Raw genomic sequence first — 65,913 nt, forward strand, 5'->3', positions numbered from 1 at the left:
CACGCGCACCCACCCACCCACACGTGCGCGCACACGTACGTTCTCCTCATCTCCTTCTCTACAAGCTTCCCAAATCGCTACACACATAAACAAAACAAAACAAACAACAAACAAACAAAACACAAAAAACCACCCCCAACTCCCGCCCCCCCAAAAAACCCATCCAGCCCCAACCTGCGTTGCAGCGGGATGAAGCCTGCGCTAACCTCTGCCTGGGGGCTGGGGGGGGTGCGTGGGCACCTCTGTGCGTGCGGGCTGCCGGGGGCGGGCACGTGTAGAAAATTAAATACAGCTGATAAAGAAAGTTAATTCAAACTACATGTCGTACACAATAAACTATCTTTTTATTTTTATTATAAATAAGGTGACTGTACTTCCCTTAAAATACAAGTACATAGGAAAACCTGGTAGAAATTATTCTTTTTTGTTGTGTGGTTTTTTTTTTTTACAAGGTATTAAAACTGGACGCTCTTTAAATCGGCCGCGTGTTCTATACTGTCAGCAAGTTCTTCGTTAATTTTTTTCTAGTGGCATTAGACTTTTACCTTCTTTCTCCTCCGTGCCTTTGGCATTTGAATTTCTACTCCCGGAATACTTTGCTTTCTCTAGCAAGACGTCTCTGAGGTACCCCCCGCCCCCCCAATAATTGGGCTAATGAATTTGGACTCGATCCCTTCACTATCGAGTTTGTGAATCTCATGCGTTTGCTTGTCACTTTTGCACGCTGAGGACTGATCCTGTATCCCCTTAAGTCCCTGGAGCAGCTCCCCTCTGGGAACAGGGTCCGGGCCCTGGGAGGGGCAGGGGCCTTTCAGGATTTGGCAGCATCCCGGGTTGTTTTTCCATCAAGAAAAAAAAAAAAAAGAAAAAAAAGAAAAAGAAAGAAAAAAAAAAGATGCGGGGAAGGGAGGGTCGGGAGGAGGAACCAAAGGGAAATAAAAAAAGAATATTCGTAATGTGTATAATTTATTAGAAGCTTCTGAGGAACTATATTTAAGCCAAATATCTACATAAGTTACAACAGGAAAAGGCGGCGTGCGCAAATAACAAACTGCCAGAGGATTTACGACGGGGCGATCAGTGTCCATAAAAAAGGTGGGAGTTTGTTTGGTTGATTGTATTTTTTTTCTTTTTCTTTTTACAACAAAATATACAGGCTACTAAAAACTATGGGTTTAGTCCAACTTGTGACAGCATTATACAGCTACAGGTTCACATCAAACGTAAGGAGGAAAATAAAAGCCAAGCCTTTGATGACTCCACGTCTCCATCCGCTGGCCCTGACGGCGGGGCTGGGAGAGGAGACCGGGGGAGGGGGGAAGCTGCTTCTTGTGTCTGGGTGACGCGAATGAGTTTTTTTTGGGGGGAAAACCACCCCATCCCCCAAAATCTCTATATTTACATGCAAGTCGTAGACGCTGGCGAAGTGTACATCTGAAATCCAAGCCTTCGGACCATGCCTAACGATGGTTCCCTTTCTGCAGACTGCTCCGTGGTTATTAGTCAGATTTTTTTTTTAACACCCCATACAACAACCTTGGGGGAAAAAAAAAAAAGAAAAAAGAAAGACCCAAAACCATCAAGAGTAACAGGAAAACTGAACAAAAAAAAAGTCTCTTTCTCTCTCTCTCTTTCTTAGAGGTCCTCAGAGAACCACTCAGTCAAACGAGGGGGGGGGGCGTTCAAAAAGAAAGAAAAAAAAAAAGAAAAGAAAAATACCCAGTAGTCTGGACAGGACAGAGATTTGTGTGACTGGGAATATCTGCTTTTTTTTCCTTTCTTTTTTTTTTCCTTTTTTTTCCCCTTTTGCTTTGTTTAATCCTTTCACCAGGTCCTACCGTATAGCAAGGTGGAGCAAGACATGGCAGTGCCATAGTCAGAAGTAGAAGAGTTTAGGTGAGACAAACTGGAGACTTGGCTCTGCAGAGAGGAAGGGCTGGCCGAGTGCTGTCCCATGTCTGGAGACTGCCCCGCACTGTTTGTCTGGTGGCTCTGATGCTGTCCGAGGCTGTTGCCATTGGTAGCCACTGTGATCGTTGTAGCTGCCTGCTGCTGATGGCTCTGGATAGCTGCTGTGGGTGTGTTGGAAGCCTGCTTGGCAGGGCTTGCCATCCTTTACAAGCACTGGCACGGCCACCCTTCTGGGAGACTGCTGCTGCTGGCAAGAGCCGTTCTCCTGTTGCATCTGCTGCTGCGCAGCCTTGTCTTTGGCCTGGCGTTTCATCTTGTAGCGGTGGTTCTGGAACCAGATTTTGACCTGAGTCGGGGTGAGATGTATCATGCTGGCTAAATGTTCCCTCTCCGGGGCGGAGAGGTATTTCTGCTGCTTGAAACGTCTTTCCAGCTCGTAAACCTGGGCCTGGGAAAAAAGGACCCTCCGTTTCCTCCGCGGCGTGCTCTGGAGCGGGGCCATGCTCTTGCTCACGTCTCCCAGGGAGCCGAGGCTGCCCATGCCGCCCATGTTCATGCCCGAGGACGGCGCCATGAAGCGGGAGACTGCAAGGGAGAAGGCGGCACGTTTTTAGGCGGCTCGGCTCGGCTCGGCTCGGCTCGGCTCGGCTCGGCACGGCTCGGCTCGGCTCGGCTCGGCCCGAGCGCGGCCCCGCGCTCCGGAGGCCCCCGCCGCCGCTCGCCCCCGGCGGGGCCCCGCAGCCCCCCGGCAGCCCAGCCCCGGCCAGGGCCTCGGGGCGCCCACGCTCCCGAGCCTACGATCCCCGTCCCCAGGGCGAGCGGCGGGCAACGGGACACCCCTCGCCCGGCCCGGCCCCGGTGAATAAAGGCGACCGCTCGCCCCTCGCCCTGCCCCGGGGGTGACACGCCGAGCAAGTACCAGATGTGACAGCGCGGCGGGAGCGGCCGGCGACAGGGGCTCCGCCGGCCCCGGCCGGGGCGGACTCGCCCGCTCCCCCCCCGCGCCTCCCGGGACGCGGCTGCCGCGGCTCCGGCATCCCCCCTCGCCCGCCCGGTGCCGGGCGGCGCGCAGGCGGACGGGCACCGCCGGCTGCCTCCCGGACCCCGGGCCGTGCCGCCGCCGCCCCGCTGGACGGCGAGCCCCGGGCTCCCACTCCCCGCCACCGCGGGGCTTCCCTCCCCCTTCTCCCCGCAACCGCAGCCCCGGGACGCTGACACGAAACCAGCCGGGGTGGGGGACCGGGCACGATCTTCGGGCAGGAGGAGGAATTGGGGGGGCCGGGGGGGGTGGGGAGCGGCTGGGATTTGGACCGACTTTCGCCCTGGCGCGGAGCCCCCGGCGCCCGCGGTGCGGCGGGGCAGGTGCGCGGCCACCCCCGCCGGCCACCCAGCCCCGGGCTGACTTACTTGTGGGGAAGCGGGGGTCCGGGTTGGTGCCGTACCATCCTGTCGCCGAAGCGCTGTTCCGCATGGTGTCCTGGTAAGGCGGGAGCTCGCTCATGTTGCCCAGGTTCCCATTGCAGTAGCCCCCCATCGTAGCATGGGAGAGCTGGGGGACCCCTGCCGCTGTCATATGGTAGGCGGCAGTCACTGTTCCGTTGTGGCCCATGGGGTGCTGCTGCATGGCCGGCTGAGAAACCTGAGACTGTCTGTAGGCTGACAAGGGAGCCCCCAAGTTACTGCCCTCCATGCCCACTTTCTTGTAGCTTTCCTCCAAAGGACTCAAGATGTCAGACACTGAGAAAGGAGTCGTATGCTTTGGGCTCATCGACATGATTCGGCGGCTGGGGAAAAAAAAAAAAAAAAAAAAAAAAGGAAGGGGAGGCAAATCTTTTTTTTTTTTTTTTTTTTTTTTTTTGCCAAATATTCTGGTGTTGCCTTAACGCCGATCTTGTTGGATGTACACGTAACCGAGTGGACGAAGTCCGCCTTAATTGGATTGAGTGGAGGCTCAGGGCTGCCTTTCGTTTGTTTTAGCCAGACGCCAGGTTTTAGGCTGCCACCAGAGGCGGGGCATAGGCACTAAAGCAACAAGACAATAGAAGCCTACATCTTGCCCAAGATAATTAGCTTACATGCTGATGACAAGGTAAACACCTTTAAGTTTTACTTGTCAGGATTTTTTTTTTTTTTAATGTCTTAAAAAAAAAAGAGAGCGAGAGAGCGGGAGAGAGAGGGAAAGACAGAGAGAGAGACCCCGTGAGCACAACTAATTTTCTTTTTCCCGGGGGTGGCAATACGGTGGACGGGAAATGGAAGGCAAGGCGAAAAGACCCCCATCTGACTAGGTGAAAGGATTTCAAACCGGCTCCCGGGTGGCAAGGCTGTCAGTCCAGCCTTTGTGAGAGCTGGGCAGACGGGGCTGAATGCCGGTGAGCCGAAGGAGCGATCCCCCCTCTCCCCCCACTAAGTTTGGTGGGGAAGGAGCCCCGCCGCCGGGAGGGCAGCTCGCCGCAGGGCAAACGGCTCGCCCTGGGCCACCGTGCCCCGCGCTCCGCACGACCCGCACCGGCTTCTCAGGTCCCCCGGCCGGCTGCTGGCTGAGTAGCGCCTGGAAGATTTAGCACCTCGGGAACCTTCTCTATGTCCGCTAAGACCCCCAGTGCGAAACCCCCAGTGCGAGGACCGTTTCTCTCCCTAAACCCACAACTTTCGTTCACCGAGGATTTTTTTTAATTTATTTTTTTTTAAACCTCAGGGAGAGGTGGAAGATGCAGGTTTGCGAAAACAAGCAGTAATTTAATTGCCTGGGGCGAGAGAGTGCTGGAAAATAGGTTAGCACAAAATGTCACTCGTTATTCTCAAAGGCGAGGACTGTCACAAGCTCTCGTGGTCCCTCTGAACGTGAAGCTGCTTTCTAAGGTTATTTATACAGCACGGGAGCTGGATGGAGAAGACCTCTCAGGTCATCTGCTACACCACCTTGCCAATGAATTCCCTGCAGTTTCGAATAAAATGCAATTTCTGGCACTTTCGGGTCTGTTCTCGGATCCGGTGCGAAAACAAAAGCGAGCCCCTTCACAGCCACACACATGTACAGGCAGCCATCAGCTGATGTCACTCGGGTCTTTGAAGAAATCTCCCAAGTTGTCTAGTGTCTCCAGAGCTTATATTTCGGGGTGTTCCCTGGCGGAGGGGAGAAACCTCCCCCGAGTGTTTCACACCCCGGCCTACAGCCCTGGCAAACCCCAATATTAAGAAAATTACAGCGAAGGTACAGTTAACCCAGTGACTTTGAAGTGTCAAGTAACTATTTAGTAATTGCACTTGTAAATATGTTTGTGCTCGGCTGGTTCGTGCTTAAAAATGCAAAAGTGCACTTGCTACCCGGGAATAACTAAATATCTTTGTCTAAAGTGGCAGCATAAATAGCCAGTCGCTTTGTGACTGTGCTTGATATTAGTACATAAGGATCATTTTGCTTCAATTGGGAGGCTCTCATTCACTAGGCAAGAAACCGTTTAGGAGAAAGTAGGTTCCCGTATAAGAGTTAACATCCTTCAAGTGTAAGCCTCAGCCTTGATTACACTTTAGAGCTCTGCAAGAGGTGAGCTTTTCCACACAAATATAATCGGGGGAACTTTGCCTCAATCAGGCCTCCAGCTCTCCTACAGCATCTCCGCTGCCTCTTTCGGCACCGGCTCCTTCAGGGCTGAATACCCCGAAGTCACCGGCTCCCTCAGGGCTGAATACCCCGAAGTGGGGCTTGTGAGTCTGCTGGGTCACCAAAGGCAGGGAAGGGCGACTTTGGGCTGCTTTTACCTCTTTTCTTTCCAGAACTTTAGATCTTGTCTTTCCATATCCCTGGAAAATTTCTCTTCCCTCCCGCCACCCCCTCTTTTTTTTTTTTTTTTTTTTTTTTTTTTTTTTTACCCTTTCTGCGCGTGTTTTTCAGTACGGTCATTGGTTTTGTTCCTACAGAGAGACACTCGACCTTGCCTTGGTGATTTGGTTGGGTTCTTCCCCCCTTCCCCCCCCCCCCCCCCGCCCCGGATTTCTCAGGCACATCAGCTCCGTGCCTGTTTTATTAGCCTTAAAAAGGAGGGGATGGATGGAGGGGGGCGGAAATTAAAGACCACAGGATCCACCAAAATGACGCTGCGGACGGCTCGCATCTGAGACGAACGACAGCGAATGACCGCGCAATTTGTGGGGCAGGAGCAGCGACTCGGTTTCTCTCCTGGGAGTGCGATGCGGGGCGGCCGGGGAGGCCCCAGCGCCGGCCCCGGCGGCGGGGAGCGGGGAGCGGGGGTGGGCGATGCGATGCGCCCCGCCGCCCGCCCTGCGCCTCGCCGGGGGCGCCGCCGGGCCCCTGGCATACCGGCCGCAGCTGAGCGAGCTGGTTCACCCTCCCGCTCGAACGAGCGCAGGTTGAATCGCCCCCCAGCGCTGCCCACTTCGATTAACCCGGGCGCGTCCAGCCCCGGCTTTGCGCGGGGTCTCGCAGGGGGAGGCCAGTGCGAGGGCTCCTCATTGTCCCTTGGCTGGGGAGCGGGGTGAGACCCTGTGTGGGTCTGACCGCTGAGTTAGGAACACACCGACCCGCGGACAGGCACAGCTACGCCTCACAAGGTCCCGACAGCACTTTTTAGCCCCGCTAGATCGACTTAGGGAAAAGGAAGCAGGACAGCCTCTGCCCCTCCTTTCCCGCCCCAAATGAGCTATAACGGGGCGAGTCAAACCCCGGACAAGTGGCGAGAAAGCTTCTTGGTTGCTGCCCTGTCCCGTCCGCTTATCCTTTCCTTTCAAACCCTCAAAACCCGTGTGTTCTGCCAGAGCTGGCTCCCGCAGCCCCCGGGGAGGGTGGCCGCCCCGGCTGGGTCCTGTCTGGGCTGCCTCTAGTAATGTGTTCGTTTACCTGGTGATGCTGCTTAGTAAAAAGCTCGAGTTAAAAAGAAATGCTAAGGAGGAGAGCAAGGAAGATGAGATGCGTTTTGCTTGGTGGAAGCATTTTCATGAGAAAAGCACGGTCTTCACCCCGTATTTGCAGAATGCGGCTACACGGTCGTCCCTTCAATAGCTTCTGACCCCACACAATCCGTTTGATAACACTCGAGAGGTGGAAGAATGGGAGACTTTGTCAATCAAATGGTGCCAATCCCAATGGAAACGGTGCCACCAAGACCGCAGCGCGTTTCCTCATCAACTGGATTGCGGGGGCTGGGAACTCAAGGATCAGCTTTTGAAAGTGCACACAGGGCTCTCCAAAGACAACAATGTCTTTTTTATACGAGCTGCTGTGCCTCCCCAAGGGGAATCGAATGTGTTTGGCCAGCCAGAGCCGCCGAAGGGCTACGGCTCTGCCTTGCCACCCATCCCGGGTGGATGCCGGGAGGGGACAGTGTGTGTGGCATTTCTGCCTGCTCCGGCGCCTGACTCGGCCCCTCGCCCCAAACTGTTCTTCCCTCCACCAGGCACCCCCAGCCCCGCGCTGGCTCCGCACCCTTCCTCCGCAAGCGGAGCCCACGCAGCAGCGCGGCCCCGGTTCCCTCAGCGCTTAAGCATGTGCTCAGGTGTGACCCGCCGGCTGCGCTGGCTGACAGCCTCGGGGAACTGGGCTTGGAGGGGAGACGGGAAGGGTCCCCCCAGCCCGCAGGAAAATTCTTTCTCAACAAGAGAGACACTTTCTAAGCCTAAACTTTTTGATAGAAAGGCATGCGGTGCTCCGCGCTCCCCGCGGGCCGCCCCACGGGTACATGCCTGGCTGCGTCAAGCCACCCGCACACGAAGCATCCCCCTCCCTGCCCAGCCCTGCCGCCCCCGTTCCCAGCGCCGAGGGGGCGGCCCTGCCTGCAGCCCTGCCCGCAGCCCTGCCTGCCCTGCCGCGGGGAGCGGGGCTCGACGGGCTCTGCGGCGGGGCCAGCCGCTCCCAAAGAGGTCTGAGCTAAGGGGGGCAAGAGCAGAACTGGGACAGAACTCTTCCTTCTCTCTTGGTCATCAGCACAATTCCAACACATCCATAGAGACATTCACAGTGCCGTCCCAAAGCCTGGAAAAGGGGCACCACCGAGGCAGCTTGCTGCAACTCTCCATCCACCCTCGCGAGCTCACAGAAACTTCATCACTGATTTCTTGTGCATATCCCCCTAGATTCCCCCCCCCCCCCCCAATGGAAGATGTGCCCCGCACACCGTGCCCAGAGCCCACGCCGGGAGGAAGGGAGCGGAGCGGGGGCTCCGCAGTGACCGGGCAGGGCGGACCTGGGCAGCTGTCCCTGCCGGCCGCAGGCAGGGCGCTGGGAGCCGCTCCCTGCCTAGAGCACATGCTGAGGCGTGCAAGGCAGTCCTACCCAGACACGGTCCCTGCGAGCGCTCCCTAGGCACAGCGCGCTCGGGGATAGGGGCTGGCCGGGGGGGCAAACTCTTGCTGTGGCCGATGGGGACAATTCCCCGCCGTGGGAAAGCCCCCGTGGTCTTGGTTGTCTCGTTCGGGTGGGAGAAACCCCGCAATACAGCGGTCGAAATCTCTTCCCCTGGCGTGGCAATCTAAAGAAAACAAGCGAAACCACCAAAGGCTAAAGCGAAAATCCTCACCCCTCCACAGCGCACGCACAGTTGCTCCTCCAGCTGGTCAGGGCGTGGAGCATCTCGCATCTGGGGGGTGCTCGGGGCCCCCTCGCCACCGCTCCTCGGCGGCCCCACTCCGCCAGGCTCCGTGCGAGGGCAGCGCTGCCTCCTCGCAGCTCTTTTCCCTCCTTCCCCAATTCCTGGCGGACGGCTGAGCCCTCCTGCCCTAATCCTCCGACACCCCCCCCACCCCCGTCTTCTCTTGTGCCGGGCCGTTCCCGGCCAAGAGGGCCAGGGTGGGGCCAGGGACCGGGTGCCAGGGCAGGGCTCCCGCAGCCGCCGTGCCAGAGCGGGGGGGCCCCGGGGCACGCTGCCCCGCCTGGGGACCCGGGGGAAAGGGCTATGTGTGGCGGGGGTGCCCCGCTGCCTGGGGTGGGGAGCGGCGGGGTGAGCTGTGGGCTGACCCCCTCCTCCTCGTGGCACCGTTAGTACCAGCAATTAATGCAACGTCCGGCACATCTGGCTTCCTTAACGCCAGCAGGCTGCCGGCGCCGCAGCACGTTGGGTACACACGTACAAGTCCTATCGTTGCCCGAAGCGCCTGTCATACACCCAAGCCAGAGGTGACTTCTGCGGAGGACTGCTGGAAGGTGGCGGCGGAGACAATTTGCAAAAAGTTGTTCTACAGAGAGAGAGTTAAAAACACAGACATGCCTGCGCGCGCGCGCGCGCGCACACACACACACACACACACACACACACACACACGTGTGGGGTGCATACCTCCGGCAGCAGGTATGCATGAGTATATGTTTACGCATACAGTCATAAGTCCTCAACCCTGTCGTCTCTAAGTGTTTCAAAAAGGAACTCAGCTTTTAAGTGGGTCCCCCCGCCGCCCTCCCCTCCCCTTCCCTCGCCCTCCCCGTGGGCTCGGCCGGGGCCCAGGGCGGCTCTGGCAGCGGTGCCGCCAGGCCCGGGCCGCGCCGGCGCCGGGCAAAGGAGCTCCCGGCTCCCGGGTGGGGCCGGACACGGAGGCGACCGACGTGCGTGTGCCCGTGGGTGCGGAGCGGAGGGGCGGGCTGGGAGCCGGTACCGCCGTATGATTTACCGTAGCCCCTTTCGGCGGCCGGCGGGGAGGGGGAGCGTTGCCCGCTGCCCCCTGGTTCGGTCTCAAAGCTCCCCCCATGCCGCCCGCCTGCCCCGTCGAGGGTCTGGGGGAGCTGCCGCCTGCCCTGGGCGCGCTGCGGGGCGGGGGCTCCGTGCCCTTCCGCGCCCCCGGGGCTGCGCGCAGGGCGCACGGCGGCGGGCCGGGGCCGGGCTCGGGGGCTCCGCGGCGCTGGCGGCCGGGCCCGCAGGCGCTCCCCCGCGCCCGCCGGCAGTACGTGCGCTGGCGGCATGGCGACCTTTCCCCCTCGACCTTTCCCTGGGGGTAACCAAAGCTCCCTTTTATTTTCAATGTCACTTCGGAGTTTGCCTTTTGTTCCCCGCTACCTCTCGCTTCCAGGGATACGGGCGGCTCCCCGCTGGCTCGGGGAGGGGCGAGCGGTTGCAAAGATATCTCATTTAAAAACGACAATAGAGCCCTTTCGACCAGCCCGGGTAGTGCCCGAGCTTTATTTTCGGGCTGGGGGGAAGGGAATTGTTTGCTTTGCTTTTGTTTTCACAGCAAAACTCGAGGGCAAGTTACAGGAGGGCTGCGAGGCGCCCCGGCCCTTCCTCGTTGCCCCAAGGTGGCGGGCAGGGCCACCCAGCCGACGGCCCGTGCACCCCCCATGCCCGCGGCCTCCTGAGCACCCGCGCAAACGGCGGGCGGGCGGGCGGGCGGCTCTGCCCGCGGCAGCCCCGCTGGCACTTAACTTGGGAGTGACCCAGCGCCGCGGTCATTGCCCCCAGGTCCTTCCCTGCCTCCCGCTCCGCTCCCCCGTCTGTGCCTTGGGCTGCGCTCCCCTCCGGGCTTCAATGGGAGGGATGCTGCAGCCGCCCCGTCGTGCCCTCGGCTGCTTTTCCTTGGCAAGGGTGCCGGCTGCAAGGTGAGGCGCTGCCGTCGCGCCGCCGCGGCGGAGGCTGCCGGCCGTGCACCGGGAGGGAGGCGGCGGGGCCGGGCCCCCGCGGGCCCTCGGGGCCGAGGCGACCCACAGCAGCCCCCGCTGGCCGCCGCGGGAACTGCAGCGCTGGGCCCGGCCGTGGGGGTGGCGCTGCCCTGGGCCTGCCGGCCCGCGGCTGCTGCCGCTGCTGGTGGGTCGCACTAACCAGGACAAAAGCAAGTAAATGAGGAAACGGAACGGGATTCTGCCCGGTCGTCCTCGCAGGAGACCGACGTGATAAGGTGGGTATTGGTCCCTCTTTGCTGTGCGTTGCTCCGCATCTAGAGGGAAGGAGCAGCTTCTTTCAGTGGTGTTGCTGCTCTTCCTCAACACCCTCCCGTGGGCATAGCTCCAGCTCTGAGCAGGATTCTTCCCCTTCTCAGGGAAAGTATCTGCAATTCGTCCGTTCCTGGATCGAGAGGAGCTGTTTGATAATTCGTGTCTGCTCCAAGTGTTCGGTTTTGAGCAGTACAATCGAACAGTTTCAGGGTGTGCTCTTGAGAGTTCATGGTCACATACACAAAAGATTCTCACTCAAAACCCGCCTGCTGGGAACAACTCTGCCCCTTCCCCACCCTGAGCCTGCAGCCCGTGAGCACATCCCTTGAGGGCTGAGCTCAGCCCCCTGTCTGCAGGGGCTGCCTGGCTGCCCCATGCTCTTCTCCGAGTGTGGGGCGTGAATCTGCTGTGCCATCAGGGGCTGAAGCCCCCATGGCAGAGCTGAGACATGAGCTGGTAGGGCCAGGCTGACCCAACTGCCCACTGGGAGAGGCAGGTGGATTTGTTTATTTCTCACGTGAGCCTTAAAACCAACATTTCTCCTGAGTCTTAAAAAAAAAAAAAAAATCACGATTCACTCTGCCTTGATTTTCTTCTGTTCCTTTCCAGGGAGAGAAGACACAGAGGTTTCCTAGGCAAAGAGGACCATTTCAGAAGCCCAAGGGCAATTCTAGGGATGTTTCAGAAGTCGCCTTTTCACTTCATGGGAACCAGAGTCTCTGGGAAGATCATGCCCTCAGTCTGGCTAGTACAACTGGTAGGTCTAGCTAAAAGCTGACGTAAAAAGCTGCAGCACAAAGGAAGCCATTTGTAGGGAAACTCAACAATGAACTTTATTGGTCCTGCTACCAAACCCATTAACAAAGCTATACACTCTGTAGCATTGTTTCCAGGCCTGGGTTTTGTTAACCAGCTACTGACATATATATGGCCCAGGGCACTGATGTAACAGGTGCATTCCTCTTGCCAGGAAAGGGTTCAGTTCAGTTACCAGTTTCAGCTAGTTCGGTTTCTAGGTACCACTCTTTCAAGAGTTTCCTGCTGTAAACAGGGTCTCAGAAGTTCATTGTACAGTGGGATGTATGCATGGCATACATGGCAGGGAAGCCCTGCTCAGGCCACGAGAGCTGTGTGCCAGGGAAGGAATTTCACTACCCTGACAACAGCTCTCACTGCCTCTGAAGTGATGGGCCAGACATCCTGGAGGCCAGATGAGGCTCCGTCAGCTGGATTGCCCTGCAATGCTGTATCTTTCAAAGAGTGCTGTAAAACCAGCATATGTGGCTCCCTCTCCAACACCAACAGCACCTGTATTGCCAGAGATTGCTATGGAAGCTAAGGTCCTCTATTTTGTGCAAGAAATGGAGACAGGCAATAGTGAATTACAACTGTTTGCAATACTGAATTACTACTAGGAGCAATGGGTGTCTGTGCTTTTCTGTTACTGCACGTACCCCACATCCTTGCTCACACGATTCTATGTTTTTCACTCTCTGGCATTCATTCTGCCAAATATGTTTGTTTATATAAGCTGCACAGAGCAAAGTGTGGGCTCTGCCAGGATGTTTTTCTTGCCAAGGAAGGTGAGGAAAAGGGTTCATCAAAATGTTTCTTCTCCCAAGAAGAACCGGTAACCTGGCAAAGAAAGGACCCAATTGGAAAGGGTCTTTTTGCCCGCTCCTGCAGCAACGTAAAGAGCAGAGCTGCTCCTAAATGAGCTGCTCGTATTATAATCAGCTGATGTCCAAATCTTCCTCTGTTTCCCTTTGGACATGTAATTGAATTGAGCAGGGTTCTTTGGCTCTCATATTTCTAGGGAATGGGTATCACAGTTCCACTTGCAACTGAGTGCTGACCAGAATGCTTCACAGATAAAACAAAAGATGGGCTCAGCTTTGCAGAACCTTTCTTCCTGCAGAAGAAAGAAGGTTCCTGCAGAACCTTTCCTTTAGGAAGAAGAAAAGAATAAGGTTTAGCTTGAGGTTCAGTTGGGTTGAAGGACCGAGAGTTGGAAAACAAAACCAAAGGCTATTTGTATTGTAAACTAAAAAAAAGATGCACCCAAGAAATTTTCAAAGGTCCAGAAGTATTTTGCTGTTGAATTAGAACAGTACTTTCTATTCAAATAAAAATCCTAAAACATGTGCTAAAACAAGTCCTTGCTAGCAACTCTATTTTCTGTTTCCTCAGACATTAGTCATTATTAGCATTCTAGTGCAGAAGAGTCTCCATGTAGCAGGACTATCTTCTAAATTACTTTGGATGATAGATATAATGAAGTTAAAAATTTCACTCATCTTTGCCCTGTCATAAATGAAAGCACATATTATACTCATTCAAAAAATAGCTAACCATAGAGTTAGGTTCAAGTTACATTTTCAATGTAGAAATGTTTATGCTGAAAAAGCCTAGATACTTTCTTGGAAGTAGTTTAATGATGTAAAATAGTCCATTAATGGATTTTGACTACTGTTCAGTTTTTAAAATAATGTCCCTTATAATTAGTTGTTTCATCATTCCTTTATGTGCCTTGCTTATTTCAAATTCCAGGGAAAGAAGACTGCTAAGCTGATATAATGAGATAATATCCTTCGCTGGCATAAGTAAGGCTATGAGATGGACTGCTACCCACATTGGTAATTATACATGCTCTATTTCCACAACTGGAACCAGAATGAATACTCCACAGCATTTTACTGTCTCTGAATAACATTAACTGAAAAAAATAAGTGAGTAACTTGTTTACATATTAGTATTGGAGGAAGCAACCTGAGTTGGCTGTCCTTGAGTCTGTGGAGTCAAACTCATTCAGTGAGCACTTAACACAGGACCAAGGAGGAAAGCCATTTTGACATCTGCGTGCAATACTTGCTGTGCTGGCTCTGCCACCCCACAGGGGTGCCAGCTTCGGGTTCTACATGCCCTGGGAAGCTGCCAGAAGGCAGGGAGAGCATCACAGATTTGTCCAGCTGTGAGATACAAACTTTATAGGTGAATGAACTTGACACTTCCACCCCATCTTTCCTGTAGGATCTCAAAACACTCCGTGAATATTAGAGGTCTTAGGGTGAAAGAAGGAAGCATTTTATGCCCATTTTAACATGGCATAAGAGGCAAAGATTTAGCTCATGGTCATATGGGAAACAGGGGGGTCCAATGTCATCAGCATGTCCTTCTAGAAACCTGTTTTGCCTAAGGAATGGAGGCAAATCCCCCCACTGCCTACCCTGTTGCACCGCCCCGTCCAGCAGCACAGCTGGCACAGTTTGCTGTTGAGGCTGAGGCGCGATTGCACAGCCAGAGCAGCTCGATGAAGCCCCCAGTGGTCCCTGTGCCTGCACTGGCTACAGAGCCGCTAAAAAACAGGTCGAGAAGAAATACGTCGGGGTGGCCCAGCAGCAACACAGAGGTTCCGTTCCTCCTTGTGGGGCTGCAAACAGGGCTGCAGGCTGTGCCACGGGAGCCTGTGCACTCTGCCATTGCCTCAGGCAGGGGGTCATCCTGCCACTTGGCCACCTGTGGCCCAGGACTCCCCCAGGGTGAGAAAGAAGGATTGCATTTAAATTCAGTGGGAAGAGTCTCTGGTACTTACAGCCTTTAAAGCTTGCACTGCAAAACCTATCAACGAGTACTTGCTTTTCATTATTGCATTTTGGTGCTTTTTCAGTAAAAAAGCTTTGTCCTGAATGCAACCTGGAAATATCAAATGGAAATACATATTACATGAAGCAGGGGTTTCCAAACAGATCTTGCTTTGGGTATTGCTCGCTGCAGCAGCAACCCTTGCTGCTGGCAGGGCTGGCAGCTGACCAGGGCTCCTGACAGCAATGGTGGCTGCCAGCACCAACTTTGTACCAGCCTTACACCTCGGCCTGTCCCACCTCCAGCTCCCTAGCCTCTCATCAACCCTCCCTCAGCCCTAGGATGCCAACCATAAGCTTCCTAATCCTTCCTCAGCCACACAACTCTTCCTCCTACCCCGCTTTCAGCTGCTGGCCACCACTGGCAGTGTACTGGCAAGAGCTGGCTTTGGTGGCAGAGGCTGTGGGACAGCTTGTGTGCAGGTACCAGCCTCACAGCTGAGCACCTTCCTACACAGCACAGAGCAGGCTGAGTGCCTGCAAGCGCTATGCAGGCTGCAGGATCTTCATACCTAGGAAAATTGTCAATTACAGCAACCAAGTGCTTTGGAGAAAAGAAAAAAGGTGTCTGAAATGTTGTACCTCTGTGAAATTCTTGTTTCTGTAGAAACTTTTCAATGAATTTTGGATGCTCAGCTCTCTGTGGCCTGTTCCTTGCATGGCATAATGCTTTGCTGAATATGCAGCCCCTTGAATTGATGGGCTTCTCTACATTTTCCTTTTGTGACTAAGTCATTATGCATCCTGCATTTATCAAAAGTGGCTAGAAATGCAGGACTTTGCCTTTCCCTCAATCTGCATGTCATTCCTTCACAAAGCTTGAAAATATTTTTCCTCTGGTATTTATTCATTTTGCTGCGCTGTGTATCCAATTAGTGTATTCTGCTGCAGATTCAGAAATGAGAACAGTTCCACCTCCCTTGCATGCAGCTCCATTTCTCTCCAGTTTCATTTCCCTCAGGGTCACTGTTAGGTGATGATATGCAGTAATGTCCCCAGTGAGGTGCTGTTTCCATTAACTTTCCCCTTCAGGGGTGGTCAGAGGTCTGAATTCTTATATGGTTTGTTTTCTTGGTGACTTAGAAAATAAGGTTCAGTTTTGATCCCTCTTCTACACAGAAATGTTTCATTTTCAGGTATCTCTTCCTTTTCTAATAAGACAGTGTCTTTACCTCTGGTTTTAAAAGAAGAGGTATGCTTTGGTGGGTGATTTTTTAAATTGGCATTCAGTACTGTTTATATAAAAAGGGTTATAAAAGGAGGAAGAAATCACATGGCAGAACACAGTATGCACATCCATACACCCCTATTAAGGAGACCACAGAAAATGCTGTCAGGCACATCTATGTGAAACACAGTGAGAAACCAAAAAAATACCTCCTCCTGTGGAGCACAAAATGTTTTCTGTAGATGGGTAAATGTATAAGCTCCATACTAAAATGATGCTGTGAATTCAGTAGAAGTAATCTTTGCTGAATCAAACATGATTTGACATCCACCGTGCTTGTGGTTATGCTATTTTGGCAACTGCCTTTGGGAGAGGCGAGGGGATGACAAACCAAGTACAGCAGGTTCCCATTCTTCCCTCAGTGAGGGGTCGTTTGGAAGTTTATATTATTTTGAGCACTGAAATGGCTTTTTTCTTTTTTTTTTTTTTTTTCCCTGAACCTGAAATTCTGACATGTGGGCACACTTCAGTGCCTTGCTGCACTTTAGCTTACAAGTGTGGTTATTCCCTTAAAGTTAATACTATTCAGTAGCCTTAGATCGGCTCTTCACGCCACTTGAGGCCCATGGTAGGGCTTTGCAAGAGAAGCCAGAGACAAATGGCCTTCTGCTTCACCTTCATGGACCTTGAATAAACTCTTGTGGAAGTGGGTTTGGAGACAAATTAGGGCTAGCATTGCAGGGGAATCTGTGACCCAGAAGTTTGGAGGAGGGGGTTTAGGCATGCAGTGACTGTTACTGGAAAATCAGAATTGTTGCTCATATATTCAAACCTATAAATAAGCATCAGAACTGGGGTGAATTTCAATCACCAGGCCTATTTCTTTCATCTGCTTTTGTTGATCTTCCCATGTTTTCATTGTATATTTCCTGCAGTTATGTACATTTAACTAGGTGAAGAGACATTGGTAGCTATTATGCTGTAATTAAAGCTTGCAAGTTTAAAGCTGGATAAAACTGTATCATTTTCAGCAGAAAATGTATTTTTTTCTGAATTGGCATATTTTTCTCTTGAGCAAATCTGATTGAAACTCCTTAGGGGTGTTGGTTGCCTGCATTTTTCTCTGTCGTCCAGCTCCTTAGGTGGACGCCATCTCCAGCTGTATTGTTCATCACAGTCTGACGTTATCAGAAGTTGAATTTTCTCTCCCACAGATCTTCTTTTCTCTACTTCAATACGGAAGCAAAGCAAGTATCAAATGTCAAGGTTTTTTTTCAGAGACAGAAATTTCACCAGAACTCCCGATGTTTTGATAAATGGTCTAGATTCAGGAGAAGTATCAAATTCTTCTGAGGGAGAGAAATTTCACTTGGCAATCATCTCAAATTTAAATAAAAAACCCAACTGATCTGAATTCTTAAAATTGGTTTGAGTGACAAAAAGCCCATGAAAAAAACTAATAGTGTGCTTTATTCCGGGGAGCAGAAAGCTGTGGAAAAAACCTCTCAAACTTTACATCCGAACATCAAATGTTTGGCAGAAGCCTGCTCTGTCACACAAGCTGAGTAGTTAACACAAACTTTTTCCTCCTGTATGAATAACTGATGTTTGTTTACGTAGTTTATCAGGATAAGAATGGAAAATCAGTCACACAGGATTAACTGGGACTTATTTAGTATCAGGAATGTTATGACTGGTTTCCAGGCACTGAAAGGTGTCTGACCTTCCTTTGCTAATCAGTGTCCACAGTCGTTACCTGTCAAAGAGGGGCTTAATCTTAGCTGTTGGAGGTTTTGTATCCAAAGCTCAGCATGGCTTAGATTCTTGCCCTGGAAGACATGCAGTTGGGGATGGATGTAGCCGCAAAACAGCTAGAATCAAATTTTAGGCAAACAGCTATAGATACTAGGCACTACCCATCTGCATTTATAGACACTCTTCTGACCTAGACTGCCAAACTTTTTTGAGCAGTACATTCTGACCAAGCCACGTTGTTCCATTGCATTAGACAGCCTTCAGATAATCATTACGCTGAGCTGGCTTCATTATTCATTGCTGTTGTAGCAAGACTGAGGCATTGCCAAAGGCAGGAATCCTGCTTCTCCCAGCTGGGCAATGGCCCTTGTTTCCCAGGCAGATCACCTGTGATACAGCCCCGGAGGCTGTGGTGGCATCCCAAGGTTCAGTTAGAAAATGTGCATGCCACTGCTCTAGCAGGCAAGGATGTGGGTCTTGTCTCTACTGGTTTAAAAATAATTAAATAAAAGTGGTAGCGTTTTCTTTTTTTGCCATTGTTCCCTCCATGCATATGTGTTTCCTTCAGTGTTTTTTATAGTATTACTGAATTTTATTTTAAAAGATGCTCTTCCAAAATGCTTAGTCTTCATCAGGGAATCAGGATGCCTCTAGCATTTTGGTCTTTTATTGAAAAAGAAAATCAGGTGTCTCCATATGAGACATACATATTATCCTTTTATTTGGGGAAATAGACCATTCTGTGCCAACACTTTTAAACAGAGCATTGTGGAATACTTTGGATAAAACAACCCATAGCCACACTATAAACTGTCACAATCCATCTGCCAGCTTAAATTTACTATTGCAGTATAAAGCTTCTTTGTTTCTTGTTTTCAAGTCAACAGCTCCTTCTCCTCTCTTTTTTCTGGAGGAGATGTTTTCCACCAAGTTTTACAGTGGGCATTATTCTTTTTACACTATAGTGTCTCTCTTTGGATCAGTTATCTAAATGAATTCTAGGTAAAGCTCTTCACTTTCAAACCTTCCTGTCTTTATGTGCACAAGTGACTTCTGCTGATCTCACAGAGTTGTGTACTCATAGAGAATGAGTAGAGACCTGGTAGCGGCCACCATTGCAAGTGACAACGTGGTAATTCTTTTAGCTTCTTTAACTTTAAATGCAATGTGTTGAATCGTTATTAAATTTCTTCTCTCTGTGATTGCCTCTTCCTTTACTATTGCTAAGCCTCCTCCTTCCCTTGCCATCTACCTGCATTTTTCCTCCTGGTTTGATGCCAGAGAGCTGAGGAGATCAAGTCATAGCCCAGGAGAAAACAGTTTTGTGACCATGAAGGTCACACAGTTGCAAAGTATGTTCCTATTACAAATCCAGCTGCACGTCCACTTGCTGTAAGAAACCCATGGAACTGAGGAACTAGGGAGAAAAGGAGTCAAAGAGTGAGTGGCATGTATGAGTAACAGCCTTTTTAGAAGGACAGATTTCTTTTGGCTGCTCAATGGCTGCATGAGTTGCTGAAAGGACCTCTAAATGGTCTGGAAAGTAGAAAGTACGGATATTTTTCTCCAGGCATTTGTGCAGTGGAAGTGACATTCTGTGCCAGGAGGGCTCCACGAGCCAAGACAGGCTGGAGAGGGGAGGGAGGATTGCAAGCTGTGTCTCCATGGCATCCACTGCTCCCCAGTGTACAGTTACACCTGATGGCCTCGGGTGAGGTGCCTGTTACTTGTGTCCATTCACCTTTACTCCAACTCAGCTGTCCTCAGCCTGGAAAACGGGGTCATAAATGGCTTTGGCTCCCACACAGCTGAAAGGCATGTGGCAAGGTGAGGAGATGCTATGGCTGACCCCCGCCAGCAGCCTGGTGAAATACAGCTTGCAACAAACAGAGGCGGCTGTGGGGATGTAGGGGAGGATGCTCCTTTTGCTTGTTGTTTGTGGAGCCAAGGTTTTTGTAGGGCACTGGGAGAAAAATGTGCCTTTTCCATTGTTCTGGGACTTGACTCGATGTGACTGAAGCTTTCCCTGAGTGTTTGATTCCAACACACACACAAACACACACACACACACACAAATAAATTAAACTCCAGTATCCACCTACCGAGGAACATGCAAGCTTTATACTTCAAATAATCTACATTCACATGTTTCAGGGTTAGTTTCTTTCTGGTAATAATGTCTTTAAAATTCATTCCTGCCATATGTAATTTCTTTTCCACATCATGTGCTTCATTTTTCTCTTCAGAAAAAGGCAGGTTTCCTTACTCTCCATCTATGTACATAGCAGAGCCAAAGGGCTGGAGTCTGAAGGGTATGTGGCTGGAATATAACTATTGACTTCAGTAGTTACTCCAGGAGTACTTGAGAGAAAAGTCAGGGACAAGTTATTTTTAACAAAGCAAAGCCTATTGTCGCAATTGTTAAACCTTTGTGGCACAATATAGGATGACAGACAATGTTCATTTTAAAAAAGTACTCTTTCATTGTTTGCAACCTCCTGCTAGGTGTGAACTTTGATATTTTGTTGGATTTCTCCTTCTCATTACCCAGTTTTGCAATTCTTTTCTCCAATAGCCCAGACTAAGAAACTCTTTAATCACTGCATCTGGTAGCTCCAATGGTCTCTTGTGACTGCCTAATTTATTTGTGTACTTCTAGATGAATCATGAGTAAGAGAAAACAAACTTGAACTCTGCCATTTCCACTTGCTCAGATATATAATTTCAATGAGCAGTAAATTTGCTGGAAAATGCAGTACCAGTTTTCTTGATATTATCCATGTGTGAATTGCACAAAATAACAGGGCTAGGCAGACAACTTGACTGAGTTGTCTCCTTTTTAATTGGAGTAGAGAACCAAAATTCCTGAGGGGATCTGAACGAGCTTACTAGCCTCAAAGGCTAGTGTCTCTACCTCATCATGCTTGTTAGCCACCACCTCACTTCTTCATTGGCCTCCTGAGAGGCTGTTGCTCTGCTGAAGCTGATAAGCTGGCTGGAGCAGGGTGTCATGGTTTAACCCTGGCCGGCAACCAAGCCCCACACAGCCGCTTGCTCACTCCCCCCCACCCAGGGGGATGGGGAGGAGGATCAGAAAGGAATGTAAAACTCAGGGGTTCAGATAAGAACAATTTAATAGGTAAAGCAAAAGCCTCACACGTAAGCAAAGCAAAGCAAGGCAAGGAATACATTCACCACTTCCCACGGGCAGGCAGGTGTTCGGCCATCCCCAGGGAAGCAGGGCTCCGTCACGCGTAACGGTTACTCAGGAAGACAAACACCATAATGCCAAATGTCCCCCCTTCCTTCTTCCCCCAGTTTATATACTCAGCATGACGCCATACGGTATTGGCATACCCCTTTGGCTAGTTCAGGTCACCTGTCCTGGCTGTGTCCCCTCCCAACGCCCCGTGCCCCTCCAGCCCTCTGGCTGGCAGGGCCCAAGGAACCAAAAAGTCCTTGACTTAGTACAAACGTTACTCAGCAACAACTAAAAACATCAGTGTGCTATCAGCATTGTGCTCACATCAGAGCCAAAACACAGCACTGTACTAACGACTAAGAAGAAAACTAACTCTGTCCCAGCTGAAACCAGGACACAGGGGCAGCCAGAACCCAGTGCAGCAGACCCTCCACCAGACAGCATGATCACCATCACCCGTGTCTGACTCGGCTGTGTGGTTTACACCCAGTAGTGTAGCTCCAACAGTGGAGGACTGATTCTTCCTTTTCCAGTGCTTTATCTTGTCTTGTATGGGTTTTTCATTGCTTCTCCTGAGGGTTTGCCCCCCTTCAATTTTTCCAATGTTAAAACTACTTTTTTCTTTCTACACAAGCTGCTGCTTTTATTCACACATGTAAATTATTCCATCACTTCTAGCCATGAGTACTCTGACACACTTCTATGCTACACATGTCCTGTTTTGCCCTGTTTTACACACCTACATTGTAAGGAGTTGACTCAGCCTAGGAATACTTGCCTGCTTGTATGACCTACAAAAAGCAGTCTATATAGCTGTCTCTGAGCAGAAACCTGCATATAGGTATCTCCAGGTAGGTGTATGGAATCTAGGGTTTTTTTGTCATCACCAGCATCCTTGCACAATGATTGGTGGTGGGCCACAGTAGCATTTTGAAATTCTCTTTCTCAGAGCTAAACTGCCCAAGGACCCAAATGCTAGCCCCTCGGTCCTTTCTCCCTGCTCATCTCTGCCTCTTTGCTCACGATTGAAACTCACTGCCTTTACTCACATGCCTTTATTCAAAGCTTCCTTACCTCCTTTTTTCCCCCTCCATCTAATAGCAATGTAGCTTTTGAAATTATATTAACTGGTGTGGTATATTGCTGTGAAAACTCACATCTATCCTCCCCACTCTTCTTACCTGTTCTTTGAAATGAGAATGCAAACCTAAAAAATAAGATTCCTTTCCTGAGTTTTTACTTCTTAATTAGCACATTTTTCCCTAGCTTAGATGGCCCTCCCGCTGTTCACAACATCAGTTAGACAGTTGCAGTATTTCATTAGTCATATAGCATAAGAAGTATTTGTTGAACAGCAAGTTTCAGTGAGTACTTTCTGTCCAGTGTTAATGTTTTCAACATCAAGGAGGACAATATGATTCATCATGCCCATAGAATAGCCTTCTTCTGGGCTTTCCTTCCTCCCTCCAGATTCTGCACCTTCTATATTTCCTAGTTCAATCTTGTGTTTTTATTTCTATCTCCCCAGACTCCTTTAGTCCTTTCACATTATACATCCTTATAAAATGATGTCCCCAGTGAAGGATGGGAACATTTCCCAAGGAAGAATCACCTGCAAATGCCATCAGTGTGTTTCTAATCTTCTTTTTTTCTAATCACGCTAAAGATATTAAATAAAATCAGAGCTAGCTTCGGTCTCTGTAAGAACCCTCTAGGCACCTTCCCCAGCTTGTCACATTAGTGCTTATCATTTCAGTCCAACAGCTAATTTATAACTCATGTGTTAGTGCTCTTGAAGAAAATTACTGTAACAAAACACAATTCTAGACCTTTTGGAAGCCAGGATGATATTTGTTTTAAAGAAAACTGACTGCTGTCTCTCATGCTCCTTCTCCCACAGATTTCACTTGCTCTTGTTCTCACACCCACATACTGGCAAGAACAACAGTGCATGTGTCCCCAGGATCAATTTTGTGTGACTGGGAAGATAAAGAAGACTGGCTATTGAGTCCTCACTACATCTCTTGGGATCCTCTTCATCGGTGACAGCAGGCAGGATTTCGGATAGGCCTTTTACACCTTTTAGGGGTCAAGCTTATTATGATATGGTCCCTCGACTCCAAACCTTGCTTACTTCATCTTGCATAAACATAAGGTTGATGTCTGTTGTCTTTGGGTATCTTTAAGGCTACAGTCCACCTTCACGCCGGGCAAAAGGAAGGACCTGTGTTGTATACCATAACTTTTTTACCCCACTCTCCTGCCATCGGAGGTCTGTGCTATGGCTGTCAAATCTTCATGTCAAAAATTCTCACTCCTCAAGGGTTACCAGTCTGACTGCAGCTGATAATGTCCTTGGTGATCAATGCAGGTACCTTAAGGATTGTTATCTAAGTGGCCTGTCGGGAATTTTCAAAATTGCCTCAAGTAGTCATTCAAGGGATTTCCATTTATTTCTTGCATTGTGGGCTTATTTATGGGCTTTGGTTTATGTATAATCCGCTTCCTTTTATGGAGCTGGTAAAAAAATGCTAAATATGGTTTGTTTACTCCTGATGGATTTTTAAAGATCTCAGCCTGAATACTCAGTTATATCAGACTCTAAGTTAATGTGGCACATTAGCAAAGCACTCAGAGAAGGTCCCATCCTGTGCATTCGATTTTGGTAGAGTGACTGAAGCATACTCTAAAGATAGGACAAATAAGTTCCATATCTCAATGGTGTTAGAGTTGCAGTCTGTTGAGCTGAATCAATTACAAATGGAGGGTCATTCAAAGACAGCAAAACATTTAAACTGTAATTTCTCATTTTGCAACAATGAGTCAAATAGCACTGCACAAGCTCATCTTCTGCATGTTTTGTTCAATGTCTATGGTTTTTAGCATTGGTGGTGTTAACTATGAACACGCAAACCCAATACACATGTTACATATTTATTCAATTTCAAGGTCAAGATTCCCTGAGAGGATGGAGATATACAAATAACTTACATTTGATATGGCTGGGTATTCAAGCAGCACTGCTATTGTAAGTGATAACAAAAGATAAAATGTAAGTCTGATACTTAAAGCCAGAACATGTTGTTTTTCACATCTTTTGTAATAATATGAAGGAATAGAAATTTTATGTTTCTTGAAAAAAATCTTTATTTCTCTGTATGTTTAGTTCATGATGTTGGCTTTACAAGATGATTCAAGCAGCCTTTGCAATAAAAGATAATATTCCTACAGTATTAAATACTATTTCTTGCCGTACATTTGTATCCAGAAGTCATTGCTTTCTTGTCAGAGAGAAATCTGAAGTACTGTTTTTTGTGTTTAATTATAAGATCCTTATGTTTCAGTAAAAAAATTCTGACCTCACTTAGGTGCTGGTTTAGGGCTCTTTTTGTAAAAATGTCTGTTTGGGGGTTACCACTGCCATTTTGTTCATTCTGTGTGTATGCATTGGCATCTCTAGTTTGGACTGTAAAACTTGAAGTCTGGTACATGTTGATGAACATTAGTGTGCACATGCACTTCTAATTTCTTTGGCTTCTGCTAAGTTTAGAATTTCGTAGACAAGCTAAGATAATCTGTACTAGAAAGATATTGTCCTTTTTTTTTTTTTTGTTCTATCACATAATCGTAAGCTTTACTTGAAACCATTATATAACATTAACTATTTTAAAGGATGTTTGCATCATTTCATCCATTAAGGGCTGCATTATGGCCTCAAGTAAAACCCTTCCTAAGGGAGGGGATCAAAACACGTTCATGGGGCTGCAGTGCTCATGCAGCCATGGTGGATGCCATTATACTGGCCTCATATTGCTCCCAAGCGTGCTGGGAAAAACAGTCATCAGTGGAATTTCATCCAGGTTCGTGTTCAAAACCTAGCACAATGCATCAGAAACAAAGGCTCCCAAAATCTTAGGGCTCAATTCCTACCCTGTTCAGCGCGGAAGGATAAAGAAGGAGCCAGTTTTTCTCCTAATCCTTTTCCTTCACCTGTACTTCCAAGAAATAGATTTGTTGAGAGTTCAAAGGCCAGCCAGCCTGCGCAGCACCTGGAGGGTGCAGGGGAGACATGGTGGGGCAAATCCTGCGGGAGGGTGCCAGGGGTCGGAGCAGCCTGCACAGTGGAGCGGGCACACAGGGCTAAGGGGCAGAAGGTGAGTGTCAGGAGAGGAGGGAAAAAGAAAGAAAGGAAATCAGAAAGGAAGGAATGGACAGCACGTGTCCTGATACCAACCTGCTCTCCAGCACCCCAAAAGCAAAACACTGGCTGCTCCTGCCCCAGGGGGCTTTGCCTTCTGCTCCTGCTTCCCGCCCAGATCAAAGGTCTCTGCTCTCATCTTCAAATCACGTTTCAGGGACAGGTCCAAACACCACCAAGATGGTTTCTGCTTCTGTGCTACTGATTGCCCAGCTAGATTTCAATCAGATCTTGACTGCTTAGTGGGAACTGTCACTGGGAGAAGGAGCCATCGGTTCTGCAAGGAGTGCCTTGAGGCTGCAGAGCTTGGTCTTGCAAGCAGCAAAGAGCTGACTAGAGACCTTAATACACTGGGAGCTTGATGCCAAGTGTCGTTCATCAAGTTGGTGCGTTTATTTCAGCCTGCTGTAGGCAGCCGCACACTTGTCTCAAGTCCAGCTACAGTCTGCCACAGGAGAGGAAAAAATAATGAGTTTCCTTCCCCACTTCCCCAACCCCAACCCCCATATTGCTTTTTCCATTATCTGGAATAAAGAATTCAGACTCTCAGCATCATCCTAACATGAGCCCTCTGATACCTGGAGTTTTGCAGAGACCCCAAGGTCTCTTTAAACGTATAATTGTCTCAGTTTAGTCTTCTTTTATCTTCTTAAGGCAAGGTTCTTACTCTCACACCTGCAAAGGACAGAAAGCTTAACTGAACATGTAAGGCTGAAAGAGTAACAGGCAGAAAAGGAGCTGAGGATTTCCTATTTTTAACAAGTTCATCTTCTGAAGGCAGCTTAGAGATTTTGGAGAGACTGATCCTAAATTTTTGGACTTTTGGTGTTGGCAGTGGCACAAATGTCCAGGGTTCTTTTCTGAAAGGTAAATTACCCATACAAGGGAAGTTAGCTTATTAACCAAAATATGACTTATTTTGCTAGTCTCTGACAGGATTGCACCTCAAACTTCTGTTGTTCAGGAAGATTTCTCATAATATAAAACCTTCAAGCAGCAGGCAAAAGAAGATAATCAGGGTAAAATAAAGAACAACGAGAATCAAATCTGTGTCCAGTCAGAATGGACAGTATGGAAAGAAATAATTTCAAAGCAATGAGCCTAATCAAATTATGCCCTTGTTCAGTTCGTGTTTTATAACCTGAAAAATTCTAGGGAAATCCAGTTCATTCTACTGAGCATTGCAAACCCCACCAAATATTAAAGCAAATCCATGGAAACCCTTGCATATAGTCCAGTGAAATCTTAACCACAGGCTGCCTGATTTTTTATTGAGGTATGTTAGTGAAACAGGTACACAGATGGTAGGCAATTTCAGGGGAAATTGTTTTGGTTGGTTTTTTTTTTTTTTCTCTGAGCTTTGCAGCAGTAGCAGAGCAGGTTCCATAAATCCTTTTTGCGTTTAGCTCCAGCTTTATTCATTTTGCTCTGATCCCTGATTCCACCACAGCAAGACTTACGTCAGGTGGTTTCAGATCCCAATGTCAATGGTTTGTCCTCTAGGGCAAAGAGAGGGTATGAGTCCTCAAGGTCCTCAAGTCTCTTCTCTACTCTGTGCAGGGAAAATCATTCCATCTTCTTGCTTCTTTTTCCAAGCACTCAGGAAAAACCCAGCATGGCTTCGGATCTTTTGCTGCCAGTTTTCCAGGAAAGAAATCAGAGAAGGAAAATAAACCTTGTGAACCTTTGAGCCTGGGAAACTGGACCTTTTCAGATCTGGATATCTGGCTGGAAGAAGTTCTGAGCAGGTGTCAGGTGGCCTAATTTAGTTGTCAAGCCAGACAGAGATGAAAAGGAACTCAGGGGTGTCACACAGGAAGCAGAGATAACCCTGCTCCTGCTCAGCCCCATAGGAAGGAATGGAAATTCTATCCCAGATCCAAGCAGTCCTTTCAAGATTTTCAGACCACAAAGGTGTGACTAGTTGTACCGGTTTTGGCTGGGATAGAGCTAAATTTCTTCTTAGTAGCTTGTATGGGGCTATGCTTTGGATCTGTGATGAAAACAGTGTCGATCACATAGGGATGCTTCAGACACTGCCAAGCAGTGCTCGTGCAGCGCATAAACCTTTTCTGCTGCTCACCCCACCCCAGCAGTGAGCAGGCTGGGGCTGCACAAGAAACTGGGAGGAGACACAGCTGGGACATCTGGCCCCAGCTGACCAAAGAGGTATCCCACACCATATGATGTCATGCTCAACAATAAAACTGGGGAGGTGGGGGTAGAGGTTGGCCAGGGCTGCCACCGCTCAGGGTCTGGCTGGGCACCAGTCATTTGATGGTGAGCAACTGGGATTTTTGCATCACTTGTTTTTCTGGGTGTTGTCTCTTTTCCTCCTTACTGTAGGTTTTGGGTTTTTTTAATTTTAACCTGTCTTTAACTCAACCACAAGTTTTCTCACTTTTAGCCTTGCAATTCTCTCCCTCATCCCACTGTTTGGAGCAATCACTGAGTGACTGTATGGTGCTCAGCTGCCTTCTGGGCTTTAAACCACAACATTAGTGAGGTCACTTCAATGACTTAGAAAAAATGGTCTAAACAAAGATAGTGACTAAAGACATTAAATGTAAGCATCTTACACAGCACAATGCTCAATTTAGCATCAAAGACTCAGCACTGACTCAGGGAGGGTGTCTTGGGTTTGGTCAGTCAGTGGTCTCGTATGATATCCATTGATCTTCAGTGGTGCATTGCTTTTCCTATTCCTATAAACACTTACAAAGTACAGGAATGTGAAAAAACATCTCCAGAGTCTTCCAAACGGGAAACAGAGCCAGAATCCATGTTTCATTTTCCTCTCATCGAGAATGAACACCTGCTCCAATAGATCTATTCTCTTATTTCAACAAGCTGCCAATAAAGGGCAGGTCTGGCAGTGGGAGCATTAACATCTATTAATGCAGCAACTGACAAAGGAGACTTGCTGCCTTTGGTACAGTGATGTGTGTCCTTGGCATTTACCAGTCTCTGGCAAATCTTTCCCTTTTGCCATTGGCATGCAACACTGTTGATGTGGCCACACTCTTGCTTCCATCCACCAGCTGCCTGCAGGGCTAGGATTCTTGCATGGGAAGCAAGGAAGGGAATTTGAAAGGATAGGAGAAAATAAAATGTTGCTTGCAGAATTTTATTATGGATTCCTGGTCCCTGGCTCACGCAGGAACAAATCCCAAATCATAATTCTAATGAGTTTTAGTAAGGGAACAGAGTGGGTTCAAGGTTACCATCTCTGAAAAACTGAATTGCATTTTCTAGTAGTATATCCCTACTGCAATTCTTGCTAAACTTACATATTCAAAGAAAGAAAGAAAGAAAGAAAGGATTACTGCCAGTGCTCTCAGACAGAGAACAGCTATTCACGCATAGAAGTGTCCCCTCTTGGGGGTGTTTCTGTTCCCAGGGTGAAAATCCAGGGGTTTTTTGAGAGATCAATATGAACCACCCATGAGTTGCAGGTTCCTTTCCTTCTCCTTAGGAAACATTCAAGAAAAGCTAGTCAGAAGTTCAGAAATAATTTATTTCTTTTTGAAAATGTTCATTCCTTAAAACCAGAAGTTTTCACAAAGACATTTTGTCTTCAGTCAGCTTTTGGCAGAAGCATTCTCAGCCCACTCTTCTCCCAGGAGCAGATTTTTATCCAGAGCCATGGTGCCTGAAACCAATTGCTTTGTTGTCTCTTTTTTACACAAAAGGAGACTCTGATTTGGAAGATGTAATCTTCCTTTTCCAGAGATTCCCTGCAATACTATGCTCCAGAACCACCCTCTCCTGTGCGGAGCGTTGAGAGGCTGAGCAGTTCTGCCGTGTGAGGAAGAGGATGTCCATGCTCTGAGGTACCAGGTAGCTTCTCACATTTGATGTGTACTTCTTTGCTTTGTTCTCCCCATGTGGTACCTTGGCATCCCTGGGAGGCAGCTGCTCAGAGATATCTTCCTGAGTGTCACTGCTGCCACCCAACACCAGCATCAGCTTGTGCTGAAGCTAACTGGCACTGGAGGACTGACAGCCTCTGTGTTCCCTGTCCTTACCACCCCCAGCAAACTGCTCAGCCCCTGCTATTCAGATCAGTCCAAGGCATAGCTAACCTTACATCTGCTCCTCAACCTGGCTTGACATTTTGAAACCCGCCTGTGTTATTCATCAAAATGACAACGCAAGAAATATCTTTTCCCCACTGAAAACTCTAAGTTAAAAGCCATCACAGCTGCTGCAGAGGCTTCACCAAAAGCCGTATCAGCAGTTTCTGTTTTAAAAACATTTTTTTTTTACCCAGTCACACTGATGCAGCTGCAGTTTTCGGCAGAGCCCTCTCGGTGGCTGATTTGCCGTTTTCTCTCACTTTCCATTAAAAAACATCTCTCACATCCATTAAAAAACAGGGCTTTCAACACCTCAAGACTTAGTTTTTGAAACTCTGAAAGTGAAGGTTAAATATATCACAGCATCTGGCAAAGCTCTGTTAGAGCCAAGGTCAAGTATTTTGCATTTTTAGATGGAGGAAAGTCTTTGTTCTACTGCATTCCGAATGCCAGCTGAAATTGCCAAAAGTTGCCTGAAACTTGCCTTATTAGTAACACACTGTGCGTACCTCAGTGCTAATGGGTGCCACCTGATGAATCTGAATTGGTCCGCCAAAGGCAATGGCAGTGGGTCCAAATATCTCGTGGTCATGAAGGCAACCAGGAGCCGGTTGGTTTCATAAACAGACAGGAGCCAGTAGGTTTCACAAATGGCACCATGGGAGGCAAAGACTTGCTGGAGTTTGTGCTGCTTTGCCAAAGTGCTTTCCTCTCTCTAGACACTCGCCTCCACTCCCCCCAGGAGCCACCTTACTCAGCTCCTCCCATCTGAAGTCCAGGTTCCTTCAGAAACAGGGACAACTGCGCAATAGCTCAGTTGTCAAAATTGCTCAAAATGTAGAAAAAGAAAAGAGTTTTCTCTCATGAACATAGTGGTAAGAGGGTGTCCCTTGCTGATTTGAGACCTTCTTTAACGGTCTGGGCTGGGCAGGAGCAGGTGGCCAGGCTGGTCCCCGCAGGGCGCTGCAAAGGGAGCTGGCAGCAGACCAGGGAAGGCTGGTTCCATGCCCTGGGAAGTGTTGTAGTCCCTCGGCAAGGCTTTGAGAAAACCTTGTGGAAGAGGGAAGAAAATGACCTCTTAGGACTCCTAGTGATGCAGTAGGAGAAAGGAAGAGAACATATCATCAGGTTAAAGATTTTGTTCTTTTTTTCATGCACCCATGTGCTGTTTCCTTGGTTGTTGTCTTCTGTGAGTGCTGTTACCCCACATCTCAGAAACAAATGGTGGGTGAAAAGGATATTCTTCTCCAGCTGCCCTTGATATCAAAGCAGAGATGAGTACTTTCTAAGGTAAAAGATACAAACACTGATTATCTAACACCTCTGCTTGACATCTGGCTTCTGCATCCATATCTATGAAAAGATACAACCTCTTCCCTATTCATTTCAGTCAGTGTCTGCACTAGTGGATGTGGTAGGATGAAAGTAGTTTTGTGGGGTTTTCTGCAACCCAGTGCATGTAATTTAACAACAGAAAATTGAAACAAAAATCTAATTTAAAAAATCACTAATAATGAGAAGACATCAATGACACTGTCCTATCTCTTCATTATTATAGCCCGTATCCAAACCAGTAATACGAAGTGGTCTGAACAAAGAAAGATGAAGATCAGTGATTGGAAAATGTACTGCATCTTCTTCTCTCCGGTGGCTTCACTGGATTTCTGTTAATCTGGACAGATCTCGTCATTTGTCTGAAGGTATCTCTGACAAAACTCCTGCTGTAAGGGCTTTCCCAGAGCAGAATCTCAGCTGATACAAGATTGTGAGAATATAAGAACTTCAGTGCTAAGTCAGATCAAAGGTCCACCTAGCCAATACCTTATAACAGCCAACAGTGGGTATCTGGAGGAGAGCAAGAGGGTAGAGAAAAACATAGAGTGATGCTTCTCCAAAATTACCTTCCAATCTCCAGCAACTCTGGCTCAGAGATTTCATGAGCCAGACAAGGTATTGAATCTTTGATGAGTTTCTGTTGCTTGAACTTTTCTAGTCTTTCCCTGAATTCATGCACAGTTTTAATGCCTACAGTGATGCCCACAATGTCTTTTGATAAAGAATGATTTTGCTTAACAATGGTTTTTGGAGAACCATGTCCTTTTTGTTGGCTTATAATCTGCCACCTGCCACCATCGTGGGATGTGTCCTTGCTCTTGTGCTGTGGGAAGGATAATCATCACTTTCTATTTGTCCTCTCCTTGGCACTCACGACTTTACACACCTCCAGTATATTTTCCCTCTGTTATTTCTTTTCAGGCTGAAGATGCCCCCCCTTGTAGGGAAGCAATTTCATACCTGTGCCAACCTTCTCTGAACTTTTTCAAGTTCTGCTATGTCCTTTTTGAGAAGGGTAACCAGAACTGTACATAGTGTTCAGGATACATATATACAATGATTTTATACAATGGTATTATATTTCTTGTTTGGTTTATTTTCCTTTCCTTGGCATTTTTAACATTATTTCCGTTACTAAACATTGAAATGGCATTTTCATAGGACTACCTGTTACAGTCTTCCATTCCTGAGTAGTCATCTCTGAACCCATAATATTATATGTGAAATTATCGTAGGATGATTTGTTTTTAATGTGCATCACTTAATGTTCATCTATGCTAAATTTCATCTGGGGTGTGAGCTGGAGCAGTCTCATGTAAATAATCCATGCTCTTTTTTTTCTTCACTATAAATAAGCTACTTCCATTAACTATTGCTGCAGTGGGAACAATCTGCACATATGGGACATCGCACGTGCAGCTCAGAGGTGTCTCAGCAGATGTAGCTGACATTTGAAGTCGGAAAAAAATCGGGAATAAAATGCTCATTCTTGGGATTGAAATATTTTCAAATATATTTTAAATTACAGTATTTTTTTTTTCTTGAAAAATACTGTTTGGAATTAATAACTAGTGATTAGGGAAAGGATGGAGAACAATGATCCTACCCTGTGGACTTTGACTCAGTTTTTCTTCTCTGCCAGGCTCTAAGCATTACATGGGGCACAAGTGTGCCATGGAGGGCATTCACAAGGAATTCCCAAGATCTTCCCTTGAGCCCTATGTTACCAGAGTAGCATGAGTCCAAGGGAGAAAATGCACCCATCGTTTTCCTTGTTTTGAGCCCTGAGAGCTGTAAATTCCCCCTTTCTCTGTGGAAGTGGTCTTTAATCAGCAACATTTCAGAAACAGAGTACAAGAAGAAGAAAACATGGAAGTTGATTAAAAATTATGAGGTGGCAACCTAGACTCCACCAAAGACACCTTGTAGAAGCATAAACTTTTCCGCTCTGGCTTCATAGGGATGATTTAACTGCCAGGATGCAAAGAAAACAGAAGCTAATTATCAAATGAACATTGTCTTAATATGTTAATGAAGCGGTTTTGCTAATAGCAAGAGACCTGAATTTTAATACATTTTAAGAGCTCCTTGATTACGTGTTTGTTAGTTGTTATGATCATTTTAAATTATCTGTGCATGGCTTTATAATGGGTTAAAAACTGTATTAAGCACTGTATTCTAAACAGGCCTTGATGAGGCAGGTGAATAGTGCAAACATTGTCGCTAGGAAATTCACTTCAAAAGAAATGTAAACTAGTTAGCCTAAAACGTGTCATCAGATCCAACAACCACACTTAGCAATGTAATTTTTTATGTACCTGCCAGCTACTTCTTCAGAAATGTTTTTTCTCATGCAAAGAGTATTCCAGGAACCTCATAGCTATTATATGAGAGTGTTCCTGTATGCAGTATAACTGGTCTCAAAATGTATTTTGCTGTTGGATTTAGGGGAATGAGTGATGTAGTTCCAAATATACCCAGTTAATCCATCCTATCCTTGGTAATTACCACCAAACCCTGCTTTTTCAAGTTCTGTTACTCACAGATAACTGTAGATATTTTGTTCTTCGCCATTCAAAGAATGTGTGAAATTGTCTTGAAGCAGGTCTGGGACCAGTACAAGTCAAAAATACTTTCTGCAATGCCACCAGCATAAAAATGTGCACACATACATGGCACTTTTCTGTTAGAAGGTTTCTTAATCTCTTTTTCCATCAGTTTTATTTCTTATCAAGTTATCCTGGACCATTATCCTTCCTTCTCCACCTTATTTTCAGCCAGCTGGAAAAGCCTTCAATCGAAGGGTTCCTGATGACTGGCTCTTGCTCCTATGGAGCCTGTTAACTGAATGGCATCTGTTGCTCAAGAAATTAGTGACTCTTACTAGTCCTCTGGCTTCAGTTTCTGCAATTTCTTGAAGCAGGCAGCGGTATCACCTCCAGGAGATAGCCTTCAGCCCTTGAAAACCCATTTCCAACCAAAACACCGTTAAAAAGCCAGCATGGTGCCCATGTGTATGTACAGAGAAGTTGTAGCTCCTGTAATAATGTCTGTGTTCACTGGGGGCTGCTCACACCCTCATGCCCATTTGGAGTTTTCCCCCTCATTATGAAATGAAAGGATAGTTGAGCTGTGTGTGCCAAACATGTGCTGTCTGTGTGTGCGTGAGTGTGTGTATTCCCCCTGCTCAGGCAATTATGGAAGTCAGACCTCAGTTTCGCAAAACCAAAAATTCCAGGGGAAGGGAATGGGACCTGGGCACAAATGGGACCTGCATTTATATTAGACAAACAGCCACTAGGTGGTTTAAAACTGCCCCTCATTACTTTCACTGGCATCAAACAGAAGGCTCATGCTTGCAAAATAGATGTGTTTCGTGATCCTCATATACTAGATAATAAAAGTTACACATCTGGGACAGAGACTTCCTCGTTTTGGTGGAGACACACATCCTGCCCTCGTTCAGGCTCCAGAAGGGCCTGGAGGACTGAGCCATCGAAGCAGTTTGGTGAGCACTTGGGCTGCTTTAGAGCACCAAACCCTGGCAGTGCCTGACTGATGAGCCAGTGCTCCCTACCTCTCTGCACTCAAGTACCCGACAATTTAATCCCTCTGGATCAAGCCCATGCGGTGGCAGGGACAGCCAGCACCTTCAGGCTAGCGCAGGTACTGAGACATCCCAACGTGAAGCCACAACCCCTTCTTGGAAACCACCTGAGAGGATGCTTAAGTACAACATACGTGGCTTTGACAGTTTGCAAAATTAAATGTTTGTATTACGCGAGCTAAATAAATGAATATAGGGTGACACTGCTCATTTTATCATATTAATTTTTTTTCGTATTATTTGGAAACTGTAAGTATCTCCCTATTTCTTGCACCTTTGTGCCAGTTCGTCAGGGGAAGGAGAAAACGCAATCTTATTTCACATAACCAGCCTTTGAAAAACCCCAGTTGCCTGGCTCAGTTTAATTTATTTTTAGGTCATACTGCCCTCTAGGGGATCAGGCAGCTAGCGAGGGATTTTTGCATAATAGAAACATTTTTTAATTCACAGGAAAAGACATCTCCTCCTTTGTACTGCAGCAGAACATAATAATCCATGTATAGAGCTCATAATTTAGCGTTTGAAGTGTAATTTGCATTCATTTTCTTGGGAAGTATCTCTCACAATTAGCATTGGGGCTCTGCTTTCTGGATGCGGGGCTGACTTCCATGCACAGGATATTCATCTTTTTCCATTAGGGAGTTTGCACAGGGTCCAGTTGATACTAGTTGAACCAGGGGAACTTTTCCACTGATTTCAAGTGGTACTGCATGAGAATTATAAGAAAAGTAACATACTTAAATAACCTATGTTGAGAACATACATATTTGTACAGCAAACATAATCTCTCATGCGATGTTTTTGAAAAAAAATCCAAAAAAATCAACACCCGGCCACCCCCGCCCCATTTAAAATGGAACAAACAGCAGTAGACTCACCATATCAACAGCTGTGAGGGCTTTTTGATGGAATATAGAACTGAAAAGAAGGAAAATAAGGAGGAAAATGAAAGTTTGGAAAAGAGAAAGAAAATTATTAAGAAAATTAACCTTTAAACGGGCAGAGAAACACAGGCTTTTTCAGAGGTGTCCACACTCGCTAAGGAAGGAGAGTAGCCTTCTGAAAAGAGATAAATGGCCAGTCATCTAGTTGCCTAATTATTTAAAAAAAAAAAATATCTTCGCCCCTTCATTGTCCCTTGCTGAAGTGATGATCCTGCCACTGACTTCTCTTCATCCCGTTTTAATTCTAAAATAGCAGCATAATCTTGGCTGGCCAGATTGAATTAAGAAACAAGGCTCAGAACTGGGGATGCCTCACCAGGTCATCACTGCATTTTGTGCTTTGACAGCTGGACCCAAATCTGCTTTACTGCTTGGCTTTTTTTCTTGAAGAAGATTTGGGTCATCAGCAGCAGAGTTTCCTTTTTTTGGAAAGACAGTCTTGGTCCAGCAGCTCACAAGTCCCTGATCTGGGATTCTTTGAGTTTGAGCCCTTCCTCTAGGTTTTCACTGCCTGTGAGAGTCTTGGCCAATGCTGCCCTCACCCTGCTTGTCAGTATTTCAAGGCAGATATTGTAGGAAGTTCTCATTTGGCCCTGATTAATTTTAATATTGCTGTGGAGTGCATGCCTCCAGTTTCTGGTTTGATATCCTCCCTGCAGTGGACTAGCCATCTCCTGTGACCACCTGCAATTACAAACAAATCCATCAGTCCTGGCCTCTTCCCAGCATCATACAGGGCTTTTATGAGATTTTAAAGCTATCAGCTTTACATGACCAGGCTTCTCATTTCAATCCTGGTATACTTATACGGTTCCATGCTAATGGTTCATGAGATGTTCACCTATCCATCCTCTAGCTTCACTCAGCCATGAGTCTCCTCCTTCAAAGTCTGTATATCCACTTTATAAAGTTTGTCCTTATACCTGGAAGGTTAAACTGCTGAGCTGCCTTAGGCAAAATTGCTCTTATATGCTTTCTTGCCTGGCCGTAGCAGTGGGGGTCATCTCTGCAGCATTTTTTTATTTGATTGGGACAGCCCTATTGTATGATTTGCTTTATTCAGGCTTGTACAACCTGTATTGTAGTCCTTGGCATGCTGATAATTTCTGCTTCCTCTTCTAGCGGCCCAGCTGTGCCAGGCTATGCTCAGAGGCTCCACAAGAACTGGCTTTTCTGAGTCTCTGCTGATTCTCACCTCAGCATATCAAAACTGCAGAAGTGTGCGTAGCCTTGGATTCAATCTTCTGTTTAGGAGTAATCATACCGTTAAACCATAGCTCACACTTCCTTCGTAGGTCCTTCTTTTACAAATATTAGTAAACACAGATACTAACGTTGAATGGTACTTGTCCTGAGGCGGTGCCATGGCTCCATGGCTTGTCTACCTGCTGATGTGCCAGAGCCTTGTCTCAGGGTCACAAACTGGAGCAACGTTTGGCCTGGGCAGTTTTGAGTAATACCTCCTGTACTGGGCTGGAAATTCCCTGCAGTGCTCTGTTTAATCTCTGTCTTTTTCTGGGTTTGTGTAGGTGCTTTGTTTACCTGGGAGTGTGTTCCAACAAGGGTAGGATAGCTCTTTCTGTGCTAACCTGCCTCGGCCAAGCCAGACAGAAGTCCTCACAGGTTGCTCATGGATTTCTAGCATTGCTCTGTAACTATACCATTGCTTTCACCACCTGCACTTATCTCAATGTACAGTTTCCATGCTCATGTAATATGAACTGTCTGGAAATCGTGTGTTCCCCACATTCACCTCTCTGCAGATGAACAGCAGTTTGCTGTTCTTGCTGGGATTATGGACTGCCCAGTTCCATGATTCAGCGGGAACCACATTCTCTGACTGCACAGTTCAACCCCTGCAAAAATGACTGTGAGCTCTTTTCCCCAGGCTGTGGACTGGGACCCTCCAGATCTGGAAGCGCTGGCACAAGTCCTCACACAGAAAGTCTCTGTGCCCCCCATCCTTGGCTGTGCCAGTCCCTGCAGAGTGTAAAGGGCTCAAGGGCTTGCTTCTGCAGAGTTATCTGTGGAAGTCTGACATTCCCAGAGATGGCCTCAGGTTGTCTGGTTTATCTGTCAATAAATCACGCTTTTTGATCCCTGGGGGTCCCGCTAGCATAGCTGTCCCCACCACGGTTTTCAGCCTGTGTGTAAGGCAAGAATGTGGCTGCACTGGCTCCCTAGTGAGATACTTGCTTTTGGAGATGGTACATTCTCAGGTAGCATCCAAGGCATGGGCAACCAGACCTGGACTGCACCTCTCTTCCCTCCTACCAGCAAGTTTCTCCCTCGGTTTCCACACAGGCATCCTCTTTGCAAGGAGTGGTTGCACTTGGGAATCCATATTCTGCAAGGAAATCCAAAACCCCCGCAAAAAGCCTGCTCTGCTTCAGAGAAGGAGTTAAACAATTAGAAACACACTGCAAAACAAAAGGTGGGAATCCTACTGCCACAGTTTGAAAAACCAAAACAGTGCTTTTAAACAGAATTCAGTGAGGCTGAGCCCGTGTCAGAGGAGCTTTCCATACTCCGGTGCAGCTGAGCATGGTGTACTCCCCCCAGGCAGGCAGAGCAGAAGGCACGGAGGATAAACACTAAACTTCAGCCTTCACATAACCAGTTAAGAACCTGTGTGGCTAAGAAGACTTTTTTCAATGTAATTTAAGACACATTTTACATAATATATTTCCCTAGATCTTGCTTGCCTGCATGAAGAACTTCTTGACTCCGTAAGTGATTCTCTGATGAAAACAAACAAGGGCTGATGGTAACTAAAGTGCTCCTCAACACAAGAGCAGTGCTGCAGCCAGATTCTGCCACAGCCATTCTTGCATTAAGTAGTGACTTAGTCTACAAGTAGGATGTTTAGTCTCAGCCCAAGCACTGCTGCTGAAAGGTGCTACTCAGCCTGAGAAAGAACCTGATTTACAACAAGAAATACAAGCCAAAACAACAGCTTCTCCAATCACAATGTTGAGTGGGAAGGTTAAGATTTAAGATGCGATGCTTGAGTTAGAATTTGCCTTGGAAAGCAGGGTTAGATCCACTTTTCTGCAGTTCTCCTCAAAGCTTTCCTCTTGCCTACTCCAAGGATCAAGCCTGCCGAACAGGACTCAGCGCCACACTGTGCCCCGCAGACCTGATCACTCGCGCTGCTGCTGCACTGGCTTACACAGACAAGAATCAAATCGCAAATCAGTGAATCATCTTGTCCAGTCTCCTATGTATGAACAGCCATTTCATGTCACTGTTAAGACCTGTCTTGAGCCTTGAGTGATTTGAACGTGATTTAAACACGCCTTGCAGAGGGGCCTCTAGTCTCCATTAAGAGTCCTTCCCTTGGCTAATTACCCTCGTGCTTCCAGTGGTGTGCTCTGCTCCAGGTTTGGATTTGTCTGGCTTTCAGCCTCCATTTTTGTGATGCCTTTCTGCCCTAGATTGAAGAGTTTTTTGCCTCTAGGAAGACTAGAGCACAGCTGATCCCGTGGAGGGTTCAGTAATAAAATGCCATATGTCACAAAATAATCGGCATAATAATCCCGTGTGTCTCTGGGAATAGATCTTTACACTATAATGAAATGATCTTTCAATCTTGTTTCTGCTAAGCCCAATATAAACAACGTTTAAAAGTCTTTTATCCTTTTATTTTCATCTTTGCTGCATTAGTTTGTGGCTCTTGTTTGCATGCTGTCCTGCAATATGTTTTGAAAACACGGGTACAGCTGGTAGACATAGTGACCTAGCACTGATCTTACCAGAGCTAGAGGTGGAGAGAAATCATTTTCTTTCTCTGGCTTTCCAACTCATTCTTCAAAATCCATGGATTACACTGGCCTTTGTTCCAAAGTTGTACAGGCAGCTTCCACTGAACTCCTGGTTCACTAGATCTCTTTCAGTCTCAGGGCTTCCCAGCTATCTTTCCCCTATTCCCTCTTAGGACCAGTATTTTTCAGTCCTTGAGGTACCACTTCCCTGTGGCAATATTCAAACACATTTTTTCAAGGCTCATCTTTCAAAGGGTCATGGGCTGCTTTCTGTGGTTGCCTTTTACACTCACATTCTGTCCTACATTTGGAGGGCAAGGGATGGGAAGAGAGAAGGGAATAGGATGGCCCCTCCAGCAGCAACAAGCTCAGCCATCTTGCCATCGTGCTATTGACAGGACATAGAACAGGTTTTCTGTCAGCTGTGCATGTTTCCACTTGGGAAAAATAATGTGAAGGGCAGGAAAAATGCAAAACATTGAGCAATTGCCTTTTAAAGGAGCTCCAGCCATGCTGTGGGCTGGATGAGGCAGAGATCTCATAGGAGAAGTTAAACGTGATCAGTTGATTGAAGACTATGTCAGAGTAAACAAGCCCAAGGGGCTACCTCGTTTCTGGAACATCCTGGCTCTTGAAGGTTTGACTTTGCAAATAAAAAGGCATTTAACTATATTTGCATATGTCACACTTACCATTTATCTCCCCTAGGAAAGAGCCTCTGGATAAGCATGAGGTAGACCATGAACTTTAAATTTTAAGTTAAGCAGGTGCTTAAGCATTTCCCGAATGAGACAGGCCTTAACTATCCCTCTCAAACTACAGGTCAGTGTAGGAGTTTTCAGTCTGTATACTTAGGTAGGCTTCCAAGTACACCCTGAAGAGTGTCAAGGGCTAGTTTTCCGAAGTGTGAAGTGTCCAGCAACATTTCATCCTTGGCTAATATACTTAATAATAGATGGCTCACCCCTACGCCGGTATCTTCATACTCTTCCACTGCTCTGTCCCTGAAAACTGATGTTTATTATTCAAATGAATCCCATAGATTTAGGAATTTTTAAGCAGTCAAGGATGGCTCAATGCATTTAACTTGCTTACTGTGCTATTTTTAACCCTTTTCTGGCCTGTAAGGGAGGCTCTGACAGCATATTGCCATATATTTAGACAGCTCCTACCGCAATGTGGAGCCCTCCTCCTGCTGAGGGGCTTAAGATGCTATTGTGCTATAGATAAATACTGATGGTATATATACATATTAAACAAAAAAAGGAAAAGATTCCCATGTGAATAATGCTTAAGAGAACATGGGGGAAGATGAACTGATTTATTTCCATTATTCTTTCAATAATTTAGTTTCTGATAGCAAAAGGTATTTTCCTTGAAGTTGAGATCTGCTATTCTTTAATCCCCAGGAAAATGATTACTATCATTTAAGAAAATTATATTCTTTCTAATTAAGCTGTTTTCAGACAATTAAATTGCTTCCTGATTTTCATAATTGTCTCATTGCTAAGATCTACCTCCTTCCTGATTAGCAAGGTGGAAAAACCCCAACGCTTTTACTCTGTACAGTATTTAGCAGTTAAGAAAGAAGTCCCAGCACACATTCTGAGTCAGATCCTTCCTCCACATGCCCTGCCCTATATATTCTGCTCTGGCTTCACACAGTCAGATCAAATAGCTAAAGGCACCCAGAAAGATGATCAGAAGAGTAAGAAGAAACTGCTTTGGACAGCCCTGTGAGCCAGCAAGCACAGGAGGTACCATATCCTGGGAGGCCAGGGTGAATCTCTCCATCACCTTCAGCTTTCAGGAGAAGACTGGCTTCCCAACCAGCCCGGGTGGGTGGGCTGTGGATGTGCTGGCCAGCCTGTCCTCTGCAGCACAGCTGAGGGTCGGGTCGAGGGGACACATGTGAAGGATGCCAATGCCATGGCGCTGCCTCACAGTTACAGAGCACACAGAGTCACACAGTCAGGGGTTGCATTTCTTGTGCTAATTCAGCCAGTTCACTGCACATCACGTGTCCCTGCAGTGGTCACATGTAAGACTCCAGATCTCCCAAGAGCTGTATATAGCCACCCCATGCCAATACACTCTTCCTTTGTCCCTTTCCATGTGCAGGTTCTCTTCTTCTTTCTCTCGTTTACCTTGTCTCTCCCCTTGATTTCCTTCTTCTTTACAATAGGGCATTAGCTGTTAATGTCAGAAGTCTAACACTTGTTACAAGTGTCCTCGGGTGCCAGGTATACCGAGTCTGAGGAACACCGTGTGGCTTTTGGCCTGTGAAAGATGCACAGTGGAAGTCCTGTGGATCTTTCCACAATGTATGGCAGGGTTGCCTGCAACTTCATGGAGGCTGTGTCCACATGACCCAGAGCGTCAATACCCTTGAATTGGATTTTGGAGGAAAATATGTGGACGGGTAGTCATTGTTTCAAAAGCTCTTTTCCTAATTTGGTGTGTATATGTTGTCAGGGGGTTGGTATGAGAAATAAAGATAGTAGGTAAGTCAAAGACTATGGACTAGGGCTGTGTAAACGTGAAGGTGAGAGAACATACAATATAAACATATAAAGGCCAGGTGATTCAATTAATCAGGTCAGACCCGCAGATGGAGATAGAGTTGTTCCCAGAGCTATGGTGACAAACACAACATGATTTAGTGGTGGACTTGGCAGCGTTGGGTTAATGGTCGGACTCGATCTTGAAGGTCTTTTCCAACCTAAACCATTCTGATTCTATGATTCTATGAAGAGCTGGCTCGTGGTGTTTTTGAAGGTAGGGCTAAGACTGAAGGGACCTTTCCACCACAGCTAATCATTTGAGGGACAAATTATTTTACAGCAGGGTGGGCCTGCCTTTGGGAATGCAGAATTCATCAGCTTTCATGATTTTCACAGGACTGCCACTGTAATTGTTTCAGTGGCCCAGTTCCTGAAGTCAAATGATGAAGTGAGAGCATGTCACATGCCATTTTAGTTCTCATTGGGCTTAAGAACCTCTTTTGAAAAGGGAAAATGGATCAAAAAACATTTAAAATGTAAAAAAAATTGTACTTAAAAAAGAAATTGTGAGGCAAAAAAAAGAGTTATCCCTTTCTTTTTAAATCTCATGATTCTTTACATTGGCCTCATGATTTCTGAGATGTGACTTGCTGATTTTTAATACCTGTGTGGCATGGTCTTGAAAATGTGGCATAGACTCATAAGCAGAAACACATTAACATAGCCAGAAATATTCCCTCATTAGAGATATTCATCGGAGTGTCAGATATCTTCTACAGTCTCCTTCCTTTGACATTCCCAACCAAAAGAAAGAAGTCCTGAAAGCAAATGGTTTTGCCTTCCTGATGTGAGGAGCTGTTTTGTTGCAATATCAAAGGTCATTATTGTTAACTGCCTCTTTTGCCTTTCAAATCTATCTTTCAGATTGTTCCATGAGAACTGATTTTATATGAACTTCATTTCTATATTGATAATTTTGGGAGAGGAAAGGTAATGGCTGTCAGTGGTGAGGTGGGCAGTTGTGGCACAGCCAGCATTGAAAGAAGCACAGATGGCAGCGCAATGGTTGAGCAGCAGCAGTCCCTAGGCACACAGGGGTATGAAAATGAGGGAAAGATGCAACCAGTTAGTCCATAGTTTTCCTCTGAGAGTCATGCCTCTGATTTCAGTCTCATTTTGGTTGTTCTCAGGAATACTGACACTCATACTCTTCAGCTTTTTGCCTTTTTCACCTTGCACTTTAACAGCCTGTCTCAGAGGGTACTAATGAAGTACAAAAAAAGTTTTGTGTGTGGAAAAGAATCCTGCAGAAAATGCCGTGTGTGGGAAGTGATCCTTCCTAGCACCTGCATGCCCCCTCCGAACCGAGGGCTGAGCTAGCTGGAGTATGTTATGAGAGTGATGCACAGATGATCAGTAAGCTCTTTGCTTGGCATCCCTTTTTCATTATGCTGCCATTTTAGAGAAATGTTTTTATAGCCTCTGCTTGATTTTCCATCAGATCCCTCCCTCCCTGTGAATCCTCCCTTCCTGCTTCCTACAGAATGTGGCCAGCTGGTTACTGCTAAATTTAAATAAAGATGTGCTACTTGTAACTCTCTTTGCTTCATCCACACAATATTACTAGCCTAACTCAGCTAGCAAGGAGTACTTCTATTTTGATGGGGACAGGGACTGTAAGCCCGAATGAAGGTCAATGAAGGCTGTTGCATAGATAGATAATGCTGACGGAGTGCTCTAACCGGTTTTCTGCAAGAAAGTGCTGATTCAGTGGAATTGGGTCATTTGTGGGGTACATGTGAATTCTGCTCAGTATGCGGAAGCACAGTGGGACATTAAAACTGGGTGCCCAGTGGAGGTCTGCTGCCCAGGGCAGCTCCGTGAGCAGCAGTGAAGCACAGCCCAGGTCCCCATCAGCGCCGTAATGCTGCCATGCTGATGCACAACAAAACACCCGGCATCTCCTGTGAAATGGAAATCCTCCTTTCTAGTCAGCTCTAATTACAAACAGCATACCATGTTTAAATAACCAATAAAATAGGGCATCAACAAAGAAGCTGCTCTTTGCATCTCTGAGATTCATACAGCATCCAAGAGCTCAAACATCAAGGAGAAAACAGCAGGTAGCTTAACTCCCAAGATCTCTCCCCTGCTGTTGTTATCATTGACAATGAAGGCAGTGTTGTAAGTGCAGAGTGCAATGGACAATTCATGCACTTACTGTATCTTGCACTCTAGCTACAGGCGCGTGATTTTCTGAAGAAATGATGACAGGATCAAACATATTCTGGCAGATGCTCACAAAATCAGAGCCCCTTTCACTCAGTAAACGACCATAAAAATGCTTTGAAGATGACAATAAAAAGTTATTTAATCATGTTCAAAACAGAAGCACCTGCCAAGTCAATATATCATTTTTTACATGATTGGCTGGTACAGTGACAATAGCAAAAAATGCAAAGTGAGGCTGTTAGGAGCAGCTACTGGCCTGATTCTATAGTAGGCATAGCCTGATGGTGAACAGAGAGAGCAAGAGAAGAGGAAAGAAAAAGCAACAGACAGAATCATACATACATTTCCTCAGCCTCCTGATTTTTCAACTCTTTTTCCCAGCTGTTAGAAGGTGCCCTTGGGAACCTAGTCTGAAGACATCCTTAGCAGCCCCCATTTTCTGTAAAGTTACTGCTAGAGAGGGAAAGGGCAGTGACCAAAAGGAGACCTGAGACAGCCTGGGTGATCTTCACGCTGCCAAGAAAGAGGGGAAATGGTGCTGGAGGGAGAGATGGAGATGTGGTACTGCAAACTACTAGGTGGGTGCTGTTAGAAATGGAGACACAGTGTCATGTGGCTGGGTGCAGGTTTATTGAGCAGCCCAGGAGAGCCAGTACCTGCCATCAGCAGTGTGGGTTGCGGGGCTGCATCGTGCAACACAGAAGAGCCCGTGCTGTTGTTCAGCCCCACCGCTACCCTCAAAGCTGCCTCTACTCCAAATTCAGCAACTCCTCTAGACCAGCCACTGACCTGTGAGCTGGCATATGCAATCGTAGCATTGAAGAGCTTTCCAGCTATACCTGGTGTGGTTCAAAACCACCTGTGTGATACTGATCGGTGGAGGTCTTTCAGTGCTCTTGATCAGCTGGAATTAATGTAGCCCAAGGGTGATGTTAATTTACATGGGTTGATGACAGAGGCTGTTCTGGCATCTGAAGTCCAGCAGGGTGGCAAATTTAGATGTCCAGGTTTTAAGGTCAAAAGGGCTTGTTCTGACCAAGCACTGTCACCTCTAATACAATATGAGCCCTGTGGATCTCTGGGTTTAATTCTCAACACAAGGCCAACACGTATGATTAAACTAGAACATTTTTGTTCAAATATCCCATTAAAATTTTTCAGAGTCAGGGAATTTGACACCAAGCTCTGGTAAAAATGGCTAATTATTCTCGCTGATTAGGAGTCATGCCAGACTTCAGACTAGGTTTTTGGACCTCATTAAACTTTGCTAGCTAAATTGAAGAGCCTTTTATGACCAAATTTATGTTTACTGTGTGAGTGCTTTAACTTCGGTTGTTTCTCCAGCCTCTTTGGTAAGCTAGAGTAGGCAGGTCACTTAACCCAGCCCTCACTCCACAGGATGATTGCCAAGCCTTTACCTTCCCTGCAGTGTTTGCACCATGGCTCTTGAGTACTTCAACATCTTTCTTAAAATATAGGCACCAGCACAGTATTCCTGCAGCAGCTTGGAATTTCAGCATGCCAAAAATTCAACTCTCTCTGGCCAAAGGAACGTTTAAAACTCAAGTACTCAAATCTGAAAGCAATATAAACTCTAGAATACTTTGAAGTATATGTTCTATAAAGTATGGAGTTAGTTTTCAGTAGCCAAATTTGAATAGATAAACGTTAAAGTAATCACAAACATACACTGTTTGTGCTGTGAAAACTGGTGGCATAACTGGGTCTGAAGGTTACTCAGTGGTAAAATTAGTTGCTCAAGATTGTTATATTAGACATGAGTGAAGTAAATGGAGTGCTATATTACTGGTTTAAAAAGAAAAAATGAGAAAGGGAAGAATATTAACACAAGCTCAACCTTCAGTAGAAGGCAGGTAAACCAGGCACAGGGGAAATACTTGTGGTGATGAAGGCAGAACTTCAGTGCTGAAGACACAGACAACAGCATTGGTGTGGCATCCTGAGGCCAATGTAGCAGAGGTAAAAGGAAAGAGTCAAGGGAAGACCTAAGTAGGAGCGGTTACGTCCGCCTTGTAACTGTATGTGCAAACAGCGCAGAAGGACATTTGGTAATACGGTGCTCTCAGAAAGCAACTGGGAAATGGAAGAGATTGGGAGGAGCCCCCAGCCAGTACCCAGCTAGCAGCAGCAGATGCATTTTCTGAAGTGTGATGGCAAAGCAATCATCACAGATGATACTTTATTTCGCAGAGAGCAGATGTGTCCAATTAGGAGCTCTACGTGAATGCACACAAACAACAGAAAGACGCAAATCAACAGCTTCCAGAAAAGCACTGCACTAGCTACTGGGCACCTTTCCATACTGGGCTGCAGCCTTTTCAGGGAAGTTTACTTTGCCTGGCAGTTTTGGAAAGTCATGAGCATATGGGGTAGGTGTAGAGGATATCCAAGGCGGGATACAAACCTTGACGAATGGCTACAGAAAGACAACAGTAGTAGAAAAAAGAAGTAAAAGGCTTTATACAGGTTTTATGAAGAAAACAGTTTACACAGTCACATGTCTAAGCAAAAATACAACAGATGGCTGTGATCTTCAGTCATTTTCCATAGTATTCATATATGGAGAAGTAGCAGTAGCACATTTTCTTCTCAATTGCCCTTTTATCAAAGCTAAAGAAAGACATGATTTACTGAAATACATGTAATGCATATGGGGTAAGACATGGAAACACTCCAACATAGCAACAGTATCCTAAAATTTGACTATATACAGAAATCAATCAATTTTATAAAAATAACAATTTTTTTCTTTCTCTCCAGATCAGTATTTTCTATATAATTTAAGTGGCTATATTTATGATTTAGTAAAATCATGATTAGTGTTCAACATCATAACGTCATTAACTTAGCACCAAATCTCCCACCCACCCACAACAGGAAAATAAGGAGGCAAGAAGAAAACTGCATTCCCAGCATACAAAGTCTGATATTTCCTGCCAACAAATATTGCAAAGCAAAATACTGTGGCTGTTGGGAATGTCAAGAAATCATTGTTGTCCTTAGGGACACTATGAAGTAGTGAGCAGGACTGTCCTGCATGTCAGATGCCATGGAGGAATCTGGCTGACTGCTTGAAGGCAGAATGGACAGCCCCATGGAAAGGCACCCTCCATGCTCCAGACCTGATGAGGAGATTTATGCTTTTCATTGTTGCTGCTGGTTTGTCTGCATCTTCTTGTTGTTTCTCTCTGTTCCTTTTCTCTTTTAAATTATTCCTCATCCATAGCCAAATTCTGCCAGATTCTGAAGAGGATATCTAACTCCCAAGTTTAAGCATTAGATGGAACAAAGGCTTGTGAAGAAGAAACTGACATGACATTGTCTCTAAATGATTTGATCTCCTTTTGTTCAGGAAGATAGTCTGAGGCCCGTGGGTGTCTGAAATGGACTCATTCTCCATATTGGTCCTGAATATAAAGAAAAGTATAGCTCTGTTCTGGAGAGAGGTGTCCCAGTTTTTGCTTGGGAGACCTATCTTTGGAGGGTACATTTCCAATACACTTAATGACCTCTTTTAAATACAAGAGGACTGGAGAAAACAGGATGAAAACTGGTACGACTGCCAGCATCCTCAGTCTGTGGAGCTCGTTGCCTTCACTGTTTAGAATGCAATTGTAAGCCTGAATATGATGAAAAGTAATCCTGATCTCATAGCTCAGTAATCTGTGCTTAGTGGCAGGCAGGGATCTCTTATCCCTGTTAAATCCTTTAGATGTGTAAGTGATTTTTTTATCATATTAATGATGTTAGTTACTGCTGATCTGAGCTACTCTACTCCTGTGTGATACTTGAGCAGAGCTTTATGCTTGAGGAGCACAAAGCAACTTCTCTGACATGGGCAACTCTGCATCCACTGCCGGCTTTCCCACAGGAAGTTCTCTTTTAACTTAGAGGAGTTAGAAGCCTCCTAGAAGTTACGTGAGGTACCTGGGGTCCTTCTGTCATTGCGTGGCACTTGACTGTCTGATTTTTTTTTAATGTCAAGTAGATGGAGTGGAGTCTTTGCTTTGCAATTCCTTGGTCATGGCAGGAATTATGGAAAGAGTGCACTACCTGATGGCAAATATGCATGGGACTGGACCAGTGCTCAAGGGCTGGAACCACCAGCTGAGGAAAAGGAAAATGTGCTATCTAGGCTTTTGATGAAAGAGCTGAGTGCCATTCGTAAGGCTCAGAAACTCCCATTCCGTGTATCCCTGCTGTTCCCATCTTTTCAAGAAGCGGCAGTTATCAAGTGTTTGAGTCCAGGAAGACACCACCTTCATCAGTGACCTTTGGCTTGCAAAGGGCACTGAGTGCAGGGAGAGCCAAGCCTGTGCTCCTCCACAGGTAGTGCTGGGCACCCCTGGTTTCTGAAAGTGAGCTCACTGCCCCTCTCCAGCATCAGCTGAGCTCCACCAGGGCTGGAAGGCTTACTCCTACACAGTGCTACGAAGTAGGAGGGGCTGAAAAACCCGAAAAGTTTCCACAGACCTAACTCACACTTAGTTAACAGCAGAGTCCAGATGGGTTATTAACCCAGACACACATACCGCAAGGCTGCCAGGAGCCTTTTCTAAGTCAGTGATAAGAGAATTTATTTTGATTCGTGGCTGAGTTCTGCTTGGGAGGTGATGTTTTTCATCTGCTTCAATTTTTAAAATGCATGCTGTGTACCCAAAGACTAATGATGGGCATGCATTGGCAGGGGCACACTCAACTCATTCATAAATTATTGCTAAGAAGCTCGATGATATGCCTTTTCAGAACTGTTGCCCACTTTTTGGAGGCAGCCTAGTGATTTGTTGTAATGCCTTAGTTCTGAGTTAACAAACATGTGCCCAGGGGCTCCCACTGAAACAGGGCTGGGCCTTTGCAAAGTCAATAGTTTATTTACTGACTAAGAATAAAGCACCGGGGAAGATGTTTGAAGATGTTAGCAATGCTTTTCATTAGCTGAAGATGGCATTTAGGTCTTGATCATGGCATGTTTATTCATTAGCTTCAGTGAAATCACAGGCCTGTTTGCAGGGTGAAAGTAACAGCGAGACCTGGTGGGGCAAAAGAAAGGGAGAAAAGGCAGAGATTGTGTGTGCATTCACCCCTTTGAGTAGGAGGGAAAAAAACCCAAACCAATGGGGGTGATTTTGTGCCTTATTAAAAACCAAGCCAAAGTAACAGAAAATACACTGAAAAGCAGTAAGTTTTTGCCTCAAAGCCATTATCAATGACATTTGTTAAGATGTATCTCCTAGATGCAGCTTAACCACTGGTAAGGTTAACAAATCAATTTTCCTTGCTAAATACACTTAAAGTTTAGATGGATTGATTCGTTTCTGCCGGGAAAAATAATATTTTCGGTCCCACCCTATCTTCTTCACAAGACTTTGCTGGAAATCTCCATAGCTTATTGAATTGACTCGTTAGTTAATACATTTTTCTTTCTACTTGGATGTATCAAATGAAGGGGACTGCTTTGCTCAGTACTTGAACCTGACTCTGTCACCCATCCTGCACCACTGTTGTGGTGGCTTCCCCTCAGCCTGCAAGGGCACTGCTTCAGCCTTTGCTGGTGCCCAAGAATGGCACCTTTCCTATTCCCTGGGTTTGGTAAAAGGCAACGCTCATAAACCACACATTTTGCATCAAGAAACCTGCACCGGGGGACATTGCAGTCGGTGAGGAGAGGAAATCCCTGCAGCCTGGGACTGGGAAGGGAAGGGACACCCTAGCATCCTCTGTCATGGCCTGTACAAACAATAGCAGATAAAAGCAATAATGTAATGAAGACCTCCTATTTTACAGATCCTTCCTATGGCCATGTGTGGGCTCCAGGACAGGAGAACAGCCCAGATAACCAAGGAACCAGGGAGGGAGCCTTCCGGGTGGGATGCTTCCAAACCCTCGGCAAGCTGCCGGAGGGTAGATTTGGGCTGAGGAGGGGTCTTCTCCTCTTGTCTTTGTTTCCATTTCTAATGACTATGTCACACAATTTCCACTGCTGAGCCTGCTGCATAGCTGGGTCCCAAAGAGTTAAAATGGAGAGCAGCATGTGCACTTTTAAAACTATATGCGACAAAGTCCATTGCTCGAAGCCCGGGTCCCTTCTCCCTCAGCCCCTCCCCAGCTTCCACCGATCATTTATTATAAAGGGGTTTTATGATACAAATTTGATAATCTCCTATACACATTGGCACTGTTCTAATTGGAGTTGTAAGCCCATAAAATTCAAGCCCTTTGTTTTCATGAAGGCCACAAGGTTTTAAAAGGTACTATTGTACCGCCTAAAACCCATAAAATTGTCACTAGGGACTGATTAAACAGTCCTGAATTGAAACAGTGCGGATTTTGTCTAGGTCCTTTTCATGCACAACAATGCTCTTTTCAGCCCCCAAGACAAAAGGAGGTTTAAGGAGCGATTCTCTGGGAGATTCTTCTAAGATAACCCCATCCATATGGGAGACAAGGTGGCCAGCAGCTGAGACGGAAAAAAAAAAAGAGAGAGAGAGAGAGAAGAAAAAAAAGAAAAAAAAAAGATTTCGGATGGCAGGAGGAAAAATAAAGGGGGGGGGGGGGGAGGGGGATACAACAACAGGGAAAAAAAACCCAGGTGACACAGAGGCTGTATTTTTCCCTGGGTCCTTCCCGCACATCCCAGAAGCCTGGTCCACCCTGCATGGCCCCCTTGGCACATGGCCCCCTACCCAAGCAGGGAAGAGGATGCAGGTGGGAGGACCGGCGTCTCTCCATCCGACCCGCCCTGCCCTGCCCGGGCCTCATCCTGCTCACGGCGGCCGCCCCACCCCGGTGGAGGGGCAGCAGGGCTGGGGGGCAGCGGGGCCGTGCTGCCATCGCGGTCCCGCTCCCCGGGGCTTCCCCGGGATGTCTAGACAGCACCACACATCCCAGGGGCACAGCTGGTCCGAAGTAGCCTCCTTCCAGGGAATAAAAAAAAAAAGACCCCAAACATCTTCTGCGGGTCCCTTTCGCCCGACAGCCGTTCCTCGGCGGGCAGGCTAAATGCATCTGTCCCCGGGGTGTCTCCGCCCCCAGATATTCCCTCCGCGTTCCTGATCCGCGGCTCCCGTCGGAAGGGAGGCAACCGGTGTAGTCTACATTTCATAGAGCTAGGGTTGGTTCGGTTTTGTTATTGTTGTTTTTGGGGGTTATTTTTCGCGGGGGAAGGGGGTGGGAGTGTCCCCATTGGCGGTTACCAGGACAATGATATATTTTTACTCGCAAATTAATAAAATCGACAGTTCATCACAGCGGTTCAGAACATCATTCCCTAGGCGTTCAAAGGCATCACTACATCCTCTTGGCTACCCTTCCCTAGCCCACCTTCGGAGCAGGCACAGACCAAGGGGAAGGCTGGCTTAACTCGGGGCGCTGCCTCAGCGGCTCCAGAAAAGACGGGACGGCCCGGCGGCCCTGCCCGGCGGCCCTGCCCGGCGCTGCGGGACCGGGGGGACCCGGGGAAGCCGCCGGGGTCCCGGCCGGCGCGGGCATCGCCGCAAAGCCGGGGAGCCTCCGGGGGCGGGGGGCCTCGGGCTCCCGCCTCCCGTCAGACGTACCACCAGGCTCACCGGGAGATGCTCGCAGCAAACTTTATTCGCCGTTTACCGGCGCACGTGGGTAAAATAAACGAACTTGGAAGTGAAATGCCGCCGGCGCGATCGAGGCAAGTGTTTAAGCTTTATGGCACGGGAGGCAATCCCAGGAAAAAGCCCCAGTCGTCAAAAATACACTCTTCCGCCGGGAAAAATTTATTTGCCAAAAATCATTTTATTAGTCACCGGAAGAATTAGCTACTTCAAAATAAATGGGGTGGCTAGGATTAATGGTTTTTGTGGGTTTTTTAACAAGGGATCTCTCGAGAAGGAGCAGGAGGAGCGGAGGTTTTACGACGTTGGAGCCGGGCCCGGCCTCGGCGCCCTCGGCCGAGCCCGGCGGAGGGGAGGGCGGCTCGGGTCAGCCCCCTCCTGCCCGCCGCCCCCCGCGCCTGCCCGCTGCCCGGCCCGCCCCGCCCGGCCGCCGCCGTGCCCCGGCGCGCCCCGGTGCCCTCCCCGCGGTACGAGCCGCGGCTGGGGCGGGCGTCCCCGCGCCCGTGGGGTGAGTCCGGCCCCGCAGGGCGAAGCGCCGCTGTCACCACCCCCAGGAGACGACGGCGGGGTGCGCTAAGTGCTGGTAAGCGGGGAAGACGCCGAGGGCGGCGGAGGCGGGCGGGCAGGCGCGGTAGCCCTGCAGGGCGAGGGCGGCCTGGGCGCTGCAGCCCGCCAGGGCGCAGCCCAGCTTGGGGGGGGCGGCGGGCGGCGGGGGGCTGGCGGGGCAGCCACGGCAGGGCTCCCCGTCCCGCACCAGCACCGGCACCACCACCCGGCGCAGCAGGGCGGGCGGGCGCGGCGGGGTGCTGCCGGGGCCCTCGCTCCTCGCCCGCTTCATCTTGTAGCGGTGGTTTTGGAACCAGATCTTCACCTGGGTGGGGGTGAGGCTGAGCAGCCGCGCCAGCTGCTCCCGCTCCGGCGCCGAGAGGTACCGCTGCTGCCGGAACCGCCGCTCCAGCTCCAGCGTCTGCGCCTTGGAGAAGAGCACCCGCCGCTTCTTCTTCTTCTCCTCGGCCTCCGAGCCGCGGGCGGGGAGCGACCTTTGGGTGGAGTCGGGCAAGCTCAGCTCCGGACCGCTCTCGTCGGAAGCTGGGGACAGCGAGGGGGTTAGAGAGAGGGGGCGGCAGGGGCCGGGGCGCGGCGCAGGCACCGAGGCGGCGGCGGGCCGTCGAGAGCCGAAACGCCGTCCGCAGGGAGAGCCCCGGCTGTTTGCCGGGCGGGAATAATCCCAACAGTCAACAAGAGCCGTGAGCTCACCCCCCGAATGCACTGAACAGCACCCATGGGCCGGAGCGTGCGGTCCCCCGCGGGGCAGCGGCGCCCGCTGCCCGTCCCCTCACGGGCACGGTGGCTTCGCCACGCGCAGCCCGGGGGCTTGCGGGCGGGTAGCGCTTGTGCTCGCCCGGTGACAAAACGTCATATCGGGCTGCCCGGTCCTTTCATTACTGCTTTCCTCCGGCCGCTCGATCGCCTTAATATTAACTCATCCCCATGGGGTTCCCGCATCCTTCCAAAGGACGCTCTGCCCCTGCGCACACACAGGGACGCTACACGCCGTGTATCTGCGGCACAGTTTAGGTGTGTGAGGCAGGACAAGGTGCTGCACAGCTGGGTTTGGAGCCGGAGCCGCTCTCCGCGGTGGCAGACGCGTGGGTCCAGGCGCCGCGGTAGCGCCGGGAGGCGAGGCACGGGCTGCGCCTTGGCTCGCCGCTGCGGTGCCTGGGCTGACCTGAAACCGCGCCGGCACAAAAGGGCAGGGTTGCTTGCAACAGTGAAACGGGAGGGGGGAGGGGGGGAAAGAAAACATAGCCAAACAAATAATAATAATTATTAAAAAAAAAAAAAAGATTCCTGGAAGCGAGCTTAAACGATAAGCGCAAAGAGACGGGCGGACACAGCCTGAGGTTTTGCTTCCTGCCATAGCTGGGAATATGCACAGACCTACGGAAAAAAAAATAACCTTTTCTCTCTTAAGCTCGTGGCCAGGATGTTCCTGCTGTTTCATTGTTGCAATGCAGTAATATTCTATAAGATTCCCAGCCTGGATTCCCCCGATCCTGTAGGCTACACACGCTGGCGATTCGCTTCTTCGCATCTTCCCCAAAGGAAGAGGGGAAACAAATAAAAGATAGCTGTGTGGAGATGGCGAATTCCTGTCCGCTTCATACTCACAGGGATAGTGATTTCTGTCTGTTTCTATCCACCCTCGGTACGGCGAGCCGCTGTAGTTCTCCGCTGAGTGGTGATGGTCAGAGGCTTGCTTTACGCTAATAGCATCCTGCTCTGGTAAATCCAAAATGCTCCTCACTGTAAAACTGATCCTGCCAGATGTGGCCATGGTAGGTTGTGCGCACACCCCCCCAAAAAAATACCGTCCCAAAGCCCCGAACCCTCTCCCTTAAAAGCTGCGAGGAAAGAATTGCGCCCGGTTACTGGGGAATCTCCCGGCTCAAGAGGACCTTCCCTTCCATCGCCACCTAACCCCAAATATTAGTGTCGTTTACAGAGGTGTCCTGTTTATATAAACAGTCCTCCCCGCTGCAAACACTGCCTGCTTTCAAACCGTCCCTGTCTATAGGATGCTAAGTACCTGAATTAGTCAAGTGCTAAAGCCCTAATGGGAGTAGGTGTAGCCCCCCCTCCCGCCACCCCCATGAGAGAATAACCCGTTACCTCCCAAAGACAGCAGGAAACAGGCTTCATCATTACATATTCTGTCTGATTAGCCAAAAGTGGGGACAGATAATGGTAATTGTTAGCAGTGAATAACATCTTGGGTGGCATGTGGATGACCAACAACCACCCCCCTCCATCCGCCACCAAAGCCACCAGCGTCCCTTCTATCCGCAGACAAAGTGAATCCTCCCAGGACATCCGCAGAGCCTGCCGAGAGCCCCCTCCCCGCTTCTCCCTCTTTATTTCCCCCCTTCTCCCTTCTCTCTTTAAACCTGGGAGGAATTTAAGTCGTTATTTGTTTTATTTCCCAGGGCTGTTTGTCGTGCTACCTCCCATTCTCCCGCCTGTCATTGGCAGGCTGCCTACCCGCAACCGGGGACTTTTCACACCTCGGCTGAGCTCTCGGCTGGCGGGTGGGTGCGTTGAGGGCATGGCGTCTCGGGGTTTGGGGTGGGTTGTTTTTTTGTCTCTCCTGGGCACGGTGGATGGAAGGTGCTCCTTTCTCTCGGGCAGGCTCAGGGCGTGAGCCTGACTGGGGCAAGGCGGGAAGCCCGACACACTCGGTCCATAAGCAGAAGCCGGCAGGAGGAATGCGGGAGATTCTTTTTAGAACCGTTTTGCGTTGTACTAACCCAAGGAATATCCCCCTCGGGCGCTACGTGTGAGTGACTGAAACGATTCCAGCTGGGAGAGGGAGAAAAGATCAAACGCGGCGCGTTTGTTTACCCTCGCGTCTCCCGGCCCCGCCGAGCGCCGCTTCATCCGCCGACAGCGGCAGCGAAGGGGCCCGGAACCCCGGCCCCCCGGGGGAGGGGTGCAGGCAGCGGCCGGGCACGGCCCGGGCAGGTTCCCTCCGCGGGACAAGCGCCTCCGCGCAGCCCTGCCCCTCGTCCGTCCGCCCCCGCGAGGCTTTGCCCAGCCTCGATGGCCTCCGAGGACTTATTAAAAAAAAAAAAAAGCGATGAAGAAGCAAGCATGAGCTGTTCAAATGCAAACCCTCAGCGGCAGGGGTGGCCGGTGGGCGCGCTTCCCGCGGGTCGCGCAGTCTGGGGGCGGCCGTGGGGGCCGCGGAGGCGGACGCGCTCCCCAGCCGCACGGCGCAGCGCCCGGCCCCGGCGCTTCCCGCCCGGTTCGCGGGAGGGACACGGGCCCCGTCTAGGAAACCAGTGGGAGGCGAGCCTGGCTGGCTGGAGGAAAGCCTGGAGGGAGGGAGACACCCAGCCTCTCCCCAGCAGATCCGCTTCCCTTTGAACGCCGGCCGGAGCGCTCACGGCACAGCCCCGTCGGGCAAACGGCGTGCAACGCTGGGATGGTGCGCTGGGCGCCGGGAAACAGAAACCCGGATACACACGGGGATACTCTTCTAGCCGGCCGCTTTGTTGGTTCAAATTTCCCTGTCCAAACAGACATCTATAAGCTATTGTGTATAGATTATATTTCTCCAGCCCCGCTCCCCTCCCCCCCCCCCCCCCCCCCCCCCCCCGCCCCGCTCCGAGTGCCGCTTCTGGAAGCAGTTACACTTAACGGGGAAAATGTCAATAGAGCAATAACGACAAGGGAGAGGCGAGATTTATACCGGCGAGATTTGTGGGCGAGATGAACGGGGCACAAGGCACCATTTGGCCAACTTCCCGCATATTTCTTCGGGACTGGACAGGCTCCATATAAACGATTCCCAGGCCGTGATTACTGCAGCCACCTATCAAGCGTGCCTGGTGACAGTAGTTATCTTCCCCGCTCCAAGCACAGCCTCCCAGCCGTCCTGGGTGGTCGGAGCGAGGGGAGCACAAATACATGCCAACTGCTAGGCCGTGAACAAAAGGGAAATGTAGCCCTATGTCCCGGACCTGTTGGAAGCATTTGTTCCAGTCAAGATTTTGCATTTGTTCAGATCTGGAATAATAGGTGATTGACGCCTTCCCACAATGTGCTTTAACTCTCCGGGATAAATCGGAGCTTGTTCCTTGTTGTCATGGTTTTCAATAGGGTTCAATGGGATTGAACCACTATCGACTCTGCTTTACGTCTCCGGCAGCCCCGTCCATACAAATTTATTAGTTATGTCTTTTTAAATGAGATTAAATTGAAACGACGTGGCCGTCCACGGCGGAGCGGCTCCTCCCGCGGTCGCCCTGGGGTGTGTGCCCCCTCCCCCGCCCCCAGTTGCCCGTGTCACCGCCGGGGCAGCCGGGGGGAGGTGGGCGCCGGCCCGGCCCCCCCGCCCCGCCAGGTACGGCCGCGCTCACCGGCCCCAGCCCGGCCGGCCCCGCCGCTGCGGCCCCGCGCTCCCGGAGGCCCCGCGGATGAACGAGACCGAAAAGTGCTTATTAATATCTTGACCCCGCGGGCAAATATTTGCTGAATGCCTGGGCCGGAGCGGAGTTTCAGGGGGGCGGCCAGGGGAGGGGCGGGGGCCGGGGTTCAGAGAGCCAAACTTCTACAGTACCCGAGGTGGCTCTTCAGAGGAGTTTGCCAAGGACACTCCGAAGAAAGTGCAAAAACTTTGCAAGGAAAAAAAGTCAGGGTGAAAGAAAGAGGGTCTACTTCAGTGACCTCTCTTAGCCTTTTAATCTATTTAACATCCTAAGCCCACACTGATGTGTAGAAATAAGTAAATGGTACTCTTCAAGCCTTAAGAGCTCTTCAGCATCAAATATTTGCACTTACTCTTAGAGTTTTTCTCAAATAGCGCAAGACGCATTCTCCTTGGACGAGCCGAGCTGTCTAAATATACCTACGCATTGTTATCTGCGGGAAATAGTTCGCTTCAAAGGGAGAACGTAATAACCTGAAATGTTTCATCTTTTGTTTTGCTTGGGACCGACTTGGATACTTTTCAGCTCTGGCTGCCCGGCCTTATTTCGGGGTTTGCCGGCCAGATTTCACCCACGGCACCCCGCACCAGCCGTCCGGGGGACGGCATCCTTTGACCGAGGGGTGGGTTTGCAGTTCACCCCCCCGCACAGGCCGCCCCGCCGTGCCGCCGCACCTCTGGTAACCCCGGGGTGCCACCGAGAGCCGCCTCTTCCCCCGACGGCACCCGCGGGGACGGGGCAGACGTTTCTTCGGGGATGCTGCACGTATGCTGCAGCGCCCACGCGTGTGCTCCCCCAGGCAGAGGCGGTGGGGACCGCAGGGCCATCCTGTGGCAGGTGACACCCCACCCACGGCCAGCCCGTCTCCGTGGGCTCACGGGGTGAGGCCGTGGCCCTCTCCATGGGCCCGAAGGGAACGGCTGCGTGTGGCCTGCCGCGCTGTCCCTCCAGCTAAATCCACAGAGCCGCTTCGGGTCCCCCGCGCGTTTAAATGAGGTTTCTCGCTTCCAAGGGGGTAAAGAAAAAATATTTAAATGTAAAAATTTGGTTTAATTCCACGTTGTTCGCAGCACGCTTTTCAGCCCGCTCGCCGACGGCCGTGCTTGGTGGCGGCTGATGTGAAACGGCAGGAAAACGAGGAGCCGGGGAAACCGGGGCAGGAAAACGAGGAGCCGAGGAAACGGGCCACGTCCCCACAGAGGCCAGGGCCAAGCCCAGTGGGGGCGCGGTGGCCGTGGCCCTCCGTGGGGATGCGCGGCCGCGGCCACTCCCCCACCTGCGGAAGTAACGCTGCGGCGCGGACCGGGCTGCTCGCCCCCCGGCAAACCGGGGTCTTTGAGGGAGACGGCGGGGCTTCCAGCCCGAAATGTGGCCCGGCCGTTTTGGGATAGCCCCGTCCCGTCGGGGCTCCCGGCGAGCTCTTGCTCGGCTCTCCTCCTCACCGGCCCCCGCTGTTAAAAACACCTCCGACCACCTGAGAAAATAGCGGCTTTTCCACTCTCTCTCTTCTCCCCCCCCCCACGTTTTTTGTTTTTTTTGTTTTTTTGGTTTTTTTTGAATGGGTTCATTTATTCAGTGGAGGATTGCAAAGCAGATTGACCAAATCGGTGTATGTGGGATGCAGAAATCGAGCATATGCCTGAAACAGTTGATTGTGTCTACACCTCGAGACAGAAGGAGAGGTGGGAAAAAAAATACCCCACAACCAAAAACAACCGAAAAGATTTACATGGACAGAAGCGGCCGGCTGGCTCCGGCTGATGCAGCCCTGGCTTTGCGGAGGAGATGGAGCAGCCTGAGCCCCCACCGCCCTCTTGCCGGGGGCTTCCCGGCGGGGCTGCAGGGGAGCGCGTTTGCGGTGTGAGGTTACATCCCTGGGATAAAAGCCACCCAGCCAACACACCTCGCCAGGCTCGCACCTAGGGGTCCCTTATCGGCTGGGAACTGAGGCACAGAAAATGAGTGACTTGGCAAACATCACAAAAAAGCCCGTCCCAGAGCTGGCAAATGAACCCCTGCTGACTGAGAGCTTCCTTTCTCTAGATTTTAACATTCTCTGGGTTTAACTTTCTCTGGATTTTAACAATTTAACCTGTAGAAGAACATATCTGCAAGAGAATTAAACTCAGTATATTGACTTTACTGAAAAGAAAACCTGACCTTACAAGATTCGATGTGAATTTTAGAATTGATCTTAAAACAGGCAAGATCCCACCTCTCTATAAAAACAAATAACCCCTTACTTCATTTTTCCAGTAATGCACATTTCCATAATGTTACACCTTTTTCCTTCATCAACTCTTGAAAGTAGTATCTTTCCCTCTGAGCAACTAACCAGCTTTGGACTTCGAATTTTACTATAAGCTCCTCTTTGTCTCTTTGCTTTGCAACTGATGTTCATTACAGTACATTTTCTAATTAAGACAATATTGTGGAAGGTGTGGAATATTCTCTATAGGAAGAATTGGTTTCAAGATATTTCTGTATGTTGTATTTGTCTCTCTTTCTCCGTAGAATAATGTAATATGCTTTTCCCACCTCCTAATACTCCCTAACAATCTACATCTTTTTCTGCAGCTCCTTTCTTTCTTCTTTTTGTGACTAGTCGCTAATGTAAGTACATACATACATTGACTTTAACCTATTAGGAACTTCAACAAACTTAAACTAAACTTCTTTCTTTCATGGCCAGTTTTGAAGATTCTTATTCTCTGGTGTGCTAACTTCCATCCCACCCAAATCATGACCCCCTCTGTTATCAGCCTTCTTTTGGTTTTACAGAGCTCATTAATTAAAATAAATAATAATTATTAATTCTGATACGTGCAAAGCATGATATCTAAAGCTTAAACTTTCTCTGAAACCCTCAATTTTCTATTCTGCATTTAAACAAGAGACTTTACTTCTTGAAACAGGGATTACCCACAACAGTGGAGGATTCAGGATTGAGCTTTTCATTTGCTCTGTGTGATCATCCTGGAGGAATTATTTTGCAAATTGACTGCAAGAAAAGCAGCAAGGGACAAGCCCTCCCTGCTCTCTAAGTTGGTTTGAGATGAGCTTGTGCAGAGCCGAAATGGTGTGGACATGAGCAGGGCTGCCCAGCTGCCTGGGCTTTCTTTCCTTCCCTTGGGCTCCTTGGAGCTCAGCCCTCTGGAAAGGCTGAGGGGATGGGGCTTTTGCTTCTCTGTCAGCACACACCCTTGGGCAAGTGGGGAAGGGCCACTGGGCTTACCTGGGTCATGAAACTGCAGCAGTCCTTGTGGAGTACATCTCTGTACCTACCACTTTCCTTGCCCCGTTTTCATCCCACGCTCTCAGCCTGCATGGGGTGTACAGAGGGGCAGGAGCAAGTTCTAGCCAAGGAGCAAAGCATGCCCAGGCCAGGACATGCTCTCTGGCCCAGATTCAGCTGCTGTAGCTGGAGTGTGGGGCCCCTTCCTCTGCCTGTTATAACACATCTGTGCAAGATGCGCCTGCTCTGAGGTGTAGGTGGCACATCTGGAGCCCAGTAGCACTGACAACCTTGAAAGGGGCTGCCCCAGATACACCTAGTGTTTAGGCACCCAACCATCCTTTACTTCAGCGGGAATTAGGTACCTAAAGCCCACTGAGAGTCTGGCCCTGCAACTGAAGTGGATAGTGCCAGAAAAATGGGGTGAAGGGTAAGAAAAAAGTCAAGCTCTTAAGCAGTTGTTGAGAAACTACAATAGAGGACAGGAGTGCCCCTGAGGGAAGCTGTTCTGTTTACCAGCGCCAGTGCCTGCGACAGACCTTCATAAAGACAAAAGGCATTTTGTGCTCTGGACAGCTCACAAGGGTATATATTTGATTTCAATGTATAATTCTTCATCCCACACTATAAGACATCAATTACATTTTTAAGCAGTCATTAAATACTGATAAATACTCTCTATTGGTTAAATTCTATTGAATTCTGATGCATAATCTCTACTAGAGTAAAACTGACAGCCAAAGTTGCAAGACTTTTACAAGGTCCTTTTATTATTTTCATAAGGCATTATTTTCTTCCTCTGTCACATGTCAAGTCACCAAGAGGCAGCAGTGCTTTGGCTTAGGTACACACCGACTGACTGGTCATTACATATGCTGACTGGTGAGCAGGCTGCTGCGGAGCTGCTCCCTGTTAGTAAGACAGTAAGTTTGGCTTTTTCTCAAGCCATTGGGTTTCCCAAACCTCCTGTGATAGTAACTGGTTTTGAAACTTCTGACCATTTATCAAATTTAGCTGAAGCTTTTTTTTTTTTTTTTTTGCAGATGGCAGGCAGGAAAAAAGACTGCATGACCCTTGAAGCACTTTGAGAAACTGGGCTAAAAAGGCAGGTGTAGCTCCCAACTACAAATGTTAAGGAAAAGGTGTCTCATGGCTGTTTCCAGAACTGAAAGATTTGCCCCAGTACTGCAGGTAGAAAGACATGAGCACAAAAAGTGAATTTTAAAACTGCAGTCCATAGTTTCTTGTGGCTCTTGGGCTGAATTCTCTCATTTACACACTGTTGACTACAACCACCTTTAAAATGCTGTAACTCTGCTGACTTCAAGAGTATTCAGCTGGGTGAAGAGCTGGTGGCTGGGACATGCCACACGGTAAGTGACAGACAGGCTCGGGCTGTGCGAGGGGTTACAACAAGGAGTTCACAGGGGAGAGTCACTTCCAGTCCAGAGCAATAGAACTGGCTTTTATGTTTGACTGTACATGAGCCAAAGCACAGATCCAAATGTTCCCATTTCCAAACGTAACTGAAAATCTGCATCTGAACTTTTCAGCTTTGCCCTGACTCGATAATGAGCTGCTTTTCTGCTCCTGCAAATGCGTGTTGTAAAGCGGGCTGGCCCAAGTTTGTGCAGCAAGGAGCTATTGTTTATTTTCACATACAACAAACTTCCGAACTGAGAAGCAGCAAACTACATACATCTAACTTCATATATTTTATACATGGAAGTGCATGCATGCACTTTTAGTGCTAATTATTAATAATAATAATGGTCTTAAAACTCACAGTAGGTGATTCATGTTTTTTTCTTCCTCAGTGTCTGTCTCCACATCTCTCTTCTGGTTTTCTTCCCTTCTCTCATGATTTATCTCTTTTTTGCCTCCATTTTTCCCTCTTCACAGTTTCCATTTTAAAGCTTATTTGCAGTCATTTTCTGACAGTAATATCAAGTGCTGAACACACTCTACTATGAGAGGTTGCATTAAGAAGCCTGGAGAATGTGTGGTAATTCCTCCATCCTGCTGCAGTTTCTTAAATGCCATTAATAATCAAAACCAAGCAGCAAAGCTTTGAAAGATGCCCAAACAACCACAAGCTGGAATATTTTATTGTGAGACAATAGCTGAAAGTGTCTTTTCAGATATGACTTATTTTAAGCTTGTGATCAGAGTCTGGTAAAGTCAGCGGGCCTCATTCTGCTGTCATATTGTACTTTTGAATCCCCAAAGGGCAACAAGGATTCCAATGAGGCAGATCTAGTTTGGGTCAGATGTAGAAATTTAGTCATTTATTTGAAACAGATGAAAATCAGTCTATGCAGCTACTTCTACATATAGTGAGAGTGCAAGTGTCTCCCCAAGTTATTTTTTAAAGGCTCTTTTGAGCAGTAGTTATCACAGTCCAACTTTAATAAGAGGGCAAGGTGATCTGAAGGAGCATGTGTCAGATGAGAATGGAGGAAGATGTGAAACCTAATTTTGGTTCTGCCACTCTCACCCCACATGGCTTTGCTTCTTTGATCCATTTCCTTGCCTATAAAATAGGGTCAGATTCTATTAAATCAGCTCATCCCATACAACTGCTGTGGTTGTACGTGGTGTGACTGGTGAGTATCCATATAGTGCCTTAACCATATAAAATGCTGTCAAAAATTCTAAATAAATATTTGTATGAGATTGTTTTTTTTTTTTTTTGCACAAAAGCTTCTGTGCTGCATTCTGGACTTGTGTGTGTGCCGTGCTTTTGTTCACTGAAGCTGTTTAAATGGCCGCAGTTCTTAAGGCAGAGAAGTTATGAATCATGTGTGGAAACAGCTGCTGCAAGAACGTTTCAAACGAAAAGTTGTTTGAGGGTTTTGCTCACCTGCAGACCCAGTGACATCATATTAAGTAACAGCTTCCAACATCTGACTGCTGAAGCTCTCATAAAAAATCCAGGAGCGATTTCTCATAAAGTTTTCAGCCAGGCAGTAACACTGTTAAAAAAGGAAAGAGTAATTTTTACTGACGGGCAGCAATTAACAACGTAGGGAAATCCAATTTGCTTTCACACCACTTCAGTCCCACTTGTCGGCACGCTCCTCTCCCAGTACAGCTTCGTGCCCGTGCCCAGCGGCTCAGTGCATGACCTGCTGCCTTGTGAGAAGTTAATGTTTATGAATACTCACAGACGTACTTTTGGAGGTTTTTGACTTTGAGTGGACTTGTGTGATGATTCAGAGTCATGTACTCGCCTCGAGGTTACTGTGGGCAGGGGCAGTGTGTGCTGCAGAGCAGTTTGAATCCCTGCGGATGCAGAAGCATCAGTCTGTGTCTGCCTCTCATCCCACAAAACCAGCCAGCACATCCCTGAGCAGGCTTGTCAGAGAAGGAGCTCACTGAGGCATCAGACAAATCCTGAACACACAGGCTCCATGAAAAAGGGAGGACAGAAAGCCAAGGGGCTGGGAGAACACCCAGTAACTACCAGTGAATAAATGACCGCTGGCCCTTCCCATCCCTGCCCTCCTTTCCAAGCTGATCCCAGAGTAAGGTTGTCCACCAGCTGTTTTCTTTAGGACTGTGTAGTCAGCTCCATACGTACAGTTTTAAACTCAGCTGAATCATCTTAGAAGTTCTCTGTTGATTGATTGGGTGCTGACACCCTTCCTAAATTAAAATACTTGGAATTAATAACTCCAGCCATCTTGTCTGTGCTAATCTCTCAGTTTTTTTCAGGGCAAATACTAACCACTTTAAATACCCAGTGGTCAGTTGTGTTAGTCAGAGCAGTTTACTCTTTGGGTACTGCAGCTAAGTGAGTGCTCTCACTGAAATTCTAAAAGTTATGATATTCCCCAGATCAAGTTTGGGAATATCCCTTCCTGCCTCCAGTCTTGGGCATTAGATTAATATAAAAAACAGTTCCAAGATTTTCTCCCTCATATTGCAGTGCTTAAGCCTACTGACAGGAAGGAAGAACAGTGGATGATTAATTTTAAAACAAAACATTCCTGCCAGCCCTCTGCAGCTAAATGGAAGTTGTGGTGACTGAGGCATTTATGGAGAATATTTCAAAGTGAGATATATTTATCCCATGACAACACTCTATTACCATGACATTTTGTGGTATACCTTTAATAATGAGTAACCTTTGTATAATAGTTTTCATATGATGGAATTTGTTGCATCAGTGAAACAAAGCTACTTTACTATTTCTGGAGCAGACACATTCCAACCTTTTTTTTTAAATAATATGATTTTTTTCCCTCTTCTTCATCCAGACAGTGAAAACATCCATTGATTAACAATACAGTTAAAATTCCAGCTCGTATAAATTATCTGCATTATGCCTGACATCAAACAGATTTATAGAACCTAGAGTAATGATTAATAATAATGGCTTTAGAAGGATGACTTCTTCTGTGAATTCTGATCTGTTGCATTGATTTACTAGGCATTTAAAGTTAAACACTCAACATAAGATTGCATGATCCATACTTAATTTGATAAACATTTTATGTTTCTTTACAGCAGCAGCAGCAGCTGGTTTATTTTATGTATTTAATCAAAGAAGTGCTTTGTAAAGCTGTTCTGTGCTCTGGTCCATTAATAAGTGTTTTCTGTAGAGTAGGAAAAAGTTCAGCTGTGCTCACATAGCTACACTGTGCATGCTATCCTGCTGCACCACAGGGGGAATTACATTTGCAAACAGAAAATAAAAACAGAATGGCAAAGAGGGGAAAGAAAACACTCTTTTTAGTTCCTTGTCTTGCAGACACATCTCAAAACACTGCAAGGAAATAACTGAAAAAATGGTGTTAGCAACAGCCCTTCAGAAATTGCAATGATTTGCATCCAGCTAACAGCCGATGCACACAACTGTATTTGGACTTTAACTGCAGGGAAGGTAGCAGTGCCAGTACTGTCAGGAGGCAGTGGGGCCACGTGCACAATGGCTGAAAGAGCGACCACCCAAAGTGACACATTTCAGAATTGAAGATGCACAGAGACCTGTATCAGTTGACCTCCGCCTGTGACCAGCGGCGTAAAGAGTCACTAACTCAGGAAGGTAACTTGGGCTCTGCCTTTCAATAGCTTTGTAAATCAGCATAAGCACCTTATAACGAAAGCAAAACTTTGGTAACCAAGTGCAACTGAGATGGGATTGGGAGGCTGGGGGATTCCTCGGGGCAAACTTCTAGCAGCATGCAGAGTCCCAGCTGCTCTTTTTGTACAGTACCATCCCAAATGCCACACGGCAAACAAGCCAGACTGCTTGGAAGTATTACAGTGCTCAGTTTAAAAGCGTATATGTGCACTGTCTGATTGCTTAGGCCACCAAAATCAGGAGTCTCAGAATCTGCCATCAGGAGTTTTGAAACAGAGATGGAAAAACAGGGCAGAAGTCTCATTGGTACAGTGGCAGCAAGACAGTAAGAAGATGCAGTTTAACATGCACTAAATCAGATCTTAGGCTTCCCTGGACCCAGAATGATATTTTGTGCTTTGAGTGTTCCTAGGCTACCTTTTCACAAATAAATATTCGGCTTGGGATGCAGGGAAAAGATCCTGCTTCACTTAAACAGTGTTACAGTTTATTGGGTTTTTTTGGTCCTCAAAGGGTTTTCATTTGTTTGGATGTGACAGCTGTATTGCAGCTGCAGGCAGAATATTCTCTGTTTTTCTTTAGTGTCAACAGCAACATTTTTAGAAATTTCCTGGACTGTCTTGTTTGGCTCTTTTATTTCTTCCAGCTTTTATTTTATATAATTAATCTTTCTATGCAGAGTGTTTAAGTTTTTGTTCTTCCTGCCTCATTTTTGATCCTCATATCCTTTGTTTGGTCTTTCACTTGTGCAGTAACCACTACAGCAACATTTTCCCTTTTTGTCTTCCAGATCCAGAAACTCAGGCTCTGGAATTCGCCCATGACTAGCATGTGAATGTGTTACATTTTGGGTACCACATTCAGTGAAGGGGGGCCTGGCTCCGTGCATCTTCAGATTATTCTTCTGCATCTCGAATAACTAATAATCTGAGTTACGCTAACTATAAAACATAGTAGCCAATAGAATCAGAGCCTGGGGTTTTAGTCCATTGTGAAGAAGTAACACTTGCTGGCCAGCATGATCTCTAATATATTTTATTAGCATGACGTAATTGCATTTATGCAAGGTGCCTATGCCAACTCAAACTCACCAAAATCAATATTGACTCATAAACTCTCAGTACTCTTCTAAATAAACTGAATGTCTTAAAAAAACCACACTCCCACACCCCCAGCAGAAACAATAAGAAAGAAATAAAATGCAGGTAGGTGAAAGCCAGTGAGTGCTGAGATTTTTTTTTACACGACGCCAGATCTAGAGCATGCGTCTGCCTCCATAGCCCCACTGACTTTGCGGAGCTACCCTGATTTAAAGCAGTTAAGTAGCTGGCTCTAGCTGTTTCAGTCCTTCCTTTATTGCCTTACCATGCCAGGCTTATGGAACAGACAGGAGAGATGAAGGCTTACAACACTTGAAAATGAGCTGAAATTTTGCAGTGCTGGTTAAGTGTTTAACTGCTCGTCAAGGTTAACAATGTGTTTAGTGTGCACACATGAGGGAAATCTTAAACAAGTGGATTTACAGAAACAAGCCTCTGCTAGATTGAGAGTATAAAGGTCTATAGCTACAAGTTGGAAGATAATTGCTTGAAAACATTGCTATAAAAATAAACCATAAACCTCCATGACCAGCTTCAGATAATGTCATGGGAACAGGCTGCATGCCAAGAAACAGCAGGGAAGGTAAGAGCTAACGCTGGCTCCTCTGTGTCCAGCAGCACTCCAGCACGGACTGTCCACTCCCAGCCCAGCTGGATGCCCAAGTCAGGCTTGTCTGGCCAG

At 47.8% G+C, this 65,913-nt stretch overlaps 2 protein-coding genes across 2 annotated transcripts; both read right to left on the reverse strand.

The window, feature by feature from the left end:
- Positions 1–1,824: 1,824 nt before the first annotated feature.
- NKX2-1 (NK2 homeobox 1) lies at positions 1,825–8,497 on the reverse strand. Its single transcript, XM_005444191.2, is given in 4 exon segments — positions 1,825–2,088; positions 2,090–2,496; positions 3,319–3,695; positions 8,445–8,497. Coding segments are annotated over 4 exon segments (1,101 nt in total).
- Positions 8,498–51,357: 42,860 nt separating this feature from the next.
- On the reverse strand, positions 51,358–53,154 carry NKX2-8 (NK2 homeobox 8). The gene is made up of 2 exons (XM_055717025.1): positions 52,989–53,154; positions 51,358–51,905 (listed from the first exon to the last, which is right to left on the reverse strand). Exons 1-2 carry the CDS (start codon positions 53,152–53,154, stop codon positions 51,358–51,360), a joined length of 714 nt encoding a protein of 237 aa, XP_055573000.1.
- Between the last annotated feature and the right edge of the window lie 12,759 nt (positions 53,155–65,913).

This window comes from Falco cherrug, chromosome 7, assembly GCF_023634085.1.
Source record: "Falco cherrug isolate bFalChe1 chromosome 7, bFalChe1.pri, whole genome shotgun sequence".
Lineage (NCBI taxonomy): Eukaryota > Metazoa > Chordata > Aves > Falconiformes > Falconidae > Falco > Falco cherrug.

Excerpts from the sequence above, each read along its gene's own strand:
- NKX2-8 (XM_055717025.1), bottom strand. The coding sequence starts at position 53,154 with ATGGCCACATCTGGCAGGATCAGTTTTACAGTGAGGAGCATTTTGGAT. Across the intron at positions 51,906-52,988 it reads AGACAGAAATCACTATCCCT|CTTCCGACGAGAGCGGTCCG; the intron begins GTGAGTATGAAG and ends CGCTGTCCCCAG.